The following is a 72089-nucleotide window of genomic DNA, read 5'->3' on the forward strand; positions in this document are numbered from 1 at the left end:
AGAGCAACAACGTGAATCGGCTCTCCTATCTCAACAAGAAGAAAGCACCACAGGTATCACATCAAATCCCCAACTCACGTTTGTGACCACGTATAATCCAGACCAACACCAGATTGCCAAAGCAATAAAGGAGGAATGGAAAATTCTCCAGAGTGACCCCACACTGCCATTCGCGGAATGGGCAGCACCACGATTGGCATATCGCAGGGGTAAAAGTCTGAGAGATCTGTTAGTAAAGACTGACATCCCCTTAAAAAATGAGAAACAAACCTGGCTGAAGAGAAAAATTGGATGCTATAAATGCATTAGTTGTGTAACTTGCAACAGTATGCACACTGGCACGACATTTCAACATCCTGACTGTCGCAAAAGATATCAGATTAAATACTTCCTGACATGCACAACCCAATTCATCGTATACCTACTTAATTGCCCCTGTGGGAAATTCTACACTGGCAAGACGACTGACGACGCCAGGGTGAGGATGGCGAATCACCGCTCCAGTATCAGATCGGCAATTAACACTGGAAAGGCAGAACATCTGGTGGCCCGCCACTTCCTTGAAGCAGGACACACTGTGAGCGACTTACGCTTCAGAATTATCGATCATGTACCAGTCCTACGAAGAGGAGGGAACCAAGCTAAGATACTTCTTAGAAAGGAAGCACGCTGGATACATGAACTGTGTACATTGGCCCCGAGAGGCTTAAATATACAGACGGGATGGCAGAACTTTCTATAGCTAAGATGATGTGTTAGAGTCCACTGATCCATTGATTCTAAAACTAAGACGTGGTGTGAGAGTCCACTGATCCATTGATTCTAGGCCCGACTGGGCAGGCGATACTGTATGTAGCGCCATTAATGAGAGTCTACTTCCCACTCTTGAGTCATCTTTTGAAATTACTTTACCTATTGGTACCAAATAGGGTGTTCCATGGTTTCTACTTATTTGATGTTTACCTGTGAATATGTAAATATATGAGGTGTGCTATGTTTTTATTTGTTTTTAATCTTTTTACACCTATCACACTTCCATGTTTTGGTTTTTCCTGTGACTGTTATGCTTTCTATACATGCTCAATTTATGTGATTATAGTTTTTTGTTTCTTGGTGTTGCTAGGCCATGGTGCTTTGTGTTTACCACGTTGGACGCCTGGACATTATTGACTACGATTCCATGGGATTCACATATGGTGATGTAGGGTTGTGGTTCATTTTTGGTTAGTTTGTGATAAACAGGGTTACACTCCTATAATTCTTGTATTTTTTATATTTTCATATATATTCTTTTGTGCATGATTGGGGGCATGTTTTTATGGACAAGGGGTTGACCGTTTGGGATAATATCCCCCGGAGAGGGGAGGCTCACCCCTGTAGATCCTGTAGAGGTGACTGTATTTGGGTGGTTTGATTTGTGATTTAGGGTGCTAATAGTTTACTTTGTACACAACACTTTGGAGTAGAATTATGTGGTTATTTATATATTTTGTAATGTTTTTAATTTACACTATTGCTTTTTACGTGTGAGGCCCTGGATGGTGTGATCTGGCGACAAGCACTTTTTGGGTTGATGCTTTGTAGGATCTTGCTACAATTTGTTTAAGGATTTCCGACATTGGTTGGTTGTTGCTTTTTCTTTTGGTCTGGATTGTGGATCAAAGTAATTGAGTGTGATTCTAGCTTAGCATCGTTATTGGACAGGACTCTATATAATAGGGGACAGGTCTGCTTGACCTAAGCATATGCATACAGCAAGTGACACGTTTTTCTCCCGGTTTAGAGGTAGATAGTGTGACACTTGGCGAGCAACATAGCCGTCTTTATCTTATGGCGGCCCCCAGCATGCCATCATGCCCTCATCTGGTATAAGGTGCAGTTCCAATCGGGGTTGATGTTTGGCATTTAGGTTACCATAGTTACCGCGATATCAGACTAAACTTTATTTATTATTACATATGTAAAGAACATTGGAATGGGAAATATTTATATTTCATGTCGGGTTAGCGCAATTGAATAAATGCAATCATGTTTTCGTGACTTGGGTGTTTTTTCCCCTCACTTTTCGTGCTTCATTGAAGTATGGGAGAATACGTTAACTCAGTCCCAATATTTAAAGTTTGACTTTTGCACGCATTGGGTTAGTATTGCTAGGGAAAACATTTTACTTTCAACTTGAAATACGCATGCTACCAGACGTGCGCAAAAATCTGTTTTCTTGCTTGGTTAACGCGCTAGTGGGAGCACAAACTACCACTCCACTTGTAATATAGCCCATAGAGAGAAATCATCATCTTATTTTATTGAGCATTAAAGGGATAGATAGGTCAAAACTGAAATGTGCATGGGAGCATTTAAATGTGAAATAGAAAAATTTTTGCAATATACTTCCATTAGCTTCCATTAGCAAAAATTATTCTAGTAAAAGTGAATACTTTTTTTTGCGCCATACGCATATATCCTGCGAGGGCCAGTGCACTAGTATTCAAACACCACACCTTCTCAGAGTCAGCAGCTTGTATGACACAAACTACATCTTCACAGAAGCAATACACACCATCTTCAGTTCTCTGAGCTTGAATACTGGTGAAAGGGCCCTCACAGAATATGTGCGTGCCACAGAAAAACAGTAGTAATTTTTAATAGAATATTTTTTTTTAAATGCTTCTATTTGAAATTTAAATTAATGTGTGCACACTTCAATTTTAAAATTTCTATCCCTTTAAATTGTAATGAAAGCAGGGGTCAAGTCCAACAGGAATGCATGGGAACGGAGTTCCTGCAGAGAACAGAAATGCTTCAGTAAACACTGCTGCTGCTGGTGGGAGGAGCTGGAGCACAGTCTGGTTACAATGATAGTAAGATCCTCTAGTAATAGGCAGTAACACTTCCTGTCATGAGATGCAGGACATATGCAGGACACAGCAATGATGGTACAACTCTATTTTATTGCAGAGCATAACAATACACATCTAGTCAGGTTGATTGTACTAAACTAACTGCGACACCGACACCGGACCTAAGCTCCGCCCACATACTAGTGACATCACATCCTGCTCTCATCACATCTTCCCCTTTTTCAAAGGCAAAGCATACATTTGCATATAATAAATAACAAGGTACACCAACAGGGTATACAACAACATTTTTGTTTTTGAACATTATAAAAACAGATAGATTAGAAAACATGAACAAATAAATTACATCCTGACTTGGACATCGGGGTAGACTACCCTAGTCCACAGTGACCATGGGATTATTCTGCCCATACTACTGTTCTAGCTAAAGTCAGTCCCTGTATCGGGCCGGAAGTTTCACCACTCTTCCGCTTGATGTAACTTTGCATGAACTGTCCTCTGATACAGAAGATGGTGAACAAGAGTCTGCTGGAGGCAAAGATATATCCCCGCTGTGATCTTGCTGAGGGGAAGGCACCTCTCTTAGAACAGGGGATCCCACCGGCGGTGGTACTGAGGTATCCGGTTCCAGACTCTCAGGTACAGGCTGAAGATGTCTTCGGTTACGGCGTGTAACCGTCCCTCCCTCTGTAAGGACTGTGTAAGACCTTGGTTCTGGAGAGGGGCCCACTACCGTAGCAGGCGTCTTCCATTTCTTCTCATCATCCAGTTTAATTCTGACACTTTGGCCCGCTTTCAGTTCCTGTAAAGGCCTGACAGAATGTCTCCTGTCGTAGAAGAAACGATAACCCTTTTTGGCCTCTTCATCCCTCCTAAGGACTTCGTCCCGAGGAACAGGGCCAGGCGGCTTGAAGACACCCACTGAGGGTAAAGTGGTGCGAATCTGGCGTCGCAGCATCAGCTGTGCCGGGCTAAACCCGGTGGCTTGAATGGGCGTCGCCCTGTATGACAAGAGGGCTAGGTACGGCTCAGATTGCTTTAGAATGAATTTTGTTGTTTGAACTGCCCTTTCAGCCATTCCGTTGGCCTGCGGATAATGTGGACTTGACGTGGAATGTACAAAATCATATTCCCTGCTGAAAGCACTGAACTCTGTAGAAGCGAACTGCATACCATTATCACTCACCAGCTCCATTGGAATGACCCAGCGGGCGAACAAGCTCTTCAGGCGAATGATAACGGCCTGACTTGTGATATCATTCAGGGGTGCAATTTCCAAATACCTGGAATAGTAGTCGATCACAACAAGAAACTTTTTCCCGTGCAGTTCACACAAATCAGCAGCTATTTTCTGCCACGGCCCCGCAGGCAGCGGAGTAGACATTAAGGGCTCCCTTCTCTGAGTAGGCCGGCGTTCCCGGCAAAAGGCACATTTAGATACGTGATTTGCAATGTCGGAGCTGATCCCAGGCCACCACACAGCTGTAGCTGCCCTTTCTCTGCACTTTGTAATGCCTAAGTGGCCATCGTGAATCCTGTTTAACATCTCCTTCCTCATGCTGACAGGAATTACAATGCGGTCTTGGAACAGCACCAACCCCTCCAGCTCCGTGAGCTGCAACCTCTCTGGCTGGTAAGCATTTAAAGACATCCAGGCTGCCCGGCTCTCGGGCCAGCCATCTTTTATGTACCTTATAACTTCTTGCAGATCTGTGTCCAAATATGTCTCTTTCTTTATCTCTTCCAGTTTCCTTGAAGAAATGGACTTAGAGGCCAGAACTGAATCAACATACACTTTCACATCCGATTCCGTGGAGGATTCTTCAGCAGCAGCAGCCAGCGGGAGCCTGGATAGTGTATCTGCCACAACCAGTTGTTTCCCCGGCACATGCACTGCCTGAACATTGAACCTGAGCAGTCTCATTAAAAGTCTCTGGCATCTCAAGGGTGTTTTGTCAATGTCATAAGAATTGATTAGAGGGACTAGCGGTTTGTGGTCAGTTTCCAGACTAAATTTCTCCAAACCCACTAGATAACGCTGAAAGCGCTCACAGGCCCAAACTGCAGCCAGGCACTCTTTCTCAGTTTGAGCGTATTTTGACTCCGCAGCCGTCAGTGTGCGGGAACAGTAGGCGATGGGCTGTAGTTTGTTGTCATTCAGCTGCAGGAGTGCAGCCCCCAACCCATAACTGCTTGCATCAGCACTAACCACAGTCTTTTTTGAAGGGTCGTAGAACCCCAGCACTGGGGCAGACCCCAGCAGTGACTTGGCATGCAGGAACGCTTTTTCCTGTGAGGGTCCCCAGACCCAGGCAACATCTTTCTTAAGCAACTCTGTGATAGGGTGTAAAACTGTAGATAAATCTGGAAGAAACTTGCCCACTTAATTTACAAGGCCCAATATCTGTCTCAGCTCATGTACATCAGAAGGGCTTTTCATCTGTTCAATAGCCCGAATTTTCTCGGGGTCCGGCTTGATGCCATCCCCGTTGATGATATGCCCAAAGTAGCATAATTCAGTTTTCCTAAAATGACATTTTTCTTTATTCAGCTTCAGCCCAGGCTCTTTGATAGCCTGCAGCACACAACTCAAACGCTGATCATGCTCCTCCACTGTAGACCCATACACTAGAATGTCGTCCATGATGACCGCTGTGCCCATGTGGCCACTCAGGAGAGAACTCATTTCCCTTTGAAAGATTTCAGGAGCGGAGGATATCCCAAAGGGGAGTCTGCAGAAGCAGAACCGACCTACCGGTGTGATAAAGGTAGTCAGTTTGCGGCACTTTGGATCCAGGGGGATCTGCCAAAAGCCGCTAGAAGCGTCTAATGTGGAAAAGAACTTCGCCCCAGCCAACTTCGGGGCTATATCGTCCAATGTCGGCAGCACAAATCTCTCCCTCTTCACTGCCTCATTCAACCTTTTCAGGTCCACACAGATGCGCACCTTTCTGTTTTTCTTTGCAACTGGAACAATGGGGGCACACCAATCAGTTGCTTCAACAACCTCTTCAATAACCCCCATAGACTTCATGCGCATGAGCTCTTTCTCCACTTGAGGCATGAGCGGGAACGGAATTCTACGAGGAGTAGAAATACTGTATGGGACTGCGTCACTTTTAAGTGCTATACGGACAGGTTTGCAGTTCAGTAGGCCCAACTCGCCAAACATATCTTCAGAGATCTCATTCACTCTGGCCATGAGGCCCAAGTCACAGGCTGCTTTTCTGCTCAATAAACTGTTAACACACTGACCTCGGATCACATGCACCACCATGGTGAACTTCCTCTGTTTGTACTCACAGCTGGCAAGAAATTTCCCCACACAATCAATGCGGCCACCAGGACTATGGACATTTATAGTAACCTTCGCCAGCTGGGGCTGTCGAGGCAGTTTCATAAATTCAGCAAAAGACATTACAGTGATATCTGCTCCTGTGTCAATCTTAAAATCAACTTTGGCTCCCATTACAGTAAAAGTAACTTTCCAATCTTCCTCTGAGCTTGTCCGTTCCACAACAGACCCCACAAAAGACACTTCCTGACCCTCCTGGTCACTGCCCACCTGCATCTCCTTAATGTATTCAGTTTTACACACCACTTCAAAATGGCCTATTCTGTTACATTTTCTGCATCTTTTATCTCTGGCCGGGCATATAGCACTCTGATCATGAGCCCGGTAGCACCGTGTGCATCGGCCATGTTGCGCCCATCCACTTCTAGGCCTTTCCAGTACTTTAGATCTACCGCTCACACTGTGCCTTTCACTAGTAATTTTCCTAGACTGTTGCACTTCATCCACAATACTCTCAGACCTCAGATCAGCACTTTGCTTTTTCACCAGTTCCCTCTGGCGGGCCATCCTAATAGCCCCGTCTAACGTTAAATCAGGCTCTAACTGCGGCTTCAGGGAGACATCAGCATCTGCAATTCCAATAACTATTCTGTCTCTGATTTGCTCTTCTTTAGCAACACCAAACTCACAGAATTCAGCTAATTCATACAGGCTGCGCACAAATGACTCCACAGATTCTCCCACACGTTGATTACGTTTGTGAAAACAAGCTCTCTCATGAATCACATTTCTTTTGGGCACAAAGTGGGCACTGAGTTTATCCATAACTATATCAAAGTTAACTTCTTCCCCTTCTTGGAAAGTAAAAGCATTGAACACTGGCTCTACATCTTTCCCCATGGAGTATAAAAGAGAATTAACTTGTACTTCACCACTCTCCTTGTTCAGTTTGGATGCAATCCTGAAGCGCTGAAACCGCTGACGCCATGTGGGCCAAGCTGCAGGCTGAGAAAAGTCAAAAGGCTCAGGTGGGGTAAACTTTGACATTGCAATCGATCAGGAACAGAAGCGCAGTCCAGAACTTCTGACACCATGTCATGAGATGCAGGACATATGCAGGACACAGCAATGATGGTACAACTCTATTTTATTGCAGAGCATAACAATACACATCTAGTCAGGTTGATTGTACTAAACTAACTGCGACACCGACACCGGACCTAAGCCCCGCCCACATACTAGTGACATCACATCCTGCTCTCATCACACTTCCTACAATACACTAAGGGCTAGATTTATCAATGCTGAGGCGTACAGGGGTACGTATACGCTCCCCTGTACGCCTCAGCTCGCCTGTGGCGGGGCGAAATTCCCCGCAGGTAATTAAAATTGCACACAAGCGCAATTTTGCGCTCACGTGCAATCCCGCACCCTGCCCGCGCACAGCCAATCACGCGCGGGCAGGAGCTGTCAATCTCCTCGGTAGGACTCGACCGAGCAGATTGAATTTCGCCACAATAGAGGTGGCAAAGATGTTAGGGAAGCAGCGGTCTGGTGACCGCGCTTGATAAATCACGGCAAGCAAGTTCTTGAGAGAACTTGCTGCCGTAGAGGCTTGATAAATCGAGCCCTAAATGCAAGTTGGTCAGCGGTCCTGCTGTGTGATCCCCCTCCACTGTGTGGAACACATGGTGCTTACATTTATGTGCAGAAATAGGACTATTGCTGTTACAGAGGAGGAGCCTGAAGTTGCTGTCAGACACAGAGTTCTCAGCCTGCCCTGGAAAGGAAGGAGGGAGAAGGAAGGAGGGTGTGAGGAACTGAAGCTTAGCTGTCTATGCACCATGTGAGTTAAAAACAAAGTATGGACACCCTGGATCTTGACATTAAACAACAGGCGTTCATGTGTGTCTAATTTAGTTATTTTAAAGTTGTTTTAAAAAAGTTCTGTGTTTCATCAAAGAAAAAATGTGTTCATCAAGCAGGGAAGAGTCATTCCTTCCAGCTTCCTGCTTTCCTTCTGATTGGAATTCCTTTTAGTTCTTCCAGAGATAGCAGGGATGAGGTTTGCAAGGGAAATACATGTGTATACATAAAGGAAAATAGTCCTTAAAATTAAAAGTGTTTGTGAAACATCTTAGTAGGATATTCCCAAATATCCTCAGTACCAAAGGCAACCTTTCAGTTCTTCATTGGTCTTAATTTGCTTTCATTAACCAGAGTGTATAGATTATTTACATATAAATACAGTGTGTGTGTACATGTTTGAAACAATATTAATTGTGAGGGAAGTGAATGTCTTGGTGAGGTCCCACATTTTTTTTATAGGACTTGACCCCTGAAAGTAAATGTCTCACCTTCACATAAAAATATTTGGGAACTCATTTTAATGAGATCTACAGTTCCCAAGATTAAAAAAATTGCCTTTTAAACAGCCCTTATGGGTTTAATAAAACCGTCAGGGCATCTTATAGAATCTCACCAAACTAGAGAGCTTGAGAGAATCCAGCCCAAAACAAGAATCAGCAAAATAATACATTTCATTGTTCATCATTGTCAAATTCTATACCTGTTGTCAATCAAATACATTAAAAAAATAAATAAAAAGAAAGAAACACAATCTGAACCTAGTGATTAAAGGGTTAAAAAATAATATGAAAAAGGACAGTTATGAGTAGTTAAAGGGACACGAAAGCAAATCATGTCTGCTCGACCATTAATAAATCTACCCCTAAGCCTTATACTGCAGCGAACCGGTTGCGATGTAAGTGAAGACTTGACAAAATGAGGGACCGACTGGTACGCCTAGACCACTGGTCTTCAAACCTCTCCTCAGGCCTCTCTAACAGGCCACATTTTGAGGTTATCTGAACTAGAGCACAGGTGAAATAATCAGCTGTTTAGTAAACATGGTTATTTTACCTGCTCTCATCCAAGGTTATCCAGAAATTTGGACTGTTGGAGGACAGGTTTGAAAACCAGTGGCCTAGACTAATAGAGGATACTATACCGAACGAAGATAAGCACCTTATGCTGGGATAAGCTGTCATACTTTTAAGAGAGCGCTGTCTCTGTTTCATTTTCAGTGCAATTACACGTGTGAAAATAATTTTTATATTGGAAAGTCTTAATCAAGCAAACACTTCCATGCAAACTGGGACTTGATTATTTTTTGGATGTATTTTGTGTATTTTTTTTGCAAATCCTTTTAATGTAATATGTTGTATATAACATGTGTTATGTGTTTTTAGAGAAAATATATACATATTAAATAATGTCAGATATCAGCCGATTATTAAAGCGAATTTAGCACCTTTATAATCTGGCTTATCACTAGCAATATATATTTCTTATCTGTCTTTTGTTTAACCCCTTAGTGACCAGACCACTTTTTAATTTCTGCTGTGTTTGTGTTGTAGCTGTAATTTTCTTCTTACTCATTTACTGTACCCACACATATTTTATATAATTTTTCTCGCTATTAAATGGAATTTCTGAAGATACCATTATTTTCATCATATCTTATAATTTACTATAAGAAAAAATATAAAATATGATGAAAAAATTGAGAAAAACACAGTTAACCAAAATCTGTTACTCATCTACAACCATCAAAAAATGACCATGCTAGTTTCTAAATTTTGTCTAACTTTTGGTTTCTCACTGAAATTATTTACAAACAGCTTATGTAATTATGGCACAAATGGTTGTAAATGCTTCTCTGGTATCCCCTTTGTTCAGAAATAGCAGATATACATGGCATTAGTATTGCTTTTTGGTAATTAGAAGGCGGTTAAATGCAGCTGCGCACCACACTTGTATTATGCCCAGCAGTTAAGGGGGTAGCTTGCAGGGTTAATTTAAGCTTTAGTGTAGAGATCAGCCTCTCACCTGACAGATTCCACCCCTGATCCCTCCCTGACCCCCCTCAAACAGCTATCTTCCCTCCCCCACATCACAATTGTCACCACCATCTTAAGTACTGGCAGAAAGTCTTGCCAGTACTAAAATAAAAGGCTTTTTTTTATATATTTTTTAATATATGTAATGCAGTGTTGGATTACCCCTTAGCCCCCGACCTCCCAGATCCCCCCCAAACAGCTCTCTAACCCTCCCCCCTATACCTATTTGCCACCATCTTAGGTACTGGCAGTGTCGGCATTTAGCGCCTATCTTATTATCTAATTTGCTTCATTCTTTAGATATCCTTTGTTAAAGATATAGCAATGCACATGGGTAAGTCAATCGCATGAGGCATCTATGTGCAGTCACCAATCAGCAGCTACTGAGCCTATCTAGGTATGCTTTTCAGAAAAAAATATCAAGAGAATTAAGCAAATTTGATAATAGAATTAAATTAGAAAGTTGTTTAAAATGGTATTCTCTATCTGAATCATGAGAGAAAAAATGTGGGTTTAATGTCCCTTTAAGCATATTTTCTACTGCAGAAATTAAATTGATATCTTTTATGAGCCATCTTAAAAAAAAGCCGAGCACTATCTATTGTGGTGGAAGGGAGTGAGATTATTTAACTGGGGTATTCCTGCGTTAGTTAGCATAAATTGTCAATAAGGCAACACTTTGGAAAGGATTTATCACCTGGAATACTGCCAAGATTAAAATTCATTATAATAAGAGATTATTTTTAGTACAGACAGTTTCCTGAACACTACTTTCTCATGCATATATTCTCACTTGCCTTTCAAATTTATCGAGTGACAATGTGCTAAGAAAAGAATAATGGCTGTAAAACAATGCAGATAACATTGTTAAACTCTTTCAATAGAGTAGATCACCCTCTCTGAACCTAAATGTATTATATTGATAGTATCATGTACATATTTAAAGGGATAGTCTAGTCATATTTAACCTTTCATGATTCAGATAGAGCATGCAATTTTATGCAACTTTCTAATTTACTCCTATTATCAAATTTTCTTTGTTCTCTTAGAACATTTTTCTAAAAGCAAGAATGTAAGCATAGAAGCTGGCCCATTTTTGGTTCCGCACCTAGGTAGCACTTTCTGATTGGTGTCTGAATGTAGTTACCAATCAGCAAGCGCTACCAGGTGCTGAACCAAAAATGGTCTGGCTCCTAAACTTACATTCAAATAAAGATACCAATAGAACGAAGAAAATTTGATAATAGGAGTAAATTAGAAAGTTGCTTAATATTTCATGCTCTATCTGAATCATGAAAGTTTAATTTTGACTAAACTATTCCTTTAATTCAAAATATTTTAACATTTCTAAGAAGGTATTTCAAACCCCAGCCTCACCTCACCAAATATAGTGCCATCTTTAACATTTATATGAGAATAGTCACACATGAAATATCTTTTACATCCTTATTGTGAAGGAAGAAGACAACATGGAGGAAATAAATCCTGCTCTTTTAAAGCAAATACTGAAGTTTGATAATAACAGTTTCTGTGTCTTGGTTCTATTTTAATATTTATGTAAAGCACTGCTGAAGTATCCAAAAAGTTTATTGCTGCAGATAAAAATGAATGTTAGCAAGGAACTCTGCACTTAACTGCTTTAACAACTGTAATGAAATTACTTGGGCAGATGGTCTAAGGGCAGTCAGAGGGCCTTTGGCCTGCAGGCCTCAAGTTGAAGAAAGGGTCACCAAAGTGATAATATGAGTGCGTAAATACATGGTTGGGGCATTTATACTGTCATCAGTCTCATTAGAGTAACCAAGAAGACTCAATATTATTAAAATGTGTAATCTGGATGATTAATTCAAGACATTCCATTGTCATGTCAACCATTCAGTGTATTTTAAAATAAGCAAGTCGTTTGTAATAAGTGGTGTATTAGAAATGGGCGGCCATGTTAGTTTGTGTGAAAATGTGGTATTTTGGAATATTAAAAGATATCAAACACTATAAACTAATGATCTTGACAGAATTAGTTGAGCATTATGATAAAGGTCTTGCCAGAGGGCCAAAATATTTATTGTCAGTACAAAAGCTTCCTTATAGTTATGCTACACACAGTAAAAATGACCATCTGTTGTGCATTTTTAAGCAATTATCAGTACCAGTGTATAGTTTTTACTGCTTATGATCACTGATGGTGAGGAGAGTGGCGAGCAAGTTTTAAAATGTCACAAAACTCTTGCTCTATTTACCGATCAAAGCAAAGTAAAATAAATTGTTTTAAAAAAATTTAATGTGTTGCTCCTTTATTTTATACAAAAATATTATTTTGAAATGTATGTTTAAAGGGACACTAAAGCCAAATTTGTTTTTTAATTACTCAGATAGAGCATGCAGTTTTGGGCAACTTTCTAATTCACTCCTACTATCAGTTTTTCTTGGTTCTCTTGCTATCTTTATTTGAAAAGCAGGAATGTAAAGCTTAGAAGCCAGCCCATTTTAGGTTCAGCACCCTGGATAGCGCTTCCCAGGTGCTGAACCAATAATTGGCTGGCTCCTAAGCTTTCAAAGAAAGATAGTATAAGAACGAAGAAAATTGATAATAGGATAAATTATTAAAGAAAAAAAATTAGGTTTTGTGTCCCTTTAAGATGCAGGATAGCCAGATGTGTATTTTGTTGATATATAAATTATTTATATTTCAATACTCTTCTACAAACATTACAGACCTAGGAATTTGTTGTTAAATGTATATACATTTATGCTTTATCCCACAGAGTGATTCATTTGTGTGTAAACCAGGAAATAACATGAACTTTTATACATAAACTTGAACTTTCATACTATGCATTTTGTTTGTAAAGCCTTTAAAAAAAAACCAAACAAACATTCAGAAGGTAAACTGGTTACTCTACATTTGCCTGTTGATATTATAAACATGAAGAAAGGGTTAAACTGCGGTAGTAAGGTCCTTGTAATGAGTAAAGAGAAATAAAACATACTTTACAGAAACAAATATAAAAAAAATACAAAAATAAAAACTTTGAATGTTGCAACAAGCACTCAAAGCAGTGTTAACAACTTCCTGAATAATTTTGTTGCTATTTTTACAATGGCTGGTTACATTTCTGCATACATTTAAGGTCAGTATCACCTTTTTAGAAGTTTTAATGCTTGCAAAGTCATGTCTAAGTAACAGCAAGTTATCCAGGCGTAAAAGAAGTTTAGTGTAATATTGGAACATTTGAAGATTTAATTTACATTTGATTGTTGTTGTTGAAGCCCATTATATTAAAATAATGGACTAGTTATTAGTGTGAAACAACTATATTTGGGCTCACCCTTATAAATAAGATGATTATTATCATTTTATTATTTTTACAATATAAGCATTTCTATTCTGCAGTGATAGACCAGTACACTGCTTTTTGCAGTTGATTTTTTTTTCAAACCATATAAAGCAAATTTAATTTGAAAGTGAAATTGAATTTGCTATCTAAAATGATCCTTTATTCTAAAATTGTGATGAAATGAAGGTTGAATATAGTTTAAGATATAAAGTTGTCTTCAAATTATTCTATGCTGGTTCACTGAAACTTTTTGATTTCTCTATAGAATGAGGAAACTGGATTAAGAGTTATCATGTTGTAAGATACAAAATTCTATATGGTTGACATTACAAGTCCATGGTAAAGAAGAATTATCATAGAATGTTTAGAGAGGCCGACATCCCTTTAGTGTGCTCTATACTTTCAATGGATAATGTGACCGTTCTAAACAGCACTCATATTACAAGTTGAAAATTCTGTGTTGTGCTCCCCTAATTTTTGCCTGGGGCCCTAATTGATCTCAGTCCATCCCTGAACAGACACAAAACATATTAACCCCTTCACCCAAAAAGATGTATATATTGTACCACACATCGTATATATACGACTGATCTTCAGGAAGCTTCAGCAGTCTCGGCTGTTAAGTTACAGCCTAGAACTTGAGTTCCTGAGCTCCAGGCATCTGCCCGCATTTGGAACCGGAGCACGATCAGTGCTCCGGTTCCAAATGAAGGCAGATGCCAGATTGTTACAGACGGTGATATCCAGGAGGCATGTGGGTGGTCCAGCAGCAGAGGGGGGAGGGAGGTGGCTGAAGATGGAGGGCCCTACAATGGAAAATAAATAAATAAAGTGAGAGGGAGGAAAGGGGTGCTACACTACAGAAAACAGGTGGGGTGGGTATGTGGGGAGGGGGCCAACTAATAATGGCAGGGGGTAGGTAGGAGAGGGGATCACTAAGATGGTGGACAAGAGTTAGAGGGGGAAGAGTTAGAGAGCTGTTTGGGAGGGATCAGGGAGGTTGGAGGGTAAGGGGGAATCCCACACTGCAGTTGATATGAAAAAAATAATAAAAATATTTAATTAAAAAATGCCTTAAATGTTCACACTGACTGTCTGCTAGTACCTAAGATGGGGGTGACCAGTGGGGGGTGAGGGAGGGAAGAAAGCTGTTTAGGAGAGCTCAGGGAAGGATCAGGGGGTGGGAAGTGTCAGGTGGGAGGGTAATCTCTACACTAAAGCTAACATTAACCTTACAAGCTACCTGGTTAACCCATTCACTGCCAGGAATAATAGAAGTGTGGTGTGAAGTTGCAATTAGCGGCCTTCTAATTACCAAAAAGCAATGGCAAAGACATATATTTTGGCTAATTATGAACAAAGGGGGTCCCAGAGAAGCTTTTACAACAATTTGGGCCATGGTTGCACAAGCAGTAAATAAATAATTTCAGTGAGAAACCCAAAGATTGAAAAATTATGATTTTTTTTTTATTTGATGGCATTTGGAGGTGAAATGGTGGCATGAAATATACCAAAATGGGCCTAGATCAATGCCTTGGGTTGTCTACTTAAAAAATATATATCTTTTTTACAGGTAAATAAAAAACAAACAATCCTCAATTTCTGTTTTAAATGGAGTGATAGCAAAAATGCTAAAAATTCTCCGGTATTTTGGGTACGTTTTTCTCTGAAAGTCCCGGTAGTGAAGGGGTTAAAAAAGGATTACACTCATATATATATATATATATATATATATATATATATATACATTTTCAATGTGAAATATAAATTTATTATTGAAATAAAATAAATGTTTAAAAGAGTTTAAAGTACACTTTTAAAGGGACATTAAAAACTTTGAGAAAGTAATATTAAATGATAAATCGTGTATATATATATTTGACTATATTTGACTAAATATGAATACCAGGCCTTACAGTCATTGCAGAAAATTGATGATATAGTCATCCGTGGATCGCATAGGGAAGGTTGTTGTTTTGGATAAGAAGGATTATCTATTGGAGGCAGGTAGACAACTTTCTGATGAAGATGTATATAATAAATTGTCCCATAATCCCACCTTTCAATATCAAAGAGAATTGGATTCCATAATTGTTTGGGCGATTTTCAGTGGTGTGATAACCCAAAAAAATACAGAATTTTTGGCAGTTAAATATCCCATAGTGGCAATTTTCCATTACTTGTCAAAGATCCATAAAGATCTTTGCAATCCACCTGGACGCCCTATAGTGGCAGGCATTGGCTCTTTAACCAAACTCTTATCTGAAATGATCGATGTCCATTTACAACCTCTAGTTATGAATTTATTGAGTTATATAAAGGATACTACTGATGTGATTCAACAGATAGAGGCTCTGGGATGGAAAACAGGTTTTTCTTTTCTATCAGTAGATGTCGTTTCACTCTATACTTGTATCCCTCATGACAAGGGTATTAAGGCTGTAGAGTATTTTTGGATAATTACTCAGGCTACAGTAATGAGCTAAAGGAGTTTATTTTGAAGTCAATTCATTTTCTTCTTACACATAATTTTTTTCTGTTTGAAGGGGAGTACTATCTCCAGAGACGCGGAACAGCTATGGGGGCCAAATTTGCGCCCTTATATGCCAACTTGTATTTAGGTTGGTGGGAACTGTTCCGTGTCTTTGGAGATACTAACCCATTCAAGGAGTACATTGCATACTTTGGCCGCTATATAGATGACCTGCTCTTTATTTGGAGGGGTCCCAAAGAGATGGTTACCCAATTTGTGATGTACTTACAAGATAATGATATGAATTTAAAATTTACATTTGAGAACAGTGGCGAGAAAATATTCTATCTTGATATAGAGCTTTATCCTAACTTTGAGAAACAAAAAATAGATACTCAGCTGTATCGTAAATAAATCTCTGGTAATACTATTTTGAATGCTAATTCTTGTCACCCCAGTCACACCATCTCCGCAATACCCAAAGGTCAATATATGAGGGTTAAACGTAATTGTACTGAGCCTGAGAAATAGGAGTTACATGCTAAAGAGCTGACAGACCGTTTCTTAGAAAGGGGTTATAATAAGAGGATGTTGCAAGATGCTAAAACAAAAGGGGATGATTTAGAAAGAGATTCTCCTTTTGTTCATAGGAGTAAGTCAAACACTTTTGAGAACAAGCCTAAGTTCATAACCACTTATAGCAAGGAGTATCACAAAATTTGTAACATTGTAAGGAGCTCACTACCTATTCTAGAAGAAGATGAGGCTTTTAGAGATTTGGTGCATGAGGGGTGTAACTTTATTTCATGCAAAAATAAAACCTTGGGTAATATGTTATCACCATCTATGTTGCCTTCAAACAAGAATAAAAATTGGCTGTCATTAAAGCCCGTTTTTTTTTCAGATGTAGCAGCATTATGTGTAAATCTTGTTCATTTGCCATTTTTGGCTTAGAGTTTACTTCTCAGTCAACTGGTAAGACATATCAGATTAGACAGCACTCAACATTTAATTCATCATTTGTAATATATCTCCTGACCTGTAGGGGGTGCAATAAGCAATATGTTGGGCTCACTACACGCCCTTCCTCCACTCCTGTTTCGCTGCATTTTAAAAGGGAACATAATTCAGATGTTTCCCTCCTGACATTTCAATATATACAAGTTATTCCCAGACACCCCAGAAGGGGCAATAGAGAAGAGATTCTCAGAAAAAGAGAAGTTTTCTGGATATTTCAGTTGGATACTAGAGTGCCGAGAGGGTTAAACTCTGAATGGGATGTCAAATTTTTCACTAAATAAAAGGTTACGTTATAGCCATCATAGCCATGTTTTAACTAATGGTCACTGAGGAAGTACTGTATATGAATTATACGAAACATGTTTGACCTGATTTTATGTGTGAATTGCTATATGAAGCCGACTTTTTATGAAGAAATTATGTTTCAATAAATTAGACTATTTTTGCTTTTCTGCTGGAGAGTTATGTTTTTTGGATTTCTTGGATTGTATAGCTTTCAGGATGGGTAATATTAATAAGTGCTGTGTAGCTGTTTGAATTGATGTCTGGAGACCGGGTGCCTTATTTTTGTTGTTGAAGTATATATATATATATATATATATATATATAAACAAACGTAGCTAGAAATGGCACACACCAACAGTTAATCACCCTGGTGCACTGCTATGTAATGTATACAGAAGGTCCCAAGGATCCCACGCACAGCCAATGCGTATAGTGAACCCCAAAGCAGGCACATCAAACAGGGATTTGTATCCAATAAGCTTTTAATGTATAAGAAAAAGCCCAATCCATACGTTTCTGCTCACGTCTGAGCCTTTTTCAATGGAGGCCGTGCAGTTGGCTACTCCACTCAACGTATGTATATATATATATATATATATATATATATATATAAATATATATTGCAATATATTGTCATTATTTATTTTGTCCCCATTTCCAGTAATTCCATTCTGAAACTGTAAGCTTTTCAGTTCCTGTTAGAAATTGAAGTGCAGAAAACTGTTTTATTCCACACAGTCATTGGCTGCACTGTCTAGTGACCTTTTTATAACTGTCCCTAATTGGCCACAGCAGAGAAGGTAACCTAAGTTACAATATGGCAGCTCCCATTGTTTTATAGACACTAAGGGCCCATTTTATCAAGCTTCGTATGGAGCTTGATGCCCCTGTTTCTGCGTGAGCCTTCAGGCTCTCTGGAAACAGAAGTTATGAAGCAGCGGTCTAAAGACTGCGGCTCCATAATTTGTCTGCCTGCTCTGAGGCCTCAGACAGAAATCAACCCAATTGAATACGATTGGGTTGATTCACACCCCCTGCTAGCGGCCAATGGGGCGGTATTGCACCAGCTGTTCACGGCACTTACATAAATAGGCCCCTAAAACTTTACACTTATTTTGTCAATATTTAAACAGCTAATGAAATTTTAAAAAAATACATCTACATATTATTCTCAGACTGATGTTTTCTTTAAATGCATCATTCTATCTAGCATTTTTTTTAGTGTTTAATGTCCCTTTAAAGGGACAGTATACACCAATTTTCATTTAACTGCATGTAATAGATACTTCCATAAAGAATAATATGCACAGATACTGACATAAAAGTCCAGTATAAAACTGTTTAAACATTTTCTTAGAAGCTCACAGTTTAGCTCTGTTAAAAGGCTTAGCTAGAACACCCACTGCAAGTGTGAATATTAAGACACCCCCTCCTCCCCCTTTCTCTACATATGAAAAGACTTTTTACTCAAACAGGAGGAAGCTGGAGTAGGTATACCTCAGTATTCTCCTAAAACTTTGGGGCTTGGTTAGGAGTCTGAAAATCAGAGCAATGTTATTTAAAAATAAGCAAAACTATACATTTAAAAAAATAGAGAGCTGTATAGGCTATATAAATGGATTGTCTACAAAACATTTATGCAAATAAAAATCTAGTGTATAATGTCCCTTTAAGCCCTTCCCAGTCAAACACCTTGACATCTAAAATATCCATTTTAAACCAATTGAAAAAAAAGAATAATTTCCCCCTATAAATACTTCATATACTTTTGTTCTTTACTTAATTAAAAATTTTCTTTTTAAATATCTATAAGACTTTTGTTGCACGCCTCATAGAAGTCTATGGGGAAAGGGAGTTAGCGTGGCTGCGCTGTCTGACCTCCAGATGTTAGCGTGCCTTAATCTGTCACCCTGACACTAACATTTTACTTAATATGAGCACAAGAATAGAAGTGCTATTGATTTAATTTGAACAGTGTTAACATTCAATAGTGCTAATATTTTTGTGATCGACTTGTAATCTAGGACAATATGTAGTGATGATAACTACCCTATAAGACAGACTTCCTTGAAATACAGTATATTGCTATACTGGCAATAGATATTAGCCATGTTTTTCAATACTTGGAGATTCAGTGATTACAAATATACATCATCGTGTTACCATATTGGCTAAGATAGCTTATTGGAATTTGTCAGAATACTATAATACTATGAAGATAGCACAGTTTTTAATGTATTCAAATCAACAGATATTGCCCATAAACAGTGTAGAAGCAGCAGTTTTTATTTTGCTGGTGTTATTGGTCCACTGTTTACAGTATACAGTTGATTTACCATATAAAAGTAATATAAATGTTACTGTTTTCAGACAGATTTTTAATTTAAAATGTGGCACCATTTTGAATGGTACATTACCAATACAGCAAGAAGATGATAGGGCCAAACTTGCGTTTATTGTGAGCAGCCTTTGGACTTTTTTTTTTCTTTTTCCATTTGGTCAGATGAGACAGCCATTGGTAACGAGCACTCAAATCTAAAATGAAAATCTAAAGAAATATTTATACTTAAAAATGTTTTTACTATGTTTCTATTTATATTACTTTATATATCCCTATTACAGTGTAGCAAGTAAGAATTATCAGATTCTGTATTTTGTTTGGATCTGTTGGTGCATTTAAAAATAAAATAAAAAAATAAGGATCAAAATGTACTATTTTTCCATGGTTGTAAGTCACAATCTTTGCTGCCTGTGTTTCTGTTTTTTTGTGATCTAAAATGCAAATAATAGTCTGTATTTATTTAAATCATCAAATATTACCTTTCTGATTACAGTACAGTACTGAACTATCTTTCTGATGGTACTACGTATGCACATTTTTTTTTTTTTTATATAAAACTACCTTTGGGTTGCATGTATAAGCTGTATTATATGTAATTATTGCCTAAATATAATAAGATATTATTGTTTACACTTGGCTCCATGCCCTCTCCAAACTGTCCCATTTTAAAGATATAAATAATCCAAAATCCAAACTATTGTGAAATCAAATCCTTTTCCAGTTATCAAACAGTTTGGATAAAGGGTTTTCTTCCCGTATTTTAACTGAAATTCTTTCTAGCCTATGGAAAAATACGCCTATAAAACAAACATAGGCTATAATAAAATATTACAAAGTGAGATTAAAGTAATTTTTATATATTCATGTAATTTAGCTGCTGTTAGTTAAACACTGAACTGCAAAATACATATCTATAAAATACATGTTTTGCAATCATTTAACTATATAATTTTTTATCACAGGTTACAAGAGTAAGAAAAGCCAAGTGGAATCCATGATTATGGTTGCTTCCTGCGTCCAATTAGGGACAGAACCAATCATTTTGTTTAATGTTGCAGGCTCAAATAAATTTCGTCACAAATATATGATGGGGGCATTCCAGCCTTTCTTAAAGGAATGGAATAAGTATATTTGTCACTCGTTTTGTACAGCAAAATCAGACAAAATAAATAATCAATAATAACGTGTGTGTGTGTATGTTTCTTTGCTTGTGTGTGTATGTGTGTAATTGTGTGTATGTGTATGTATGTGGGTGTATGTGTGTGTGTGTATGCATGTGGGTGTGTGTAGTTATGTGAGTGCATGTCTGTGTATGTTTGTGTGTGTGCATGTGTATGTATGTGCATGTATGTTTGTATATGTGTGTATGTGTGTAAATGTGTGTGTGTGTATGTATGTGGGTGCATGTGTGTGTGTGTATGTTTGTGTGTGTGTGTATGTTATGTGAGTGCATGTCTGTGTATGTTTGTCTGTGTGCATGTGTATGTATGTGCATGTATGTTTGTATATGTGTGTAAATGTGTGTGTGTATGTGTGTGTGTGTGTGTGTGTAGTTATGTGAGTGCATGTCTGTGTATGTTTGTGTGTGTGTATGTATGAGCACCATGTATGTTTGTATATATGTGTATGCGTGTGTGAACGCATTTGTGTGAAGTCTTTAAAGTGTTTTAAGGTACAGTATAATCAAAATGAAAATATCTTGATGCAGATAGGACATGCAATTTTAAACAACTTTCCGATTTACTTTTATTATCAAATTTGCTTTGTTTTTTTGGTATTCTTTGTTGAAAGCTAAACCTAGATAGGCTCATATGCTAATGTCTAAGCCCTTGAAAGCTGCCTTTTATCTTAGTGAATTTTGACAGTTTTTCACAGCTAGAGGGTGTTAGTCCATGTGTGCCATATAGATAACATTGTGCTCATGCAGGTGGAGTTACCTATGAGTCAGCACTGATTGGCTAAAATGCAAGTCTGTCAAAAGAACTAAAATAACGGGCAGTCTGCTGAGGCTTAGATGCAAGGTAATCACAGAGGTTAAAAGTATAATAATATATCCGTGTTGGTTATGCAAAACTGGGGAATGGGTAATAAAGGGATTATCCATCTTTTTACGCAATAAAAATTCTGGAGTAGACTGTCCCTTTAACTTTTGTTAAAATAGTATAGAATAGAACCACATGAAAAACTCCACTACTTGAGTGTTTGTTTTTTGTCCATCAGGTTAGCTCTTTAAATAAATCCAATATTGATTGCATTTGAGGGATGTTAATGCACAACAGTGCTTATATTTTTGTCCTCAACTTGTAAGACCTTTATTCAAAAATATATACATTTTAATGTTCTTTTAAGAGTACTTATTATGAAATACTACATTCCCTGTTCCAAGCAAACTGTTTATATTAGTCCCTTAATGCAAGATATATATATATATATATATATATATATATAGTCCCAACAATAAATCCGACCTCCAACATACAGCTACCTGGATGTTTAATTCAAAGCAATATATCCAAAGAAAACAGTAACATTACAGGATTTTCACCAAAATATGTCAAATTTATTGACATTACGGGTTCTGAAGACGCGGATTGTGAGTTCCCCGAAATGTCAATAAATTTGACATATTTTGGTGAAAATCCTGTGATGTTACTGTTTTCTTTGGATATATATATATATGTATGTATTTTTTTTACATGTATATATATATATATATATATATATGCATCGTCACTTTAGATATCTGTTCTTGTGGCTACGACTGAATTCCACACATTTAGCAAATAGCAACAGCTGGGCTCTTCAAAAGTCTCTATAGGATACTACATGTCAAAACATTCAAATGTTTAATTGTAAAGCAGATTGAATTTTCTTACCACAAAAGCATTGTTTTGATATATATTTAACATTTTTTGATATACACAGCTGCACTTATTAGGGTGATCAGTGTAAACAACATGCAAGTTTCCTGCGCATGAACGTGTCGAGAAACTGTAGAATTAAACCTTATAATATTGTTTTGAGATGTTCTCATGTTTTGAGAAAAGTTTAAGAATTTATAACATTAATGTATAGGTAATGTAATGATTCTTTTTCTTTACCATTTTAAGTACTGTCATTTATATTGTGACTGGTTTGGTTACACTGTACCTAGAGTTCTATATAGATATAGGAAATGTAATAATGTGTTGAAGATAATCCAAAGCTATGTTCCATGTGTTTTTCTTTAACAGTGCTTTTCTATCCTTGCTATACTTTAAAGGAACAGTGTATTGTAGTTATCCTGCCCCCCTTTAACTGTATTCTCAGTGATCCATTATAGCTGCTGGAGTATATTAAATTATTTACAAATAGTTAATTTACCTTTATTTTGTAACTTGAAATAGCTATGTTTTCTTGTTGAAACTGACACCTATAATGACACATTTCAGTACTGTAGTATTGGCTATCAAAAAGCTATACAAAACAAGAAGAGGAAGAAATCAACCTTCCAGTGGGGTTTAGGAGAGAGGTACTAAAATGTTCAGCTGATATAGCAGTTGTTGGAAACACATAAAGTAGAATCCGATGTTACAGTACACGGTACCTATAAAGCTACTTTTAACAGCATTGCATTATTTTAAGAAGAACAAAACGTGAGGAATTGTGAACCTCATTTGCTTACTTTTACCCAGAATCCCCAGCGGCAGCACTGTTTGCTGAGTTTTTTTTTGTGGAAAACATACTTCATTTATTTGAATTGAATTGGCAGATGTGATACATAATGAGTTATTTCATATTATGTTAATTACAATGGAGGAGATATATTCTCCTCCATTTTTACTTGCAATGATGGCTACTATTGATTTAAAAGAAGTCTAGTAATCTCAAAATAGTCTTGTAACACAAGCTCATCTGCACTTTCTGTCACAGAATTTTGTGTAATATGTATTTCCTAATCTGTAATGCAAAAACTCTCTTTGTCTTGGATTCAGGCATTTTATTTCATCATCTTGGACCCTTTGTAATGGAACATGGCCCGGGCATTCATATCTTTTAACCACATTTTTAAATTATCTAGAAATCCTTCATTCATTTTTATCTCTATCTATCTATCTATCTATCTATCATCTATCTGTCTGTCTCCCTGTATCTATATGTCTGTCTGTCTATATCTATCTATCTATCTATCTATCTATCTATCTATCTATCTATCATCTATCTATCTGTCTGTTTGTCTGTCTCTCTCTCTATCTATCAATCATCTCTATCTATCAATTTTCTGTCTCTAGTATCTATTATCTATCTATCTATCTATCTATCTATCTATCTATCTATCTATTAAACTATATGTCTTTCTGTCTGTCTATCCACTTATCTATCTATCTATCTATCTATCTATCTATTATCTATCTATCTATCTATCTATCTATCTATCTATCTATCTATCTATCTATCTATATAAAGAACAATAATCTGGAAGTTTAGGATGCACTCCAGGCTCCCTGGTGGTCAGTGGAACAACCACAAATTTAAATTAAACTACATTTGGATCAGGAAAAATAAATAATAACTAAGTACACAGGATTTTTTTTTAACAACACAAATATTTTATGATGAATTACCTTTTGAATTGAATGTCCCTTTGTTTTCGTAAAGCGTCATGAAACCCAAAATGTTTCTTTCATGATTCAGATACAGCGTACACATGTCTGGAGCACTATATGGCAGCAGTTTTGCCAGAATGTTATCCATTTTTAAGAGCACTAGATGGCAGCACAATTTCCTGCCATGTAGTGATCCAGAGACCTACCATAGGAACAATGCAAATTTGATAACAGATGTAAATTGGAAACTTTTTTTTTAATTGTATACTCTGAATCACAAAAGAAAATTTTTGCACAATAGCAATTTCCTAATATGCGGAATATTCAAGCTCCCACCTTACATACTTCTATTTGAGTCAAATAGTTAACGTTTGATCCAGTTGTATTATTTTAAACTTGAAATGCCTGTTGTATAAAATCCATTGAAGATGACATTTAAAAGATAAAATAAATGTTCTCCTTGATGTTTGTTCCATTTGAAACAGAGAAATTGTATTGTTTGTTGGATACACTAATAAATGTCTGAATATTCAGCAAATGTTTGAGTTCTGTTTAGTGTGGATGTGGCCAACATGTGTTGTTTCAAATCAATGTGTTGAAAGACTTGCTCATCCCTACTCTAGTGTATTTATGTAGACAAATAAAGATTTTGAAGAAAAAAAAGATTTTGCTCAGAAAATAATTACTTCTACTGGGATGTGATGAATAGTATTTACAGTACTTTAGAAATGTCTCTTGATTCACTTATGATCAATTCATATATTCAAAGTGATGAATATGTGTCCTTATCTGTGTGGGGGAGCTGAATGCAGGATTCTCTCTTGAAATTTCTTCTGTTAATTTAGACAATCAGATTAAATTCACGCATTAAATATATCTGGCCATAAGTTGATGCAGAGAAGAAATTATAGGATTTTTAAGTTTGGGATGGGAACTATGCCTGGGTCAGTGCTACTTTTTGCAGATGAAATACATAAGGGATTTTCTTTTAAAGGCACCAAGACATTTTTTACAGACCAGAATTTAAGCAGATCTAAAAGTCTGATTAGAGGAACATGTGCCCACTATAAAAAGGGTAAATGGTTTGGTACATTTATTTAAAATATTCTTTCTGAAATATTGAAAGAAGAGAATCTCCGAATCTCCTTTTTCAAATAATGAATTTTTATGTTTGTTTGTACAGGGAGTGCAGAATTATTAGGCAAGTTGTATTTTTGAGGATTAATTTTATTAATGAACAACAACCATGTTCTCAATGAACCCAAAAAACTCATTAATATCAAAGCTGTATAGTTTTGGAAGTAGTTTTTAGTTTGTTTTTAGTTATAGCTATTTTAGGGGGATATCTGTGTGTGCAGGTGACTATTACTGTGCATAATTATTAGGCAACTTAACAAAAAACAAATATATACCCATTTCAATTATTTATTTTTACCAGTGAAACCAATATAACATCTCAACATTCACAAATATACATTTCTGACATTCAAAAACAAAACAAAAACAAATCAGTGACCACTATAGCCACCTTTCTTTGCAAGGACGCTCAAAAGCCTGCCATCCATGGATTATGTCAGTGTTTTGATCTGTTCACCATCAACATTGCGTGCAGCAGCAACCACAGCCTCCCAGACACTGTTCAGAGAGGTGTACTGTTTTCCCTCCTTGTAAATCTCACATTTGATGATGGACCACAGGTTCTCAATGGGGTTCAGATCAGGTGAACAAGGAGGCCATGTCATTAGATTTTCTTCTTTTATACCCTTTCTTGCCAGCCACGCTGTGGAGTACTTGGACGCGTGTGATGGAGCATTGTCCTGCATGAAAATCATGTTTTTCTTGAAGGATTCAGACTTCTTCCTGTACCACTGCTTGAAGAAGGTGTCTTCCAGAAACTGGCAGTAGGACTGGGAGTTGAGCTTGACTCCATCCTCAACCCGAAAAGGCCCCACAAGCTCATCTTTGATGATACCAGCCCAAACCAGTACTCCACCTCCACCTTGCTGGCGTCTGAGTCGGACTGGAGCTCTCTGCCCTTTACCAATCCAGCCACGGGCCCATCCATCTGGCCCATCAAGACTCACTCTCATTTCATCAGTCCATAAAACCTTAGAAAAATCAGTCTTGAGATATTTCTTGGCCCAGTCTTGACGTTTCAGCTTGTGTGTCTTGTTCAGTGGTGGTCGTCTTTCAGCCTTTCTTACCTTGGCCATGTCTCTGAGTATTGCACACCTTGTGCTTTTGGGCACTCCAGTGATGTTGCAGCTCTGAAATATGGCCAAACTGGTGGCAAGTGGCATCTTGGCAGCTGCACGCTTGACTTTTCTTAGTTCATGGGCAGTTATTTTGCGCCTTGGTTTTTCCACACGCTTCTTGCGACCCTGTTGACTATTTTGAATGAAACGCTTGATTGTTCGATGATCACGCTTCAGAAGCTTTGCAATTTTAAGAGTGCTGCATCCCTCTGCAAGATATCTCACTATTTTTGACTTTTCTGAGCCTGTCAAGTCCTTCTTTTGACCCATTTTGCCAAAGGAAAGGAAGTTACCTAATAATTATGCACACCTGATATAGGGTGTTGATGTCATTAGACCACACCCCTTCTCATTACAGAGATGCAAATCACCTAATATGCTTAATTGGTAGTAGGCTTTCGAGCCTATACAGCTTGGAGTAAGACAACATGCATAAAGAGGATGATGTGGTCAAAATACTCATTTGCCTAATAATTCTGCACTCCCTGTATGTTTATGTATGTGAGATAAAGGTCCATAATTTGAAAGAGGAAAATTCTCTCTTTTATACAAGTGTTGTATTTGTGGTGTATACTGTCTATAAAGAACCCATATGCACAAATTGCTTTTTTTAATGACAGTGACATACTAATGAGATGGGCATGAAATACCTCAATAGAAACAATGGACCACCTGATCTTTCTTAATAGGACAGTCTAGTCAAAATTAAACTTTAATAATTCAGATAGACTATGCAATTTTAAACAACTTTCCCATTTACTTTTATCATCAAATTTGCTTTGTTTTCTTGGTATTCTTTGTTGAAAGCTAAACCTAGGAAGGCTCATATGCTAATTTCTAAGCGTTTGAGGGCCGCCTCTTATTTCAGTGCATTTTGACAGTTTTTCAAAAGCCTTTGAGGGCCGCCTCTTATTTCAGTGCATTTTAACAGTTTTTCACAGCTAGACAGCGCTAGTTCATGTGTGCCATATAGATAACATTGTGCTCACTCCTTTGAAGTTATATACGAGTCAACACTGATTAGCTAAAATGCAAGTGTGTCAGAAGAACTGAAATAAGGGGACACTCTGCAGGGGCTTAGATACAAGGTTATCACAGAGTCAAAAAGTATATTAAATTAGTGGGGAATAGATAATGAAGGGATTTTCTATTTTTTTAAACAACTTACATTCTGGAGTAGAGTTACCCTTTAATTGAATTTCATGCCCTTGTTTGTGGTTAAACGGATTGTAAAATCAAAATGAAGCTTTCATGATTCAGAGCATGCTATTTTAAATAACTTTCCAATTTATTTCTATGATCATATTAGCTTTGTAGATATCCTTTGTTTAAGATTAAACCTAGGTAGGCTAATACAGCTCAGCGGTGTGCATATATATCTAGTACAAACAGTTCAATATCCAGCACTCTAAACCCATAGATGTGTGCACGCTGTCAAAGGATTACTGCAAAAATCCCACAACGTAATCTAGCACAAAATTGCAGTAGCACCACTTGTAATCTTCAAAAGAATCTCTTTATTTTCCACAAGGTGGGAGCAGGTATTAAAAGAACAACGTTTCGGATTACAAACATGAACATGACTAAGGGTTTGTAAACCGAAACATTGTTCTTTTAATACCTGCTCCCACCTTGTGGAAAATAAAGAGATTCTTTTGAAGATTACAAGTGGTGCTGCTGCAATTTTGTGCTACATATATATTTATGTTATCTCAAAACAGAATGCACCTGTCATTGTTGATTATATATTTCCTACCTGTTCTATGTTAAATTTTTGTGCATATATCATGTATTATTATTGTTTTGTATTTTATTGTACCCATTGTATCAATGCAATGTTTTGTGTACCCAGGACATACTTGAAAACGAGAGAAATCTCAATGTATCTTTCCTGGTAAAATATTTTATAAATAAATAAATGTTGAAATAATTTTTATTTAGTTTTTCACAAATGGGTTAAACAAAAATCAAACATTCCATAGTTACATAGTCAATTACTTGTCCTCAAGTTCTCTTCAGCAACACATATCACATCAGTATACAACATATCATAGATAATCTGCGTTTCTCTCAACACTGTATTCTATTAAATTTGCACTGATCTGTAAACTCATGAGTCCCGGCTCTCCCTCCTGCAATCTTAGGGTATGGCTTAGTTAGCCAACAAACCCCTTCTCAAAGAGGCCTCATGGTGCATAATATATGGCTCCCATTGTAGTAAGAAACCCTCTCTGTTGTTCAGGAATTCTGCTACTGCACTCACCATGTTGTAGGGGTGTGAGATCTTTTTTTGTAATAGTTCAAAACTGGGAGGTGTTCCTTTCCAGAATTGGGCGATACCTAGTCTAACTATCGTACAAATCATCATAGCTAATTTGTTATTTTGTTTAGTGAGCCCCGGGATCGGGAAATGTAACAACGCTTGTTCCATTGTCAATGTAACTCTCTTTTGAAATATTGCACTCAGAAAGTTAGATGTGTGTTCCCAGGTCTCCCTAACTTTTCTACACTCCCACCACATGTGTGGGTATGTCCCGATCTCACCACATCCTCTGTAGCAGTATCTGGCCAATGGCACTCCCTCACCACCAGTGTTCCCTCTAATGCCAGTTTTGTGAGTAGCCCAGCAGTGAAACAGTTAAGTAGACCAATTTGAAAACACTACACAATGCAGACTTCAAGGTATGATTCCCTTATTAACTGTTTAACTGCTGGACCGCTCATAAAACTGACCTTAGAGGGAACATTGCTCACCACCTGATCTCATTGGGTATAAATACCATCTAAAAGCTACCTTAATAAAATTTTCCTTAAGTGTTGCATTTTGTGAGAAGGTTAAACCATTAGCAAGATTCTCTGTCCAAGTCTCAATTGACCATATTTTACCAGTGTTGTGCTCCGATTTTGTCATAAGTTGAGATTTGCTTTCTATTGGGGATAGATTGAAAATAGTGTATAGAATAGATATCACTCCCTGAGTATGGCGATCAGAGAGGCATAGCGTTTCTAGAGTGGTGTTTGGGGAGGGAATCTCATTCCCTAAGATCTCCTGCGCTCTAGATCTTAATTGCAAGTAGTGATACCAAATGTTCCTATCTTCACTGTCTAATGCTTGATATTGCTCATATGGTATTATTTTGCCCTCCTTGTAAATGTCTGCTATTCTGTAGAGTCCCTTGTTGTACCATTTCTGCTGTATTCTTTTATCAATAGAGGAGGTGAGGGTTATCAAATGAGTTCTCCTAGTTCTCTTATTAAACCTCTAATGAGCTTGAACATAGGTACATAGTTTGTCTGATACAAATAATGGATATTGTTAGGAAGGATGATCCCTAGGTATTTAATATATTTTTTTGGCCATTTAAACAAAAAATTTAGCTCCAATAGTTTTTTAGTGTGGTATGGCAATTTGACGCTTAAAGCCTCACATTTATCATCGTTGATTTTATAACCCGATAGGGTCCCAAAATGCTGTATCAGTGAGTGGAGTGGAGGGAGGGAAAGCAATGGCTTGGTTAATGTCAGAATTATATCGTCTGCGAATAAAGATATTTTATGTTCCAATTGTCCTACTCTAATTCTCGATATGTCTTGGTTATCTCTGATCCGAATTGCAAGTGGCTTTATGCTTAGTGCAAACAGTAATGGAGAAAGCGGACATCCCTATCGCGTGTCATTATTAATATGTATTGGTCTGGACTGATAGCCAGATAATTTAACATGGGCTTTTGGAGAAGAATAAATAGATCTGAGAGCATCATAGAAGGTTCACGTAATGCCCACTCCCCTCAGCACCACAAACATGAAGTCCCAGTTAATTCTATTGAACGCCTTCTCTGCATCCAGGGAAAGGAACAGAGAAGGCGCTCCTCCCACTGAGGCGATATTAATTAAACCTATAACTTTACGTGTATTATCCGGGGCCTCTCTATTCTTTAGAAACCCTACCTGATCTGGGTGTATTAATTTGATGAGAAGGGGGTTAAGATGATTTGCCAATATTTTGGTGAATAGTTTGATATCTTGGTTGATTAAAGAAATGGGCCTGTAGTTTTGGCAGTGCTGTTTGTTCTTTCCAGGTTTTGGAATCACTGCAATTCTTGCCATCAGCATTTCTTTGGGTACTTCTTTGCCTTGCAGCATAGAATTAAATTCTTGGACTAGTTGCGGTACCAATAGGGGTTGCAATAATTTATAAAAGACGCCAGAGTAACCATCCGGTCCCGTAGCTTTAGATCCTTTAAAGTTTTTTATGCATAGAATTATTTCCTCTTGAGTTATGGGTCTATTTAGTGAGCCGAGTTCTTCTGCTGTTATGGTCGGCAGTGTGCTATCACCTAGGAAAGCTAGCAGCTCAGTAGTTTTGTCCATGCCTCTATTAGCTGACAGTAAGTTGTATAATTTATCGTAGTAATCCGCAAATAGATTTGCAATAGCTAGAGGGTCGTTAGTAGTCTTATTGTCTGGGGTCTGTAACTGTGGTACTGTCATGATTTTTGTTATCTCTTAATTTATTGGCAAGCATCCTATCTGGCTTGTTAGCGTAAATGTAATATTGTATGTCTATTGCTCGTATCAATCTAATCGCTTCTTTAGTTAAAAGTTTGTCTAATTCCTCATTTTTTACTTTTAGCAGCTTAATTATTGCTTGTGTCAGGTTTTATATGGACTGTAGCCACAGCAGATTTAGCTCCAATTTTAATTCGATCAATTTGGCTTCCCGGAGTTTGCATTGTTTGCTTGATTCCGCCATCAAACGATCCCTTACATAAGCCTTCAGGGCCCCCCATTCATGAATCGGATTGGGAGTAGAATTTTGGTTAATAGTGATAAATTCTAAAATTTTTTGTTTTAGGTTATCTAAAATGACATTATCTTGAAGTATACTTGTGTTTAATGTCCAGGATTTAGATCTCTGCGGGTTGATCAGACCCGCTAGGGTAATTTCTACTATGGAATGGTCTGACCAGGTACAGTTTAAATTTGCGGCCTTGGCCAATAGAGGTATAAGGATTTGACTCAGGAATATATAATCGATTCTTGAGTGTGCTTTATACATTGGGGAGTAATATGTATAATCACGGACACCTTTGTTAAGCGAGCGCCAACTATCTATTAGGTTATGGTCTAGAGAGAAATCGTGGAGTATTTTGCTTGGCTTTTTAGTTGTATTAGTTTGTAATATTTCCTGCACTGTTCTGTCTAGTCTATCAGCCATAGTGATATTAAAGTCACCCCCTACAATGGTTTTGTATCTTTTTCAATAGAGTTAGTTGTTTACTTTTTTAATTTTGTGATGAAAGCGGCTTGTTGGTTGTTAGGAGCATATACATTAACTAATAGGACAGGTGTGTTTTGTATGAAACCCTTAATTATTAGGAACCTACTTTCCTTATCTCTTGTTACTGAATCTTCTTTAAAATTCAGAGAGGAGTGAATCAAGACTGAAATGCCACATTTCTTTTTTGGGTCTATAGCATGATACTGTGTGGGGTATGATTTATTCCAATATCTCGGGGTAAAGGATCTCGTAAAATGTGTTTCCTGGAGCATTATTATGTGGGCATTTAGTGCTTTGTACTCTGAGATGGCTTTTTTCCTTTTGATATCAGAGTTCAGTCCTCTGACATTGTGTGAGATTATTTTAATAGACATGGTAAATCTGGATAGAAAATCTTGCCAATACGGTACCTGAAGTTGAGGGTGAGCAAGAGACCTAGTGAGGAGCACTCTCTCCCTGCAACCGCCACATCTGGTGGGGAGCCAAGACCCACACCAACCAGGGAAGAAGCATTGTGGGCAGAGACAACCTCCACCCTTGAACTTTGCATAAATGGAGAACTTTTACTGTGAACCAAAAGAGAACATTTTAGATTATGTGACAGTATGTTGAACAAAACCAGACAGAACTTGACTTTACCGGCATATTCAATTGACATAAAGAGTAAACAAATAACTATAAGAATAACAATAATACTGACATATATATGTTTGAGGGAACACATTAGACAGCACACCAACTTGGTTTCATGTCTAGCATGAACAATTCTTGACATTAAGTGATGCATAGGGTAATGGAAGGGGTGGGGGTGGGAGGGTTAATGGGGGGAGGGAGCGGTGGGAAGGGTTAGGTCCTGAGAAAATTAGGGAGACTTTTCGCAAAGAATAGGATTACAATAATAGATAGAAATCTATGTAGGTTTGGAACAGTAGTCCAGAACTATAAACCATTAACAGTAGGAGTCGAAAGGTTGCCCCTCCATTTTGAGGCATTCCATTCCTCAGGGGGAAAGTCCCAATAAATCAGATTCATCTTACTTAGCTTTATCTTCTGGCTGTTGAGATATCCTCGTCGCTTGGTGGCTCTGTCTCAATGGTGTTACTGAGGTTAGGTTTTTGCTTCTTTGCTTTCCCAGTCTTCCCCACCGGGATCCATTCTCTCTGGAAGTTTTTCCTTTGAGAGCTAGAAGTTGTGGGTGTGACAAGTGTCTCTGTGGGGATCTGTAGACTCCCCAGCATAGCCATTCCCTCTTCTACAGTAGAGCAGGCATAATTACTATTCTGGTGGGTGAAGGCTAACTTGAACAGGAAGTTCCACCTATATTTTATGTGTACTTTGGTAAGTGCTGTCGTTATAGGTCTCATGTCCCTCCTTTTCCGCAGCGTAATCAGAGCCAGATCAGTGAATATTTGGAGAGTGTGACCTTCAAACTTGATGTTAGTCTGAGCTCTGGCAGCTTTCATTAGCCGTTCTTTCACATGGTAGTAGTGAAGTTTAGTGATGTTATCTCTATTTGAATTTTGCTGTGGCCTTGTGAGGGCTCTATGTACCCGGCCCATTAACAGAAGGTTTGGTTCAATTTCCGGAACTAATTGGTGGAAGAGGTTAGAGATGGTTTCTTCTAAGTTTTTGAAGGATTCTGGGAGGTTTCTAATTTTCAAGTTAGATCTGCGCGATCTATTTTCCAGATCCTCAGTCTGGTCCTCCAGTTTGCTAATATAAGCTGTGTTGTCTTGAATAGAGTTTCAGAGTAGGGGAATTTCTTCTGTCACACTATCCAATTTCTCTTTAATTTCTACTGTTCTGCCCCCTATTTCTCTTATGTCCTGACGTATCTCTGACATAGCTGATATAAATTCCTCTTGAAATAGCGACTTTATTTGGGTCAAAAGTTCCTTGTTAGAACTGTCTAGATTGGTGCCCGTGGAGTAATCAGAGGAGCCCGCCAAGAGGCTTGCCATGGTGGGTGGGAAGCTTTTATCTTGGCCTTTTTGTTTTGATTGAGACCTTGACAGGCACTCTTTAACAGTTTGAGATTTATTTTTCATTTGGTCCGGTCTAGTAGGTCATATGGGTTAAGCTCTTAATGTGACCTTGTCCAAGTATCAGGAAGCTGTGGTATGCTGTTTGTTGCTCTTGGGTGTTTCTCAGGATCTGGGTGAAGGTGGGGGGAAGTTATTTAATGAATATAGTTCATGTCTGGTGCTCTTCGCACAGCTGTGATTTCAAATTTGCCAGGTTCGTTGTGGTCTGTCTTTTAGTTCTCCCCTATGCTGGCATCAGACCCATTTTTATTAACTTAGGGGATAGAATTGAGGATTGTTGTCTGCCAATGTGTGCTCAAAGTCTCCTTCGTCTAGTGACTTGTAGACCCTTTATGGAGTTTCCCTAAGCACTCCTGTACCGCTGCTACCAAGTTGAGCTGTCCAGGAAGGGAACAAAATCTCGTGGAGGTCTAGAAAGGGGACTTTATCTTAAGTTAGGGACCTATTGGCATGAGTGACTTTGAACTTCCTGTGGGATCTTGGAAAGTAGACATTAAGCCCCTGCTCATATGTTGAACTTATACGTTATAGGTAACTCTTTTGTTATCGAAAGTGCAAAGGAAAATGGCGTCTTTTCTCGCCTTACAGAAATATGTTAAGAGTCCGATTCTTTATTGCAGGATTTCTGTAGGTAAATTCTTGTTACCTCTAACTCTAGAGCATAATTGAGCCTTAAGTGTGTCAATTACCATAGATTATGAGGAGAGGTACTATAGGTTTAGAAGGCAGAGGTTAAATCTATTATTACTTTTGTCAAGTATATGGTAGGATCCTGCTCCAGGGCAAGTTATGTAGTCCCAGGAGCTATTTGATACATAGGGGGTATGGTTCTAGCAGTGTAAATACAGCAGGACACAAAGTGTTTATACAGGTCTCTGTGTCTAATTTTCACACCACTCCCTGTATCTGTGCTGTGCTTATCAAAGGATTAATAATGGATAGTGTATTGGCCACTGCTCCAAAAACATGTACTCTCAAGGATAGGCTATGATCTGGGTAGTCTAGAGATAAACTTGCCTGGGGACAGACTACGTGGCACACTCCTTAGGATAGCTTGGCTATTTGCTCTATACCTTATTAAGTCAGCTTCCCCTTCTCCTATCTAAGCTACCAGCCTTTTTTGTGTATGGTAGCAATATAATTCAGCTTCTCCCAAATTCCAAGTACAAGTCTCTGTGGGTCCCTGAGTGGGTATCTGGGTCTAGGGGGGTATCAGTATAAGGCAGGGTTCGTGCTGTCTGTTATGTACTGCGTGATCTGCAGCATGGGTGTTAGTTTTTATGTACTAACTTGAAGCCGGCCTCAGGATGGGCCAAAATGGCCGCCGTTCGTGCCACTACACTCTCACAACGGGCGCATCTCTCCCCCAGCCAGATGATCTTAAATACTGCTCTCTCTGTAATGTTCTCACCTCAGTAGGTAAGGGCAGATGTGTCAGGACAGCGCTAGTTCCGATGTCAATATATTCCAGACCTGCAAGTCCTGAGGTACTGACCTCTCTTTCAGGTCTCTGGAGTGTAAAATGTGTCAGGTAAGGTCTGTTGCCCTCAGGATGGTTCTCACTGCTGCTGACAGTAGCTGCTAGACCCGGAGCGGAGCCTGACTCTCCGGTGTCTAGCTGGTGGTAGTGGTGATCAGTCACGGAGCTTAAGTCAGAAATAGATGGCAGGCTACTCCGTGTCAGTCAATGAGCCCTGTTAATCCAGCTCCCGCTCAACGGCTACCTCCAAGTTCTAAACTTCTTGTGACCCAGCTGGTGTAGTCTCTTGACCAGTATATTAATTTGGCCACTAAAATTAAATTTTATATATGCTATAAACAATGTTGCGGAAGATGGCTAAAGACACGTGCACACTCCTGAGCTCGCTTAGGATTACTCTTTAACAAAGGACATAAAGAAAACTAAGCAAAACTGATAACAGAAGTAATTTGAAAGTTGTTTGAAACGTCATGCTCTATCCAATCCATTTAAGTTTCATTTTTACTTTACTGTCCCTTTAAAGAGACACAGCCGGGGGGCGTGTCTAAGCAGGGAACAAGAATGGCCACATATTTGGGAGCTCCTGGAGATATCTAAGATTTCACTTGAATATATTCATTAGGCGGCTTCATCCTCTACACAGAGATTAAGCAACTCTACTTATGAAGCTGATATACACATAAAATCTGAATTTGCCGCATGAATAACCCCAGAGACCCGGTCCGGTTCAAAGCACTCAGTGACGGCATAGCAGCTTACCTACATCACTCATCCCCAGCTCATGACAACTTCCAGCATACTGCTAACACTCTAAATATACATATACTACAGACATGGAGGAAACCAGCTTCACCATGTATCAGATGCTATTGGAACTAGGCCAAAAGATGCACAGGCACTTTGATAGCTTGGGGTCTATCTTAAGAGAGGAACACGTGGAGCCGGCCATCTTAACTCCAGAGATATCCACTGAAGATTTTGGCTCAAAGGGGACTGCGCAAGCTGAACTGCCCATGAGAGGAGACAAACCTACTACCTCTACACTGAGAAGCACCCCAATCAGCTTTGGTTTGATACTCTCTGCCCCTGCCGTAGGAGATGCGGACGGTACCCGGTGTGGGGAAGGTGAAGATAGACATATGTCGGACTCAGGCGATAGATCTGAGGAGATGGATTACATCTCACTAATAGCACCCTTAACCGCTACGGGATATTTGAGGTGCCGACCGCACTCCTACCACCCCTCACCTCAACCTCTATGCGCCACCAGTTATAGACCCCTCAGAAACATGCTTTGCAGTGAGTTGACGATGCGGAGACATAGTGGAGAGCAACTTGGGTGTTTCGTAGACACAGATATGCAGATTGTAACCGGACTAGGTATACTTTTTAACAGGTCGCATCTTGGCAGCGGTTCCTACCCCAGTAAGTGGTCCTCTGCATATGCATTACTTGCGGATAGGCATCGGTTAATCTCATATAAAGACTATATCCTCATTGTTCTGACACACTTTCAGAACGATGCACGAGACCTAGACTGCCTTCCTCACGTTTATAATATATATTCAGTGTAATGCTTTACTTCTGTTTAATATGTCTCATGGTTCCTCTTATAACCAGGCTGTACAGGTTCTAATGTTATCTGCTTATACTATTACTATAGCGACAAACCACAGCCACCATACCCAAATGGCTCAAGGGATCTCCTGGACAGCCACGCTACCCTCAGGACTGGAGTGGGGTAACTTGACTATGAATAGAAACACGAATACCGTTTCATGTTTTACAATAAGATCCTGAAGCGTGGTGTGAAATTGGAACAAAGATGTTGTGTCTTACTTTATTTTATTTGCTTATACATAAGCTGTATAGTTTGAGACCGGATTAGGATAAATTTACTTTAGTAGATATAGCATAGTGTTACAAAGTTTAATCCCCTGTACTATCCCAGCGTTACTCTATTTTTCTGTCTTCCTTTTAAAAATGGTATCTAGTCTGTGACTTGGTTATGTGACTGATCCTACTTGGTATCATGATGAAGACCTCCTGCCAGCATTGGTTCCTATGAACCATTAGATATCATTAATTAAAACGATGTAGTTTGTATTGCCCTATGTATATTATATGGTCACCATTTACTTACTTTTTAGTTGAAGGTAAACTTTCTGACCTAAGTTATTGGCTATATTTATCACTCTGGTTCTGTTTATGACACAAAGAAACGTTGGAATTTTAGATATTGATAATTATTGTATGTCAGTGAAATGCCTATATAATATTATGTCTAGCTTCTCTAATTTATTGCTTCTTACACATTTCAGCTCTATTACTGATACTGGCGCCTCATTCCCAAGCTCCATGTGAAAACACTCTTAATCTCCCAAATACCCTTAGTATTCAAATTTTGTGCGCATATATATATATATACATCCCTGAGGTTGGTTCACTTGGTAGTCTTCTTTCTGTTTTTTTCCATTATTTAAGGCACATACTCTCACCTCCCTTGAATCTTCGTGTGAGACACAATTCCCACATTTCTTTTACAGAATGGTTAAAATGAAGGGCTTAGCTCAGACTTTACTTACTTATATGGAGCTCTTAAGAAATTAAGAAATTAATTTGCAGACCCCTGAACATATAACCCTAGGATACCCCCCTCTAGGTCTCAACTAAACACCCCTCTATACTACAATATACCCCCCATCAGAAAATATTTCACTGCATATTACCCTCTATCCTTACATACCTCTGTTTAACTGCTACATCCACATATAAATATCCCATAGCATCTTACAATATTAGATCCCCACCTTATAAACGGCTCTTGACTCCTGTTCCCTCTGTGCTGCTCTCTAACATATCCCCACTACCCCCTTACATCATTTTCAGAAGATTTCACTTGGCGAGACGGATTAATTTTTGGTGCCCCTCATCTTATCTCCAACTCTAAGTAGCCTTATCCTCAAGACCCTGGGCACCTCACCACCCTACCATTTTATACAAATACAATCCATGCTCTCCCACTTCCCTTCTAACTGCTAGTCTTCTCTATGAATTTCCCATAAACTTATCATTCCTTATATATCACGCACAACTTTCTACATCTCATACAACTATATTCATTACCCCTAGGATAGGGAAGTTCATGAAACGACCCAGACTGTAAATTTAATGCCCTACATAGTTGGACAAGCGAGTGCTCAACTTACTTACTGCGAAAACATCATCTTTATGTATAGGGTGCAGAGTGACCTAGTTATCTTGTTAGCCTGTCTACACCACTCAAACTGTGGGCCTATATTTAATCAGCACATAGAGAACTGACTTATATATTTCAAACAGGCTCTTAGACAGCTTCAATACTAGATTTTACCCACGAATTGGTAGCTTTCAACAAAGGAACTATTATCCTTCGTGGCCGGACTGTTATCCGACTGACGCTTGTCCGACGGACATTTGTCCGACGGACAATATTCCGAAAGACATTTATCCGGCTGCTGGGTGGGAATGAAGCTTAAAAATCACGGTTTTATAACATTTTTAATAGTGGACTGACAAAAGACAATTAAATCAACTTATATATAACATTTATAACATTTTTAATAGTGGACTGACAAAAGACAATTAAATCAATTTATATATAACATATTAATTATAATATATAATATTATAATTATAATAATTATATTATGTGTTAAAAGTACATTGTGAGGGTAGGGACCCATGGATAGGTTCCCAGAGGCGGTTGCGGCGCCCGAGTCACTGATTGTAACAGAAAATTTTGGATCGTATCTGCCCACGGCCGAATGTATCTTGATTTATTTAAGTAAATCTTATATATTATGTGCTATTGCCTTTAAAAAGTCTAATCTTGAGTATTCACTGTATTTTTCTAAAACTTTCATTATCCTGTTGTTTATGATTTCATATTTTTTTTTTGGTTTTCTCAGTTCAACTCCAGAATTAATTTTTTCAATTGTTAACTCCCATTCTGCTTGTTCTTTTCTTATTTTTGAAACTAGTCTGCAAATGCTTGGGTGGGTTATAGACATTCGTTGGTCAAATGCTCTGTGCCATCCTTCTAGAGAGTTGTTTGTTCTAGGTAACCCTAGTTTTGTTCTTTCAAAAGTGTTCCACATCGTAATATCGAAAGTAGGTTTTCTTCTTGTACCTTGTTGTAGTTCGCCAATCCAGGTTTTTTCAAAATAATTTAAAAATTCAGATAAAATGTTACTGTTTTGTTTTTCTATTGATTTTACAAAGTCATTAAATGTTTCAACTACATCTTCCACTGGCACAAATGCTAATGCTTCTAAGCATTTTATGATCAGAGCATTTTTTTCATTATTATACCATATTTTTAAGCCCAAAGGAAAAAGCATCCATAAATTATTGTATTTTGTAAAAAATTTGTCATGCAATTTATTGCTGCTCTTTCAAAATCTACAGTAATTGATATAGGATTGATATCTGGATTTTTTTCTTTTATAATACTAAAAATTAAATTATAAGTTTCCTGATTTTTATTTTTTGATATGCAGTATACTAATGGTATGGTATGGTTATCTTCTATTAAAACATGTATTGTATACAACTGAAAACCTAAAGGAGCTGAGTCAAATGTTCCGTCACAGAGCCAGTGTTGTTTTTTTGAAAGAAGATCTACATTTATTTTAGTAGACAGAATGATTAAATTTTCACTTTCGTACATGATGAAATCTTCTCCTCTGGTTGTTTTTCTTAAATCATCATTTAAAATATTTCCATTTGGTGTTGTTCGATGTCGACGTACCATTCTGGCAAGAGTTTCTTTTTTAGGTAGAGTCCCTGCTGCTTCAAGGGGGAAATTAGATGTGCAATTTTGTATTATGCTTGATGTTACTTCTGAATTTTTAGCAACTTCTTTTATTTTTTTCAATTGTTTTCATAGATAAAATTCTTGCTGCATTAGGTGGATGTGAATGATTTGATGCATCTTTTTCAATTATATCATTAATGGTTTTTAGCCTTCCTCCACAAAAACCTTTTTTTTCACATCTCCAATATGTGACATTTTCTTTTTTTTGTCTACAATGTATGCATAACCTTCATATAACATTTTTCTTCCTCCTTTACACGACTTTATGAACTCCATTTTTTTAATTTGATGTTTTTTTTAAATTTATTTATTTAAGTGTTTGTGTTGTTTTTTTACCTCAGTAGCCACAATATATATTTAAATTTTCCGCTTTTTTACTGATGACAATTACGCAATTACGTGATTGCGTGATTGTGCTGTTCGACGTGCAGTCGGAAGCAGTGTATCTCGGACATATGTCTGACGGACGAATGTGTTTCGGCATTTTGTCAGTCGGAATTTTGTCCGAGCACCATTATCCTTATCTACACTACCCAAGTCTAAGATGCCTATATATTTTGACCCAGCATTGGGCATCTTATTTATTGGAAGTTTTCTAACTTGGCCATAGAAGGACACGCCCCCCTCCTCCCCTCCTACCCCCTTCCCTATTATACGAGCGGCTCTTGCCCGCTGCATTCCCCTCTCTCCTCTTCTATTTCACATTTTGTGCACTGACTCTGAGTAGCTACATTTGATATAACTTTATAAAATTGGTCCAAAAGCGACCAATACAGTAGTCACTTCACATTCAAGCTCAAAAAGTAAAATGAGGTTTCATTTTTGTTTGTCCAGTTTCTTGTGGGTTCTGGATTTTATTGTTCTTTATTTTATCTCACATGTTTCAGACATCTAAAAGCTACAAAGAATATCTATCTGGATACTTATCTATTATTATTTAGTTCATGTGTTTAATATAGACAACATTGAGCTCATGCTCGTGAATTTACTATGGAGACAGCTTTGATTGACTAAAATGCAAAACTGTCAAAAAGAACTGAAATAAGGGGGTAGTCTGCTGAGGCTTAGATACAAGGTAATTACAGAGGAAAAATGTGTATAATTATAACTGTGTTGGTTATGCAAAACTGAGGAATTGGTAATTAAGGGATTATCTATCTTTTAAAACAACAAACATTCTGGTATTGACTGTCCCTTTAACTCTAGAGGCAAGAGGAAGCCAGTGAAGGGATTGGCAGAGAGGTGCAGCAGATGAAGAGCGACGTGTAAGGAAGATGAGCCTGGCAGAGGCATTCATAATGGATTGTAAAGGAGCTAGGCGGCAGCTAGGTAGACCAGAGAGGACGGAGTTGCAGTAGTCAAGGCGGGAAAGGATGAGAGAGTGGATTAAAATCTTAGTTGTGTCTTGTGTAAGGAAATGTCTAATTTTAGAGATGTTTTTAAGGTGGAAATGGCAGGATTTAGACAAGGACTGAATGTGAGTCCTGCGAATTGATTGAACCAACAGTGAAAGTCAGTTCCAGAGAAGCAAGATGCTAGGAGCTAGCTTTACACATCTACTGATGACATAAGGCATATGTGTGTAGCTACCAACTCACTAGCTAGCTCCCAATAGCGTATTGCTGTTCCTGAGCAAAAACTATGCCAGACAACAACTAAATTTGGTAATAGAAGTATTTTTGCAAACTTTAATCCTGACTAATGGTGCTTATGATTATTTTTACTAAAGTGGGGAACATTCATTTTTATGCAAATTGAAATTTCCCATTGGGGTGGACTGAGTAGTCGGGCAAATAGGACCTGGACCCAGTGCCTGGCACATAGAGGGGCCTACCAGTGGTGGTACCAGTCCCTCCTACATAATGTTGTGTTCTGCTTTGTGCCCCCAGTCATCCTAAGGCTGCTTCTGGTGTACTGCCTCTGCTCACAGCCATAGCTGCTTAAATGAGCTAGCAGAGCACTGACAGCTTAGCTGTGCTAGTAGTTGTGACTGTGTGTGAGTGGGACTCAAGGCTACAAACAGACATATTTTAAGGACCATACAGCCCTCCCCCTGGTTCAAAGATTAGCTCAGCTGTAGCTCTGACAACTTCCCTTGTGGTTGTGAGCTAGGGTGAGCTATCGCAGGGCTGCATTAACAGGAAGTAAGCAGTATAAGTGTGAATCACTTGAGGGCCTTGGCCCTGGAGTGCAGGCCCTGACCCTGGAGTAAGGATCCTGTCCCTGGAGAGGGGGCCCAGTTCTTTGCCCTGGAACAGGGGCCCTGTGCCTTGATAGGATTCTGTTGCTCTAGGGTTCCAGGAGGTCTGTCCCTTGAGAGTGGGGACCCTTGGGGTAGTCTTGGTCCTGGAATGTGGGGTCTGGCCCTGAAGGTTGGGGGACCAGGTGGGAATGGGGCAGGGAAGGAGTGTGAGGGAAGGTTATGGGGGAGGGATGGGCTGGTGATCAGGTGACCTTCTCCAATTTTTCCCAGGGCCCTAGGTGGTCTCAGTCCACCCCTGCTTCCCATACTTCAAATATAGTACTTTGCAATGACAGCCCATTCCTTCCATAAAAAAGCTTCCTAGTGTCTTGTGGGGAATCTCATTACTTTCACCTGCATTCTAGGGGGAAAAGTAACCCACCAATATAGTTTTGTTGTACTCCCATAATCACCTTTCTAATTTAAAGGAACACTTAAGTCAGACTTAAACTTTAATGATTTAGATTAATGAGTGTAGTAGTGTTTGTATTGTTATAGGATGTTCTAATTTGGTTTCTTACACTCAGAAAATGTCAGTCTTCATTTCGTAACACTGTTCATCATTAAAGGGACACTCGAGTCAAAATAAAACTTTCATGATTCAGATATAACACCTAATTTTAAACAACTTTCCAATTTACTTCCATTAACAAAATGAGCACAGTATTTTTATATGTACACTTGTTTGAGTCACCAGCTTCTACTGAACATTGTCTTTTTACTGTGCATTTGTTTATTTTCCTGTGATTTAAATCTGAAAACTGATTATTTTTTTTGTCTCTGCCCCCAGAGAAGCTAGAAAATATTCTGACCCACTCTAGTAATTGCTTGATATGTGCAGGAAGCTCATTTATATCTGCCCATAACTGGCCACAGCAAAGATGATAACATTAACCATATTTGAGACCTTATAAGATGACGTAAACCATACTCAAGGCCTTATAAAGGAGTGTGCCCTGAATAGCAAAAACATGTAACTGTTTCTAACAAAACAACAGTTTTGGTTGCTTAAAAGGTTTTTAAAGGGACAGTCAACTTCAAAGTTATTGTTTAAATAGATAGATAATCCCTTTATTACCCATTCACCAGTTTTGCACAGCCAACATGGTTATATAAATATACTTTTTACCTCTGTAATTACCTTGTATATAAGCCTCTTGTGACGGCCCCCTGATCACATTAATTTGTATTTATTATCTATTGACTTGCATTTTTTTTTTTTTTTTTAAATCTTTTATTTGTTGCATAAGCCATCAAAAAATAATACAATCATACTGATCAAATGATATCTGCCACGCAGGGCACAATAACAAACTTTATATCAGAAATACATTGCAAGAAATTTAACAATTTTGTATCATTTCTCTATAATTTGTCAGTATCTAAACAAAGACTTGGCTTAGAATTTTTTATCCTAAATAATAAAAAAGAAGAAGAAGAACAAAACCAAAGCAAAACAGAGAAAAAAAAAAAAAAAAAAAAAAAAAGGGGAAACCCCTCCAACACCTCCCCGCTCAGTGCTTCCTATGTATAATATCTGATTCAATCTTGAGATTATTCTCTGTAGCTAGTAATCCATGATGCCGGAAATTCATCATGTAGTACTAACTCCATAAAGCTATCTGAACTTAAAAACGGGGATAGTATTCGTTTTTGAATAAAAGGTGAATATGACTTAATTATTGGTAACCAATCTAGCAAAAACCTTTTTATTTTATTTTCTTTGGCGGATTTCAAGTGAAAGGACTCAAAGATTATTTGATTTTGTATTCCCTGAGTAAGCATAGAAAAAGAGGGGGCCGATTTCGCTTTCCAATTTTTTGCTATAAGATGTCTAGTTGATAGAATAATTGAAGTCAAAGTTTTTAGTCTCAAAGAAGAATTGATAAGTTGAATATTGAGAAAGATAATACTCTCTGGTTTGAATAGTATATCAACACCATAATATTTTTTTAGCCAGAAGGATAATTTTTTCCATAGTTGTATCAATCTTGGGCAGTAATAAAACATATGTAATAAATCTGCTTTAGGGTACGAGCAGCGAGGACAGTTAGCAGATTGTGAGATATACATTTTTGACAATTTAGCTGGTGTTATATAGAACCTATTTAGGATTTTAAAATGTGCTTCTTTCCAGCTTGATGGGGCTCGACTCCTATTAACCAAGCTGCAGCTCTGTTCTATTTCTCCCTCTTCTAGATTAGGGCAATCTCGTGACCAAGATATAAAGATGTTATTAAGAAAAATAAGGCTCTGTTTATTCAACATGATATCATACATGAGAGAAATTGAAGGTAGTCCTATTTTGAATTTCAAAATACATTTTTTAATATCAGACCATGCCAGAGACCGGTCCAGGCCCCATGATTGATTACTGACATAGTGTCTTAGCTGAAAATAGGCAAACATGTCCTTTCTAGGAAGGCCAAATTGAACGACAAGAGACTCAAATGTATGGATGTAACCATCATTGTGTAAAATTTGGTACATGTTTATAAGTCCTTGGTAGGCCCATCTTTTAAATACGGCCTGGGTATGTCCTGGAGAGAAATCTACCGTGCCAATTATCGGGAGGAATTCGGAGAAAGAATAATCTAGTCCTAGAAAAGTACAAAGTTTTTGCCAGGCTTTAATAATGTTTTTTATCGTTATCAATCTACTAATATTAGATGGTAGCTCTTTATATGTACAATGTAAACTAGCTTTAATAGAAAAAGGATATATCATAAAACTTTCCATAGACGAACAAGAAAATATATTTGTGTCTGCTAACCAGTCTATAGCAATTTTGGCTAAACACGCAATATTATATAATTCGATATTAGGTAAGGCAAGACCAGCTGAACCCCGAGGATGCATTAGTTTTCTTAACGCGATACGTGTTTTTTTGTTCTTCCAGATAAATCTGGAGAATATAGAATATAATTTACGTAAATCGGTAGAAAGAAGGAATAAGGGTAGGTTCTGCAACGGGTATAATAGTCGTGGGAATATAATCGTCTTAATGACGTTGACACGGGCAGACAGTGAAATAGGTAACGATACCCAACTTTCTAAGTCAGTTTTAATTTTTCGCATAAGAGGAGGTATATTGAGTTTATACCAAAGTTTAGGATTAGCATGTATATGGATACCTAGATATTTCACTATTTCCGAAGTTTTGAAAGGATGGATAGAGTTTGAAAGACTATTTTTCTTGATCCACATTAATTTGCTTTTATTGTAGTTGATTTTATAGCCTGAAAAAGAGCTAAAGATATTCAAGCTTTTCATTACACTGGGGATTTCCTGAGCTACATTATCTAGAAATATGAGCAGGTCATCTGCATATATAAGAAGTTTTAAGACTTGGGTGCCAAACCTAATACCTTTGATTGTCTCCCTAAGCCAAATTGCTAGCGGTTCTAAGGCAATGTTGAATAAAAATGGTGATAGGGGGCAACCTTGTCTTGTACCTCTTCCTAGAACCAGCGGAGCGGACAGATTACTGTTAATAAGAAGATATGAAATAGGATTGTTATAAATATTATGTATAAATTGTGTAAATTGATTTTTAAAGCCAAATTCCTGAAGAGATCTAAATAAATAGTTCCATATAATCGCATCGAAGGCTTTTTCGCATCCAGGCTAACTATCGCTATATCCTGATCAGGTTGTGCCCGTTCACTTTTATCAGCATTCGATAGGTAATCTATACAAGTCAAAAGTTTGCGAATATTTTTGGAAGAGTTTCTTGTGGACATAAAACCTGTCTGGTCAGGGTGAATTATTTTATCGAAAGAGATTGAGAGTCTGGAAGCTATGATAGAAGTTAAAATTTTATAATCTGTATTAAGGACAGATATAGGTCTATATGATGCAGGGTCTTCTGGGTCTTTATCTTTCTTCAATATTAATGAAATAATAGCTGCTGTAAAATTTTTAGAGATCTGTTGATCTTTACTGAAATAATGATTAAACAGTTTTTCCAGTGTCTCTACAATCTCTTCTGATAAGATTTTAAAGAATTCAGCCGGTAAACCGTCAGGTCCAGCTGCTTTATTGAATTTGGTTTTATCTATGGCTTTCTTTATTTCATCTTGCGTTATCGGGCTATTTAAGGCGGACAGATCCGTGTCTGATATTTTAGGGATATTCATCTTAGACCAGAATATTTCTTCCTGTAATGTGTCAGTCTCCCTATTTGTATAGAATTGTTGATAATATGAGTGAAAAAAATCCCCAATTTCTTGAGAATTTGTGTATCTATTATTATCTTCTCTTATGGTCAATATCAAAATTTTTTTTTCCTATTTTTTGTCAGCTTGGCCAAATATTTAGCGGAGCAGCCATGGAAGCTTTTATAGTAGAGATTAATTTTCATTTCTTCTTCTTGAATTTTTTGTTTTATTACAATATCCCTTTCCTGTCTAGCTTTAAGATAATTCCTCCAATTTAGATCATTTCGGACATTAATATATTTTTTATATGTATTTTTGACTTGATTAGACATAGAAATTTCTTGAGCAGACGCCTTCTTTTTCTTAGTACACATGTAGGCTTTAATCTGACCTCTTAGGACCGCTTTTGCGGCTTCCCAAAATGTCTCTATTCTATTGAAATATGAAATATTATTGGTACAATAGTCTCTCCATGTTTGTTTTAGCCATAAAGAAAATCTTGCATTATTATAGAGATATCTAGGAAAATAAAAGATTTGATTTTTACTCTTATTTTGAGTTAGTGAGGGGAACAGGACCGATATACTGGCATGGTCCGAAATGACAATATCATTTATCTGAGGATCTATCTGAGAAATCGATAACGTTTCAGAGACTAGGATATAATCAATCCTTGAAAATGTTTTATAAGTTTTAGATTCGCACGTAAACGTGCGTGTATCAGGATTACTAATTCTCCAAATATCAACTAGTTTCATCCTATGGCAAAAGGATTTAAAATATTTAGCTTGTCGGTCATATTCTTTTTTATTTCTAGTATCAAGCCTATCAAGTTCAGTACATATAGACATGTTAAAATCGCCCCCAACTATAACGTACTGATTTATATAAGGGAATAATTTAGTCTGGATTAGACTCCAAAATTTGGAAGAAAAGTTATTTGGAGCATATAGGTTACATAATAGTAATTTTGTATTGTGGATTTGAATGTGAAGTAATATAAATCTAGTCTCAGGGTCTTTTTCAACGTTTAAGATTTTATACGAGAGATTTTTATTAATTAGAATAGCAACTCCACTTTTTCTGGTTGAACAGGGGGTGGCTATGACTTCACCGACCCATTTAATTTTTAATTTAGGAATTTCAATATCTTTAAGATGAGTTTCTTGGAGAAAAGCGATACTGGGATTTAACTTACCTAATCTTTGGATAATAGATTTGCGCTTTATTGGTGACGTTATCCCTCCGACATTCCAAGAAAGGAGTTTAAATTCCTCAGCTAGCCTTAAACCTGTAGAAATAATTATCTATATAAAAGTATTTAAATTTCTCTTTCTTCCTTATCTAGAACTAGTTTAAGTAATATATCAGAAAAAAATCTATCATCATCTGAGGGTAGGGAGGGGGAGAGAGGAAAAGAGAAAAAAAAAAAAAAAAACAAAGGAAGAAAAGAAGAAAGAAGAACCCCACCCAAAAAGAAACCAACTAAAAATACGACTAAAACTGCCATTATGAACTATCAGATATATATTTTTGCGCTACCTCTATAGAATCAAGGGTTATCCTATTACCATCTTTCATTATTACAATTCTTGCAGGATAAAGCAAACGTGCATTCTCTCCTCTGTTGATCAATTGGGTACAAAACGGAGCCATGTTTTTTCTTTTAAGGGTAGTTTCATTTGAAAAATCTTGAAATAGCAAAATTTTCTTGCTAGCTATAGTAAATGTTTCCCTTTCCTTAAAGAGTTTAAGCATTTGAATTTTGTCTTGAAATCTAAGTAATTTAAATATGCATATTCTATTTCTAGTTGTGCCATCTTGGTTGGTCCTTCTGGGACCAATTCTATGGGCTCTTTCTATTGATAACGGAAGTTGTTGTGGGGGAAAGCCTAAAGCTTGTGGGAGTATAGTAGATGTAAAATGTAATAGATCTTCATATTCAGGGGTGTCAGGTAGTCCAACAATTCTTATATTGTTACGCCTGGAGCGATCCTCTAGGTCCTCCAGACGGTTTTGTAAGTGATTAATTCTAGTATCTTGTTTTTGCAATGTGTTTTCATGTGTGTTAACTAGGTCCTCTAAATCAGAGATTCTGGTTTCTGCCTCTGAGATTCTATTGGCAAACTGTTTTACTTCGGTAGAAATAAGATCTAATCTAGATGTGATATTTGACAAGTCTTTTTTAATAGAATCAAATTGTGGCAAAAATAATTGGCTCAACTGTGTCATTAAAGTTTGTGTATCAGGAGGATTGGCCAGAGCTTCTGAAATGAAGTCTGAACTAGCATCCATTGGTTTGCTTTTTTTGTCTTTAGATTTTGCAGGCATTATGGGTGAATGTTGTTTCACCTGCGTGACGAATCTTTCCATTAAAGTGTGGAAAGTAATAGAAGTAAAGTGAATGTATATTTATCAGGGATTCGGATTAGTGGGGTGAAGGTTATTGTGTAACAAAACAAGAAGAGAAAAAAATAAAAAATAAAAAATAAACAAAAAAAAAAGCAACCCCCTTCAAGGGCAAACAGTGTTTTTCTTACAAAAAAGGTAAGAGAAAAAAAAAAAAAAGAAAAGAAAAAGTGGAAAAAGTAGGGTGAAAAGTGTTTTTTTCCTTTTTTTTTTTTTTTTTTTTTTGTGTGTATTAAACTAGTGTGGCTAGAGCCTATTTGTATTAATAGATATGATATCTAAGACAAAAGGATATTTGTTTGTCCTGATCTGCAGATACTAGTCTTATTCAGACAAGATTTAAGACATTTGTCTTCTTAGCATACGTAATCACTACTATAGTTGATTGCTTTTAGCAGCCATTTGAGATTGATATACAGAAAAAAGAAAACAGAGACCATATACACTTTGTTCAGTAGTAAATATGTAAGAACATTTTGAATTAGTTAGTTGCTAGACTTGACCGTCTAAGAAACATATAAAACAGGTTATATTTAAAATAAAAAAAATAGGAGGAGCAGATATACAGATAGTTATGAGGGCCTAAACCATCTATAATGATAATATTATGTGGATGTAAGAATTACTGCAGATATTGGGCTGGTAAGACGATATTAACAGCACATAATAAGTATACAAAGAAAGAAAAAGAAAATTAGAGTGATACGATGTTCTGAGAAGATAAATTCCTATAGATGATACTTTGTTTTAGAGATATCAGAATTTTCATCAGATTATTATAGTAAACACATAACTTTTTAAGCACTGGAGCATAATTTAACAAGATTTGTGCTCTTTTTTTTTTTTTTTTTTATGTACATATAACTATGGTTTTAGATTGCTTAAATAGAGCGATTAGATATGCAAAAAACAACTGCTGTCTTATTCTACTGAAGCTACTTAAATGTAGGATAAATATCAGCAAAAAAAATAGAAAAAAAAAACAGTAGGAAACCACCTTAAATAAAATACTTGCATGTCCAGAAATAAGGAAGACAGTTCTGTCTTAACAAATTTTTGCTAAGACCGCTTGGAAGGGACACTACTAGCCAGCTAGATGTCTAGGTAATTTTATGAAAAGCCAGGTGGCCAGTGACAGCAATCCATGCGTCCGTTCCAAAAAGAAAAAGAAGAAAATCTTCTAGATGTTGAGGATTCCTCTAGTTAATAGATCCATTTTCTTCTCCATAGGGTCAGCAGACATAACTCCTGCGGCTCACAGGATTTCTTTTACAGGCTTATAGGTGAATCGGCAGCCTTGTCCACCTCAGCAGAAGCAGAGGGTACCTAACGCCTTGACGAACTTGTAACTTCTTGCTCAATATGAGCCCTTGAAGCCGGGCAGCAGCTAACCGTCACTCACTTTATTTTTCTGCTATAAGGATAGGCTGGTCTGGTAAGCGTCTGTAGCTTCTCTTATATACTGTGGGTAACCTGGCGGCTTCACCGGCCGGCGGCACGGGAGCAGTACCTGCAGATCACCAAACTGTGGCCTTTGTGTGATGGCAATAGTCCGTTAATGCTGTAGCGATAACAGTACCTGCAGATCACCAAACTGTGGGAGCAGTACCTGCAGATCGCCAAACTGTGGCCTTTGTAAAAGCAGAGAGCACCTGTCGCCTTGACCGACCTGTAACTTCTTGCTCGGTATGAGCCCTTGAGACCGGGCAGCAGCTGACAGCCACTCACTTTGTTTCTCCGCTGTGAGGATAGACTGGTCTGGTAAGCGTCTGTAGCTTCTCCTATAAGTTGTAGGTAACCAGGCGGCTTCACCGGCCAGCGGCACGGGAGCAATACCTGCAGATCACCAAACTGTGGCCTTTGTGTGATGGCAATAGTCCGTTAATGCTGTAGCAATAACAGTACCTGCAGATCACCAAACTGTGGGAGCAGTACCTGCAGATCGCCAAACTGTGGCCTTTGTAAAAGCAGAGAGCACCTGTCGCCTTGACCAACCTGTAACTTCTTGCTCGGTATGAGCCCTTGAGACCGGGCAGCAGCTGACAGCCACTCACTTTGTTTCTCCGCTGTGAGGATAGACTGGTCTGGTAAGCGTCTGTAGCTTCTCCTATAGGCTGTGGGTAACCAGGCGGCTTCACCGGCCAGCGGCACGGGAGCAATACCTGCAGATCACCAAACTGTGGCCTTTGTGTGATGGCAATAGTCCGTTAATGCTGTAGTGAGCGCAAATTTTTCAAGGTAAGGTGAGTCTCACTTCGAGATTGCGTCTAGGTTATGTTTTTTAGACGCGGTGTGGGGCCTTCGTCGGACAGTCTCCGTGGACCCGAAGGACTTACACCACTCGAGCTGCGACCGTGGCGAATCGGCCTTACGCCACTCAGGGACTTCGGCGCCTATGAACCGGTCTTCTGGTTCACGTATCCGCTCAGCAGTAGGTCCGGGATGCTGGCTAGGAAATAGGCTTTGCGGTTAGCATAGAACGCTCAAATTGACGAGCCAGCGTTGAGGCAGCATGGCTCTGTGAGCACCGCCCCGGAAGTCATTGACTTGCATTTTAGCCAATTTGTGCTGTGTTGTGCACAAATTCATAGATGTGAGCACAATGTTATCTATATGGCTCACATGAACTATTAGTCTCCTAATAAGCTAATAAGAAAGCGTGTGATAAGAGACTGCCTTAAGTGGCTTAGAAACAGGCAGATATTTAGAGGTTTGAATGTTATTAAAGGGACACTGTACCCAAAAAATTTCTTTTGTGATTCAGATAGAGCATGCAATTTTAAGCAACTTTCTAATTTACTCCTATTATCAATTTTTCTTTGTTCTCTTGCTATCTTTATATGAAAAAGAAGGCATCTAAGCTTTTTTCTTGGTTCAGAACTCTGGACAGCAGTTTTTGATTGGTGGATGAATTTATCCACCAATCAGCAAGGACAACCTAGGTTGTTCACCAAAAATGGGCCGGCATCTAAACTTACATTCCTGCATTTCAAATAAAGATACCAAGAGAATAAAGAAGATTTGATAATAGGAGTAAATTAGAAAGTTGCTTAAAATTGCATGCTCTATCTGAATCATGAAAGAAAATTTTTGGGTACAGTGTCCCTTTAAGTATATTAATATAAAAACGTTGGTTGTGCAAAGCTGGGGAATGGGTAGTAAAGGCATTTTCTAACTTTTTAAACAGTAACAATTTTGGTGTTGACCGTCCCTTTAAGAATGCAGAGCTTTTGAAATGCAGTGCACAATTTCTGATATATATATATATATATATATATAGCTTCTATAGTATGGCCTAGCACTCACGGAATCCTAGCAGTACCGGAGTGCACATCAGAAACAATTTCAATAAGTCCAAAAAGAGGAAGGCACTCACCGGATTTGACAAAGGGATCCTTTATTCCTTTAACATAGCGTGTTAAAAATTATTTTGACTTTCTTGCATCTTTAAATGTTATTTTACTGGGGTATCCAGATGACTGGTACTAAATCACTGTAATACATGGAGTCAGAATTCTTGTCTGATGTGGTGAATGGGCAGAGGAATGAATGCAGTAGTTTTGTATTGTTATAGGATGTTCTTTTTTGGTTTCTTACACTCAAAGAATGTCAGAGTCTCCATTTTGAACACGGTTCATCATTAAAGGCACACTCAAGCCAAAATTAAACTGTCATGATTTAGATAGAACAGAATTTTAAACAACTTACAAATTTACTTCCATTTACACTTTTTGAGTCAACAGTTCCTACTGAGCATGTACAAGAATTCTCATAATTTACATATATGCATTTATGATTGGCTGATGGCTGTCACATGATACAGGGGGAGTGGAAATAGTCATAACTTGAAAATGTGTCATATAAAAATCTACTACTCATTTGAAGTTCAGACTAAGGGGTAGATTTATCATAGTACGAGCAGACATGATACGATGTAACGCATCATGTCCGCTGCACATTGATAAATGCCGACAGCATACGCTGTTGGCATTTATCATTGCACCAGCAGTACTTGTGAACTGCTGGTGCAATGCCGCCACCTGCAGATTTGTGACCGCTTGAACTGGTGCAATGCCGCCACCTGCAGATTTGTGACCACTTGAACTAGTGCAATGCCGCCACCTGCAGATATGTGACCACTTGAACTAGTGCAATGCCGCCACCTGCAGATTTGTGACCACTTGAACTAGTGCAATGCCGCCACCTGCAGATTCGTGACCACTTGAACTAGTGCAATGCCGCCACCTGCAGATTTGTGACTACTTTAACTAGTGCAATGCCGCCACCTGCAGATTCGTGACCACTTGAACTAGTGCAATGCCGCCACCTGCAGATTCGTGACCACTTGAACTAGTGCAATGCCGCCACCTGCAGATTCGTGACCACTTGAACTAGTGCAATGCCGCCACCTGCAGATTTGTGACCACTTGAACTAGTGCAATGCCGCCACCTGCAGATTTGTGACCAATTGAACTAGTGCAATGCCGCCACCTGCAGATTCGTGACCACTTGAACTAGTGCAATGCCGCCACCTGCAGATTTGTGACCGCTTGAACTAGTGCAATGCCGCCACCTGCAGATTTGTGACCACTTGAACTAGTGCAATGCCGCCACCTGCAGATTTGTGACCACTTGAACTAGTGCAATGCCGCCACCTGCAGATTTGTGACCACTTGAACTAGTGCAATGCCGCCACCTGCAGATTTGTGACCACTTGAACTAGTGCAATGCCGCCACCTGCAGATTTGTGACCGCTTGAACTAGTGCAATGCCGCCACCTGCAGATTCGTGGCCGCTTGAACTAGTGCAATGCCGCCACCTGCAGATTTGTGACCACTTGAACTAGTGCAATGCCGCCACCTGCAGATTCGTGGCCGCTTGAACTGGTGCACTGCTGTCACCTGCAGATTTGTGGCCGCTAGCAAGGGATATCAATCAACACGATCATATTCGTTCGGGTTGGTTTCTGTCCGCGGCATCAGAGCAGGCGGACAACTTATGGAACAGCGGTCTTTAGACCGCTGCTTCATAACTTCTGTTTCCAGCGAGCCTTGATAAATCGGCCCCTAAGTGCTATTGCATTGTCTTTTTATCATGCCTTTGTTGATTATGCAAATCTACTGTATTTACTGGTTCTTTAAAGGGACACTGTACCCAAAATTTTTCTTTCGTGATTCAGATAGATCATGACATTTTAAGCAACTTTCTAATTTACTCCTATTATCAAATTGTCTTCATTCTCTTGGAATCTTTATTTGAAATGCAAGAAAGTAAGTTTAGATGCCGGCCCATTTTTGGTGATCAACCTGGGTTGCTCTAGCTGATTGGTGGATAAACTCATCCACCAATAAAAAAGTGCTGTCCAGAGTTCTGAATTAAAAAAAAAAGCTTAGATGTCTTCTTTTTAAAATAAAGATAGCAAGAGAATGAAGAAAAATTGATAATAGGAATAAATTAGAAAGTGGCTTAAAATTGCATGCTCTATCTGAATCACGAAAGAAAAAATTTGGGTTCAGTGTCCCTTTAATAAGAACTATATTTTGCTTGAACTAAACAAATCATATAACTAAGGTAATGTTACATATGATCTTAGCTAACCTGAAGAAAATTGTAGTAAACTCTTTGACCAAAATAATATCTATGATACTGTAGATGTAGAATGTATTTCTACTTTAAAAGAAAGATACATGAAAAAAAGCTATTGTGCAATCTGTGTTCTTTGCATGGTACCTGGAATTCACTTGTCTCTTCAATTTGTTATGACTAGACTTCTTTTCATGGTTGTATAGAATGGTTTGATGGATGCATGCCATGCCATAATTAATACACTTTTTGTGACTTTTAGACCCACACACATTCAAAACCACAAAACAACATATGCAGGTATTCAGTGATGGTGTGTTGCTGTTACACTGTGGTATGTGAGTGCTATAATATGTAAAAATGTAAATACAAAATAATGTTTTGATATTTTTTTCTGTAAGAAATTCCTTATATTTTTCAGTTTGTAAAAGCAATAAACATTATGCCAGAATTTTTCAATCTGAATAAATCTTAAAGGGACAGTTTAGTCACAATTAAACTTTCATGATTCAGATAAGGTATTCAATTTAAAAAAAAAAAAAAAATCAATTTACTTTTATCATCAAATTTGCTTTGTTTTCTTGGTATTCTTTGTTAAAAGCTAAACCTAGGCTCATATGTTTTCCTCTTTTCTAAGCCCTTGAGAGCCGCCTCTTATCTCATAGCATTTTAACAGTTTTTATAGCTAGTGAATGTGTTCCAAATAGATAAAATTTAACTCCCTCCTATAGAGTTACTCAGTAGTCAGCACTGATTGGCTAAAATGCAAATCTGTCAAAAGAAACGAAATTAGGGGACAGTCTGCAGAGGCTTAAGATACAAGGTAATCAAAGAGGTAAAACGTGAATTAATATAACAGTGTTGGTTACGCAAAACTGGGAAAGGGGTAATAAATTATTTGTCTTTTTAAACAATAGAAATTCTCGAATAGAATTTCCTTTTAAATAATAGATTATAAAATAAATAGGAAATATGTACATTTTGTTTACATTTAGAGTTGCAAGATCTTAACATTATGTGTTTGTTCTCAACACATTATCTATTTTTTGGGAATAATGGATGTTTGATATTCAGATGAAACAACTTTTTGTGTCTATGCTGGAGGAAGCAAGTCTCTGCTTACCAATGGACCAGTGGGAGGTGTCCTTATTGGCCTATGAGAAATATGTCCTTTATTACGAGTTCTGCACACACACAAAAAAATGTTTTCCTGTTAGTTTCATTATCAAGATTTTTATTCACATTATGCAAAAAGGGCATCTACCAAAGTGCTCCACACTGTAGTAGATAACACAAAAACATGGCATTCATGGGGCTTTTGACATAATAAATGTCTAATAAAGCAGTGAGGAGCCCTTAAATGTTACTGTTTTAATTAACTTTAATTTGTTACTTATAAGTACAGTATTGTTATTATGTCTATAAAATCTATCTATCAATCTATAATATATCTATCAGTCAATCTATCTATCTATCTATCTATCTATCTATCTGTCTGTCTATCAATTTTTCAAACAAAACAAAACTGCAATATATAATAAAATACTGCAACAAATAAAAATAACTTCCCTTTAATAAATCGTACACATTGATAATATACTGTATGCTGTGCTTTTTAAACAAGGTTTACATACATCAGAAGTGCAATGGCTGAAAATCCACAGACAGCTATTTCAGGAGCTGTTAGCATTGGTCGCCTTCTGGCTGTAGACTTGTCATGTTGGGCATTGGTATCTAGACTGGTCAGCAAGCAGGTCAGACCATTATTGTTTTGAAATTATCTTCATCTTTTTTTTATATTGCATATTGCCCCTAGCCACTGATCACCATTCATATCACTTGTTATAATTATTTTACTTTATATTAACTAACAGCCTCTAGACCTTGCTTAATTAAAGGGTCATTCCAGGCAAATGGGTGCATTTTAGTTATGTATAGTAAATGCTATAGCTCTTTCAAGATTTGTACTTAAGTATGCTCCATGCACCAGCATTTTAAACACATCATCTGCTCAAAGAGCTTACCTAATGTGCTTGAATCGTCTGGTAATGACCCAATTTGCATAATTGCTGACATGATGGAAGCCACACTTGCTCTCTAAGCAGCTGCAGCATTTAAAATGCTTGTGCATGGAGAATATCTAGGTATGGTTTATATGCACATGCAGAGAAAACTGTTAACATTAAAACAGAGATAACTTCTACTAGAAGCATTTTTTGCTACATGTATGTTGTAAATATGTTTCTATTCAAAGATGTAATTGTAATCTATGTGCAGTTTAATTTTTACTGGCATCTCCCTCTAGATTTTTTAATTTGATTTTAGGAAACTTGTAATTTATTAAGCTTTTGTGTTGTAATTACAGCAAATGTGCTTTGTCTTATTATTTTGCTAGAACTAATACAAGCTACATGCATGTCTTAACAGGAAACCCAAAAGCCATCCTATGATTCAGACAGAGCATACAATTTTAAACAACTTTCCAATTTATTTCTGTTATAAAATGTTCTTGATTATCTTGGTATCCTTTGTTGAAGGAGCAGCAATGCACTACTGGGAGCTAGCTGAACACATCAGGTGAGCCAATGACAAGATGCATGTATGTGCAGTCACCAATTAGCAGCTAGTTCCCAGTAGTGCATTGCTGCTCCTGAAACAACCTAGGTATGTTTTTTAACAAAGGATACCAGGAAAACAAAACAAAATAAATTATGGAAGTAAAGAAACTTGTTTAAAATCACATGCTCCATCTGAATCAAGTCAAGTTTAATTCTAATTGACTGTGCCTTTAAATAATTTACTTTTTAAGAAACCGTGTGAGAGTCCACCTGTCTGACTATCTATCTATCTATCTATCTATCTATCTATCTATCTATCTATCTGTCTGTTCGTCTGTCTGTCTGTCTCTCTATCTACTTATGATTATGTTTTTATATGTGTGTATTGCACAATTAAAGAACATATCAATTGAAACTACTACCCAATATGAGGCATAACTAATTCATTCCCAGAGCTTCCCTGGAAAGCAGATACAATTTATTCCTTGCAGCTGCATACACTAAAGCTATTGTGCAGAAGCCAGCTTCTGTTCCCAGACTATTGGATGTTCTTAGCTTTTCAGCTTTTAAACAAAGAATACCAAGAAAACAAAGCAAATTAGATCAATTAAATAAATTGGAGAAATGTTTAAAATTGACTACGTCAAGTCTACCCATATATATGTCTCACGGCTTGCACAACCAGAAGCCTAAAAAGTTATGGCCTTAGTCATTCCCATACCTCATTTCCAATTGTCTGTACTATTAATATATGTCTGGGAAGAGCTGTCAAGTGAAACCTTGATGGCTAGAAGTTAAAAAAAACAATCTCTTCTGACAGCTTCCTCATCATCTTAATCTCTTCTCCCTCTAAATAGCTTTTATCAACTGACTCATATATCTTGCAGTATGTGGGTTACTGGCTCATTCTGGATGTCTCATTCAGTCTGATGCTAACTGACGGGATTACTACATTTATAAAAAAAAAAGCTCATTTTAAATGTTGTCGTTCCTGAATTACTTTACAACTGTCCCTACAAGACACACATGGCTAATTAAGGGGGTTACAATTGCAGTTAATAGTATTAAAGGGACAGTCCGCTCCACAATTTTTATTGTTTAAAAATATAGATACTCCCTTTATTACCTTTTACCCAGTTTTGCATAACCAATACGGTAATATTAATATACTTTTTACCTCTGTGATTACCTTGTAGCTAAGCCTCTGCAGACTAGCCCCTTATGTCAGTTCTTTTGACAGACTTGCATTTTAGCCAATTAGTGCTGACTCACAAATAACTCCATGGGAGTGAGTACAATGTTATATATATGGCACAAATTAACTAGCGGCGCCTAACTGTCAAAATGCATTGAGATAAGAGGAGGCCTTCAACGGCTTAGAAATTAGCATATGAGCCTACCTAAATTTAGCTTTCAACAAAGAATACCAAGAAAACAAAGCAAATTTGATGATAAAAGTAAAAAAATAAAATAAAAAAAATTGCATGCCCTATCTGAATCATGAAAGCTTAATTTTGACTAGACTGCCCTTAACAGATCCAAAAATGGCCTCATGGTGCATATACTCACTTGTTGCTTAGCAGAAATATAGGATCACAGGATTATATCATTATTGGTCTAGTAATGGCTCACAGCATTAGCATTATTGACAATGACTTTCAGATTAAAGGGACATTATACACTAAATTTTTCTTTGCATAAATATTTTGTAGATAATCCATTTAAGTAGCCCATCTAGGAGTGTTTTTGTAAAAATGTATAGTTTTGCTTATTTTTAAATAACATTCTGCTAGATTACGAGTTTTGTGGTAAGGTGATAAAGCAGCGTTAACAGGTCTTAACGCTGCTTTTTCACTACCGCTGGTATTACGAGTCTTGCAGTTATAGGTGTACCGCACACTTTTTTGGCCTTACGGCAAACCAACTTATGTAAATTTAGGTGTACCGCACACTTTTTTGGCCTTACTGCAATCCAACTTATGTAAATTTCGTAAAGGCTTTTTTCTATGGGATTTCCATAGCGCCGGTATTACGAGTTTGTCCTGGGAGGTCAAAAAGTGAGCGGTACACCCTCTACCGCCAAGATTCCTAACGAATTTTAAAGTCAGTAGTTATGGGTTTTGCGCTACAAAGTTGTAGCATAAAACTCATAACTAAAGTGCTAAAAAGTACACTAACACCCATAAACTATCTATTAACCCCTAAACCGAGGCCCTCCCGCATCGCAAACACTAAAATAAACATATTAACCCCTAAACCACCGCACTCCTGCCTCGCAAACACTAGTTACATATTATTAACCCCTAATCTGCCACCCCTAACATCGCCGCCACCTACATTATACTTATTAACCCCTAATATGCCATCCCCAATGTCGCCACCACTATTCTAAATTGATTAGCCCTTTAAACCTAAGTCTAACCCTAGCATCCCCTAACTTAAATATAATTCAAATAAATCTAAATAAAATTACTATCATTACATAAATTATTCCTATTTAAAACTAAATACTTACCTATAAAATAAACCCTAAGATAGCTACAATATAACTAATAGTTACATTGTATCTAGCTGAGGGTTTATTTTTATTTTACAGGCATGTTTGTATTTATTTTATCTAGGTAGAATAGTTACTAAATAGTTATTAACTATTTACTAACTACCTAGCTAAAATAAATACAAATGTACCTGTAAAATAAAACCTAACCTGAGTAACACTAACACCTAACCTTACAGTACAATTAAATAACTTACATAAATTAAATACAATTAAATAAATTAAATACAATTAGCTAAATTACAAAACCCCCCCACTAAATTACACAAAATAAAAAACAAATTACAAGATCTTTAAACTAATTACACCTAATCTAAGAGCCCTATCAAAATAAAAAAGCCCCCCCCAAAAAAAATAAAAAACCTAGCCTAAACTAAACTATCAATAGCCCTTAAAAGGGCCTTTTGCTGGGCATTGCCCCGAAGAAATCAGCTCTTTTACCTGTAAAAAAATACAAACAACCCCCCAACAGTAAAAACCACCACCCACACAACCAACCCCCTAAATAAAACCCTAACTAAAAAAAACCTAAGCTCCCCATTGCCCTGAAAAGGGCATTTGGATGGGCATTGCCCTTAAAAGGGCATTTAGCTCTATTGCTGCCCAAATCCCTAACCTAAAAATAAAACCCACCCAATACACCCTTAAAAAATCCTAACACTTACCCCCGAAGATTCACTTACTGGGAGAAGTCTTCATCCAAGTGGCAAGATGTCCTCAACGAAGCCGGCAGAAGTGGTCCTCCAGACGGGCAGAAGTGGTCCTCCAGATGGGCAGAAGCCTTCACCCAGACGGCATCTTCTATCTTCATCCTTCCGGCGCGGAGCAGCTCCATCTTCAAGACATCCGGCGCGGAGCATCCTCTTCTTCCGACGTCTTCTTGCTGAATGAAGGTACCTTTAAGTGACGTCATCCAATATGGCGTCCCTTAGATTCCGATTGGCTGATAGAATTCAATCAGCCAATCGGAATTAAGGTTGAAAAAATCCTATTGACTGATCCAATTAGCCAATAGGATTGAGCTTGCATTATATTGGCTGATTGGAACAGCCAATAGAATGCGAGCTCAATCCTATTGGCTGATTGGATCAGCCAATAGGATTGAAGTTCAATCCTATTGGCTGATTGCATCAGCCAATAGGATTTTTTCAACCTTAATTCTGATTGGCTGATAGAATTCTATCAGCGAATCGGAATCTAAGGGACGCCATCTTGGATGACGTCACTTAAAGGTACCTTCATTCAGCAAGAAGACGTCGGAAGAAGAGGATGCTCCGCACCGGATGTCTTGAAGATGGAGCCGCTCTGCGTCAGAAGGATTAAGATAGAAGATGCTGTCTCAGTGAAGACTTCTGCCCGTCTGGAGGACAACTTCTGCCCGTCTGGAGGACCACTTCTGCCAGCTTCGTTGAGGACATCTTGCCGCTTGGATGAAGACTTCTCCCGGTAAGTGAATCTTCGGGGGTTAGTGTTAGGATTTTTTAAGTGTGTATTGGGTGGGTTTTATTTTTAGGTTAGGGCTTTGGGCAGCAATAGAGCTAAATGCCCTTTTAAGAGCAATGCCCATCCAAATGCCCTTTTCAGGGCAATGGGGAGCTTAGGTTTTTTTAGTTACGCTTTTATTTGGGGGGTTGGTTGTGTGGGTGGTGGGTTTTACTGTTTGGGGGTTGTTTGTATTTTTTTTTACAGGTAAAAGAGCTGATTTCTTTGGGACAATGCCCTGCAAAAGGGCCTTTTAAGGGCTATTGGTAGTTTAGTTTAGGCTAGATTTTTTTTATTTTGGGGGGCTTTTTTATTTTGATAGGGCTATTAGATTAGGTGTAATTAGTTTAAATATCTTGTAATTTGTTTTTTATTTTCTGTAATTTAGTGTTTGTTTTTGTTGTTGTAATTTAGCTAATTGTATTTAATTTATTTAATTGTATTTCAGTTAGGTAATTTATTTAATTGTAGGGTTAGGTTAGGTGTTAGTGTAACTTAGGTTAGGTTTTATTTTACAGGTAAATTTGTATTTATTTTAGCTAGGTAGTTAGTAAATAGTTAATAACTATTTAGTAACTATTCTACCTTGTTAAAATAAATATAAACTTACCTGTAAAATAAAAATAAACCCTAAGCTAGCTAATGTTACTATTAGTTATATTGTAGCTAGCTTAGGGTTTATTTTACAGGTAAGTATTTAGTTTTCAATAGGAATTATTTAGTTATTAATAGTAGGTTTTATTTAGATTTATTTTAATTATATTTAAGTTAGTAGGTGTTAGGGTTAGACTTAGGTTTAGGGGTTAATAAATTTAGAATAGTGGCGTCGACTTTGGGGACGGCAGATTAGGGTTTAATAAATATAATGTAGGTGTTGGCGATGTTGGGGGCAGCAGATTAGGGGTTAATAAATATAATGTAGGTGTTGGCGATTTCGAGGGCAGCAGATTAGGGGTTAATAAGTGTAAGATTAGGGGTGTTTAGACTCGGGTTTCATGTTAGGGTGTGAGGTGTAAACATAAATTTAGTTTCCCCATAGGAATCAATGGGGCTGCGTTATTGAGCTTTACGCTGCTTTATTTTTCAGCTGGCTCTCCCCATTGATGTCTATGGGGAAATCGTGCACAAGCACGTACAACCAGCTCACCGCTGACTTAAGCAGCGCTGGTATTGGAGTGAAGTGTGGAGCACAATTTTGCTCTATGCTCACTTCTTGCCTAATAACGCAGAGTTGATAAAAACCCGTAATACCAGCGCTGCAGGTAAGTGACCGGTGAGAATAACGTGCAAGTTAGCACCACACCCCTGTTACCGCAAAACTCGTAATCTAAGTGATTGTGCTGATTTTCAAATTCCTAACCATGCCCTGAAGTTTCAGATGTATACTGATGTATACAGACTTCAGACTGTTTCTGTTTGTATATAATGGGTCTTTTCATATGCAGGGGAGGTTCTGCAATCAGCCCCTTTCAGTGGGTGTCACAGGATTATCTCATTAACAGTGTTAAATTGATAGCTTCTAAGTAAGTTTTTAAAAGGGTTTACACTGGATTTTTATATCAGTATCTGTGCATCTTATTCTTTATAGTAGTATCTATTACATGCAGTTAAAATGAAAATTGCTGTATACTATCCCTTTAATCCAAAAATGGAATATTCAAAATTATAGTGAAGCATTATTCCTAAGAGTTTATTTATAGGAGGGGAAATTGACAAATGTAATAACTTTCCAGCTGTGTTGGAAAAGGCTAAATATAATAATTTTGACAAAATAACAAACAAACGGGGGCGCTAAAGGTATAACAATGCAATCATAACAATCTATATGTACAAAATGAGTGATAATTCTAAAACATAAATAAAATCTTAATCACTGAATTCCCTTCTTTTTAAAGAAGAAAAAAAAGAGAAAAATTAAATTAAAAAAATTAAATTAAAAAAAAGTATTTTTCTTAAAAAATGTAATGGAAAATGTTCCTGTGATGGCTGCCTCCTCCTCACCGCCAACTGGTCCAGGTACAACTACAAAAAATAAAAAAGAACAGAGGGGCACCTCACATGAGGCGCCCCTCTGTTCTTTTTTATTAAATATAATAATTACAGATTAAAAAGAAAAAAGAAAAAAAAGATGACCAAAGATTATAGTAAAGTAAAAAGTAATTTAATAGATTGGTTAATAACAATACATCAGTTTATGTTTAACAATTAGGTCTTTCAAATGCTCGTCATCTTCTGTAAATATTCAGTAATGGAATATCCTTGCCTGTGTGGTTTCCTGCTGCCAATACTGTCTAGCGGCAAATAGATAACTGAAGTTTCCCCTGCAGTGTGTTTGCTGTCCCGCTGAGGTAAACACTGTAGTCACATGTTTCCTTATCTGGCCATATACAGGTGAAACTCGAAAAATTAGAATATCGTTCAAAAGTTAATTTATTTCACTAATGCAACTTAAAAGGTGAAACTAATATATGAGATAGACTCATTACATGCAAAGCAAGATAGTTCAAGCCATGATTTGTCATAATTGTGATGATTATGGCTTACAGCTCATGAAATCCCCAAATCCACAATCTCAGAAAATTTGAATATTGTGAAAAGGTGCAATATTCTAGGCTCAAAGTGTCCCACTCTAATCAGCTAATTAAGCCATAACACCTGCAAAGGGTTCCTGAGCCTTTAAATGGTCTCTCAGTCTGGTTCAGTAGGAATCACAATCATGGGAAAGACTGCTGACCTGACAGTTGTGCAGAAAACCATAATTGACACCCTCCATAAGGGGGGAAAGCCTCAAAGGTAATTGCAAAATAAGTTGGATGTTCCCAAAGTGCTGTATCAAAGCACATTAATAGAAAGTTATGTAGAAGGGAAAAGTGTGGAAGAAAAAGGTGCACAAGCAGCAGGGATGACCGCAGCCTGGAGAGGATTGTCAGGAAAAGGCCATTCAAAAGTGTTGGGGACTTTCACAAGAGCCACCACACACAGACAGATCCTGGACATGGGCTTCAAATGTCATATTCCTCTTGTCAAGCCACTCCTGAACAACAAACAACGTCAGAAGCGTCTTACCTGGGCTAGAGAAAAACAGACCTGGTCTGTTGCTCAGTGGTCCAAAGTCTTCTTTTCTGATGAGAGCAAATTTTGCATCTCATTTGGAAACCAAGGACCCAGAGTATGGAGGAAGAATAGAGAGGCACACACTGCAAGATACTTGAAGTCCAGTGTGAAGTTTCCACAGTATGTGTTGATTTGGGGAGCCATGTCATCTGCTGGTGTTGGTCCACTGTGCTTAATTAAGTCCAGGGTCAACACAGCCGTCTACCAGGAGATTTTGGAGCACTTCATGCTTCCTTCTGCAGACGAGCTCTATGGGGATGCTGACTTCATTTTCCATGAAATTAAGTCATAACATTAAGTGCCATAACATTAAGTGCAGCTCGCTCCTGCTCTGTCTGACAGCAGGAGCGAGCTGCACTTAATGTTATGGCGCGGTCGGGCCGGGCTGTGACTATACAGCTGGCCCGATGCGCTGTGTAAAAAAACCAGACCTGCTCAGCAGAGAGCAGAGAGCGGGTGTGTAAATTGGGCATATTTTTAAAAACTTAAAATGGAAAAAAAAGGTTTTATAACGATAGCACTAAAATAATGTTATATAATTCTGCACTATGTGCAGAATTATATAACATTATTTTTTAGGTTTACTGTCCCTTTAATGTACCAAAATGTGCCTAAATATCAATCAATTGCCTTGAAACTTGGCACAGCCTCAGATTTTCTCTAGCCAAACCTATCCTATAAGTTTTATGGATTTTGGTGTCCCACAAGGCAAATGAGTGACATTAAGCTTGTTTTTAGGGGAACTTAATGTGGCTTAACGTAGAAAAATTAACTTTGTTGTTAACCAATTTCCCCCAAACTTCACACAATACATTAATCTATCTATTAAAACATATTTTGAAAAATTCAGGACATTTGCTAAAACACACCAGACGATATTCACATTTAACAATTTTTTTACAATCCTAAAACATTTAGGGGTATATTTATTAAAGGGACACTGAACCCAAACTGTTTATTTCATGATTCAGATAGAGCATGCAATTTTAAGCAACTTTTTCATTTACTCCTATTATCAAATTTTCTTCATTCTCTTGGTATCTTTATTTGAAATGCAAGAATGTAAGTTTAGATCCCGGGCCATTTTTGGTGAACAACCTGGGATGTTCTTGCTGATTGGTGGATAAATTAATCCACCAATGAAAAAAGTGCTGTCCAGGGGTCTGAACTAATAAAAAAACTTAGATGCCTTCTTTTTGAAATAAAGATAGCAAGAGAACGAAGTAAAATTGATAATAGGAGTAAAATAGAAAGTTGCTTAAAATTGCAACCCTTTAAAAAAAATTTGTCCCTTTAAAGTGCGGGCGGACATAATACGATGTAGAGTATCATATCCCCTGCACATCGATATATGCTGACAGCATACTCTGTCGGCATTTATCATTGCACCAGCAGTTCTTTTGAACTGCTGGTGCAATGCCGCCCCTGCAGATTTGCGGACAATCGTCTACTAGCAGGGGGTGTCAATCAAACCGATCGTATTAGATCGGGTTGATTTCTGTCCGCCGCCTCAGAGCAGACAGACAAGTTATGGAGAAGCGGTCTTTAGACCGCTGCTTCATAACTTCTGTTTCCGGCGAGCCTTCACGGGGCATCAAGCTCCGTACGTAGCTTGATAAATTGACCCCATAATGTGAGCAGCTTAATGTAAAAAGAGCTTAATAGTACAAAAATTTGCCTAAATATCAATCAATTGTCTTGAAACTTGACATAACTTCAGTTTGTCACTATCCAAGCCTATCCTTGAGGTTTCTTTGATTTTGGTTTCCCACAAGGCAAATGAGTGACATTAAGCTTGTTTTTTGGGGGAGCTTAATGTGGCTTAACGTACAAAAAAGGACTTGGATGTTAACCAATTTCTTCCAAACTTCCCACAATACAATAATCTATCTATTCAAACATATTCTAAAAATGTCAGGACATTTGGTAAAACATAACAAAAGTTATTCACATTTAACTATTTTTTTACAATCCTAAAACATTTAATGTGAGCAGCTTAATGTAAAAAGAGCTTAATTTACAAAAATGTGCCTAAACATCAATCAATTGCCCTAAAATTTTGCACAACCTCAGTTTTTCACTATCCAAGCCTATCCTAGAAGTTTCATGGATTTTGGTTTCCCACAAGGCAAATGAGTAACATTAAGCTTTTTTGGGGGGAGCTTAATGTGGCTTAACGTAAAAAAAAAAAAGGACTTAGATGTTAACCAATTTCTCCCAAATGCCACACAATACAAAAATATATATATTCAAACATATCTGGAAAATTTCAAGACATTTGATCAAACGTAACAAAAGTTATTCACGTTTAACTATTTTTATACAATCCCAAAACAGTTAATGCAAACAGCTTATTGTAAAAAGAGCTTAATGTACCATAATGTGCCGAAAAATCAATCAATTTCCTCAAAACTTTGCACTACCTAAGTTTTTCAATTCCCAAACTTATCCTAAGTTTCATGGATTTTGGTTTCCCACAATGCAAATGAGTGACATTAAGCTTGTTTTTTGGGGAGTTTAATTAGGCTTAACGTATAAAAAAAGAACTTAGATTTTAACCAATTTCCTCCAAATTTCACACAATACAAAAATATATATATTTAAAATATCTGGAAAATTTCAAGACGTTTGATATAACATACCAACAGTTATTCACATTTAACTATTCTTTTACAATCCCAAAACATTTAGGGGTAGATTTATCAATGTGCGGGCAAACATGAAACGCTGTATCCGATCAGGCTGATTGCTATTCGCCAGTCGCCACCTCAGAGGTGGCGGACGAGTTAAGGCACAGTGGTCTTATGACCGTTGCTTCTTAACTTATATTTCCAGCAAGCCGTAAAGTTCAGGGGTAGATAGCAGCATCCGCTGCTTGTTCAATCCACCCCATAATGTGAACAGCTTAATGTAAAAGGAGCTTAATGTACCAAAATTAGACATGTGCGTTTCTAACTCTGCCGAATTTTGGCCGATTTGGAGATTCGAATGCATCCGAATTTCTGAATCAGCACCATAACTAAAATCCTGAAAAATTCCGAAAATGAATACATCTGTTTCCGAATTTTTGGATCCATTATTTATATTCAGAATTTTTCATTGTTCTAATCTAAACCGTCGTTCCCCGACATTGCTGACACTAACTAAATCACTAAATAAAGCTATTAACCCCTAAACGTCGTTCCCCGACATCGCCGACATTAACTAAAGCTATTAGTCCCTAAACCGCCGTTCCCTGACATCCTCAACATTAACTAAACCTATTAACCCCTAAACCGCAGTTCCCTGATATCGCTGACACTAACTAAACCTATTAACCCCTAAACCATAGTTCCCTGACATTGCCGACATTTACTGAACCTATTAACCCATAAACCGCCGTTCCCAAACATCGCCAACACTAATTAAACCTATTAACCCCTAAACCGCAGTTCCCCCGACATCGCCAACACTAACTGAAACACTAAATAAACCTATTAACCCCTAAACCACCATTCCCAAACATCGCCAACACTAACTAAACCCATTAAACCAAAAACCTGCTGTTTCCCAAACATCGCCAACACTACCTAAACCTATTAACCCCTAAACTGCCGGGCCCCACATCGCAACAACCTAAATTAAAATATTAACCTCTAAACCTAACACCCCCTAACTTTAACATAATTAAAATAGGCCTAAATTAAAGTTACAATTATTAATTAAATACCTATTTAAAAATAAATACAAACTTACTGTGAAATAAAAATAAAACCTAAGCTAGCTACAATATAAGTATTTACTAACTACCTGGTTAAAATAGGGATTAATAGGTTTAGTTAGTGTCGGCGATGTTTGGGAACGGCGGTTTAGGGGTTAATAGGTTTTGTTAGTGTCGGCGATGTTTGGTAACAGCAGTTTAGGGGTTAATAGGTTTAGTTAGTGTCAGCAATGTTGGGGAACTGCGGTTTAGGGGTTAATACTTTATTTAGTAATTTGGTCAGTGTCGGCAATGTCGGGGAACTGCGGTTTAGGGGATAATAGGTTTAGGTAGTATTGGCGATGTGGGGGGAGGGCGGTTTAGGGGTTAATAGGTTTAGTTAGTGTCGACTATGTGGGGGGATGGCGGTTTAGGGGTTAATAGCTTTATTTAGTGTCAGCGATGTGGGTGGCCACGGCGGTTTTAGATAATTTTGTTTCGGCAATCGCCGACATATTAGTTATGTTTAGTTAAATCGTTTTTTCGGATCCATTCTTTATTCATATGCATTATTCTATTCTAAACTTCAGAAGGGAATAATGCATATGAATAAAGAATGGATCTGAAAAAAACGAACGGATCCGAAAAAACTATTTAACTTAACATAATTTGCTGAAACTTTTTTTTTAAACTTAACTAAACTAATTTGCCGAAACGAAATTACCTCAGTTTTTCACTATCCAAACCTATCCTAGAAGTTTCATGGATGTTGGTGTCCCACAAGGCAAATGAGTGACATAAGCTTGTTCTTTGGGGAGCTTAATGTGGCTTAACGTACAAAAAAAGAACTTAGATTTCCCCAAACTTCCCACAATACAGTAATCTATTCAAACATATTCTGAAAATTTAAAGACAATTGGTAAAACATAACAAAAGATATTCACATTTAACTTTTTTTTTTTACAATCTTAAAACATTTCATGTGAACGGCTTAACGTAAAAAGAGCTTAATATACCAAAATGTGCTTAAACATGAGTCAATGTCCTTGAAACTTGGCACAACCTCAGTTTTTCACTATCTAAGCCTATCCTAGAAATTTCATGGATTTTGGTTTCCTACAAGGCAAATGAGTGACATAAAGCTTGTTTTTTTTTAGATGTTAACCAATTTCCCCCAAACTTCACACAATACAGGACTCTATCTATTCAAACGTATTTGGAACATTTTAAGACATTTTTTCAGGAGCTTAATGTGGCTAAACATAAAAAAAAATAACTTTGATGATAACGAACTTGCCCCAAATTTCCCACAATACAATCATCTATCTATTCAAACATATTCTAAAAATTTCAGGACATTTGTTAAAACATACCGAAAGATATTCACATTTAACTATTTTTTAACAATCCTAAAACATCAAGGGCGAGATTACATATACGGAGCAGGCTTCAGCGCAATCGCTGCAACCCGCGCGCCTGTAATTTCACCTCGCATATCGGGGTATTACATATACGGCGCCGGCAGTTCATAAAGTGCCGTAAGTCGGATAAACTAGTGATGTCCAGAAATAAGCGTAAATACAAATTTCTGGAGTCGCCAATGAGTTACGGCAGTTTAGAAACTACCGGCGCCTAAGAAAAGTAAAAAAAAAATCTAATCTCCCGTAAAAGTCTAACACGCCTCCCAAAAATAAGCCTGACACGTAAAACCCCTATATCCACAATCCCCCCTCTCACAACTAATAATAAATGTATTAACCCCTTAACCGACAACCCCCCACAACACAATATACCTAATTAAACTATTAACCCTTATATCCGCCATCAAACCCACACCGCAAGTAATAACTAAATTATTCACCCCTAAACCCACCAACCCCAACATCGCAAACTACCTATTAAAGTATTAACCCCTAAACTGCCAAAGCCCACAACGCAATAAACCAATCAAAGTATTAACCCCTAAACCGCCAAAGTCCACAACGCAATAAGCCTAACCTAACACCCCCTAACCTAACACCCCTAACCTAACACCCCCTAAATGTACCCAAATTACCTAAATTACAAAATACTAAAGTTACTATTAAAATAAAAAAACTAACACTACTTTAAAAATAAAAATAAACTAAGTATAAATTAAAGGGACAATCTAATCAAAATTAAAATTCTGGTGTAGACTGTCCATTTAAGCTACAATTACAGAAAATAAAAAAAATCTAAGATTACATAAAATAAAAAACAAAATTACCAAATTTTAAATTTTTTTTACCTAATCCCTATGAAAATAAAAAAGCCCCCCCAAAATAAAAACACCCCCTACTCTAAGAATAAACTACCAGTAGCCCTTAAAAGGGCTTTTTGCAGGGCATTGCCCCAAGATAATCAGCTCTTTTACAACAAAATACACAAAGTCCCCCCTAACAGTAAAACCCCCCCAGCCACCAAAACCCTCCAAATAAAAGAACCTAACACTAAAAAACCTAAACTACCCATTGCCCTGAAAAGGGCATTTGTTGGGCATTGCCCTTAAAAGGGCATTTAGGTATTTTACTGCCCACCCTAATCTAAATAAAACAACCCCCCAAAAAACCCTTAAAAAAACCTAAGTCTAACCCCCAGGTTGGTACTCACCGTTCCTGAAGTCCTGCGGAGAAGGTCCTGTTCCAGGCGGTGAAGTCTTCTTCCAAGCGGCGACCTCTTCTTTCTTCTTCCAGTAACATCTGGCGCGGAGCGTAGCTGAAGACCGATGACCGTGGAGCTGAAGACCAATGACTGTGGAGCTGAAGACCGGCGACCCTGGAACTGAAGACCGGCGACTGTGGAGCCATGGAGCGTGGAGGATCCTCTTCGTACGATCACCGCTGTACACTGGATAGAGAATTCAAGGTACGCGATTAAAAATGACGTCCCTTGAATTCCTATTGGCTGATTTGATTCTTCAAATTCAAATCAGCCAATAGGATGAAAGCTACTCAAATCCTATTGGTTGTTCACATATGGGGGCCAATTTAGCAATGTGTGGGCAGACATGATCCGCTGTAGTGTATCATGTCCACCCCACATCGATAAATGCCGACAGCATACGCTGTCGGCATTTATCATTGCACAAGCATTTCACTAGCAATGCCACCCCTGCACATTCACGGCCAATCGGCCACTAGCAGGGGTGTCAATCATACCGATCGGATCGGGTTGATTGCTGTCCCCCGCGTCAGAGATTGGCGGGCGAGTTAAGGAGCAGCGGTCTTACGACCACTGCTTCTTAATGCCTGATTCTGGTGAGCCTGAAGGCTCATGCGGAATAAGCAGCATTGATTGCTTGATAAATCAGCCGCTAAATGTTTTAGGGGTGTAAAGAAAATAGTTAAATGTGAAAATCTTTTGGTATGTTTTATCAAACGTCTTAAAATTTTCCAAATATGTTTGAATAGATAGAGTCCTGTATTGTGTGAAGTTTGGGGGAAATTGGTTAACATCTAAGTTCTTTTTTGTACGTTAAGCCACATTAAGCTCCCCCAAAAAACAAGCTTAATGTCACTCATTTGCCTTGTGGGAAACCAAAATCCATTAAACTTCTATGATAGGCTTGGACAGTGAACAACTTGGTTCTTGGTTGTGCCAAGTTTAAAGGCAATTGATTAATGTTTAGGCACATTTTTGTACATTAAAGTTAAAGTAAAGTTACCTTGTTTATGATCTATTATATAGTAATATCTCCCAAATAAATATGACTTTCATTTATCGATTTGTATAATTTGGCTTGTAAGTAAAGTTATTACCGTTTTAAATCATTTTCTGTAGCTCAAGTAAATCAACCCGCTTTTTTTTTTTTTTTTTTATATCTTAGTCACATTTTTTTTAAATCAAATTGAAAATCTGGCCATTAGGTGGCCGTCACTCTATGTCATCCGCCCCCTTGCTCTTATGCGCATGCGGTATTACTTGTTTCAGAAGCTAGGAATTCTAGGAATCCCAACACTACAATGAGTAATGCATGCGCAGTTGAGAATCAGTTTGTCGATTTGCACATGCACATAATAGAGTGAGATTGCCACGCAGTTCAACTGAGCATCGTGAACACGCGTTTGAGAGACGTATAGAGCGGGTGGGACCGCTCTATACATCAGAGACAAGAAAACAAGGAAATAGGGTTTGGGAGGAGTCATCATCATAAAGGTACGGATTTTTATATCTATATATTTTGAGAAATATAAAATAAATTGAGAAAATAACTTAGCGATTAGCTTCAGGTAATATTAGCAAATCTATTGATATCTTTGAATTGATAAAA

Source organism: Bombina bombina, chromosome 4 (assembly GCF_027579735.1).
Source record: "Bombina bombina isolate aBomBom1 chromosome 4, aBomBom1.pri, whole genome shotgun sequence".
Lineage (NCBI taxonomy): Eukaryota > Metazoa > Chordata > Amphibia > Anura > Bombinatoridae > Bombina > Bombina bombina.